This window comes from Gossypium hirsutum, chromosome D02 (assembly GCF_007990345.1).
Source record: "Gossypium hirsutum isolate 1008001.06 chromosome D02, Gossypium_hirsutum_v2.1, whole genome shotgun sequence".
NCBI lineage: Eukaryota > Viridiplantae > Streptophyta > Magnoliopsida > Malvales > Malvaceae > Gossypium > Gossypium hirsutum.
Genome location: NC_053438.1, coordinates 70614885 through 70686973, shown reverse-complemented (window position 1 = coordinate 70686973; position 72089 = coordinate 70614885). Strand labels below are relative to the sequence as shown.

The 72089-nt window shown below is 31.1% G+C and overlaps 7 protein-coding genes and 1 pseudogene across 9 annotated transcripts; 2 read left to right on the top strand and 6 right to left on the bottom strand.

The window, feature by feature from the left end:
* Window positions 1–1781: 1781 nt before the first annotated feature.
* On the bottom strand, window positions 1782–9991 carry LOC107907714 (uncharacterized; annotated as a pseudogene).
* A 13222-nt stretch (window positions 9992–23213) lies between these two features.
* LOC107908806 (BEL1-like homeodomain protein 7) lies at window positions 23214–26905 on the top strand. Its single transcript, XM_041089247.1, is given in 7 exon segments — window positions 23214–23683; window positions 23839–23981; window positions 24189–24518; window positions 24521–25062; window positions 25192–25571; window positions 25666–25726; window positions 25927–26905. Coding segments are annotated over 5 exon segments (1983 nt in total). The 5' UTR covers window positions 23214–23683; window positions 23839–23981; window positions 24189–24223; the 3' UTR covers window positions 26632–26905.
* A 2368-nt stretch (window positions 26906–29273) lies between these two features.
* Window positions 29274–35410, top strand: LOC107908805 (SUMO-activating enzyme subunit 2). Its single transcript, XM_016836080.2, has 11 exons — window positions 29274–29806; window positions 29893–29982; window positions 31006–31089; window positions 31188–31406; window positions 32165–32266; window positions 32783–33232; window positions 33318–33547; window positions 33724–33817; window positions 33903–34085; window positions 34176–34273; window positions 34776–35410. The coding sequence occupies exons 1-11, from the start codon at window positions 29774–29776 to the stop codon at window positions 35137–35139; spliced, it is 1947 nt and encodes a 648-aa protein (XP_016691569.2). The 5' UTR covers window positions 29274–29773; the 3' UTR covers window positions 35140–35410.
* Window positions 35411–35831: 421 nt separating this feature from the next.
* Window positions 35832–38534, bottom strand: LOC107908804 (probable receptor-like protein kinase At4g39110). Its single transcript, XM_016836079.2, has one exon. The coding sequence runs from the start codon at window positions 38517–38519 to the stop codon at window positions 36015–36017; it is 2505 nt and encodes an 834-aa protein (XP_016691568.2). The 5' UTR covers window positions 38520–38534; the 3' UTR covers window positions 35832–36014.
* A 1393-nt stretch (window positions 38535–39927) lies between these two features.
* On the bottom strand, window positions 39928–44507 carry LOC107908803 (bifunctional phosphatase IMPL2, chloroplastic). 3 transcript variants are annotated; one of them, XM_016836077.2, is made up of 10 exons: window positions 44091–44507; window positions 43937–44015; window positions 43736–43830; window positions 43600–43649; window positions 43090–43214; window positions 42837–42903; window positions 42396–42485; window positions 42151–42262; window positions 41861–41975; window positions 39928–40419 (listed from the first exon to the last, which is right to left on the bottom strand). In XM_016836077.2, exons 1-9 carry the CDS (start codon window positions 44392–44394, stop codon window positions 41905–41907), a joined length of 993 nt encoding a protein of 330 aa, XP_016691566.1. In that variant the 5' UTR covers window positions 44395–44507; the 3' UTR covers window positions 39928–40419; window positions 41861–41904. The 3 variants fall into 3 exon arrangements, with proteins under 3 accessions (XP_016691566.1, XP_016691567.1, XP_016691565.1); XM_016836078.2 differs by having other exon boundaries at window positions 39928–40314; XM_016836076.2 differs by lacking the exon at window positions 39928–40419 and having other exon boundaries at window positions 41646–41975.
* Window positions 44508–45642: 1135 nt separating this feature from the next.
* LOC107908802 (late embryogenesis abundant protein) lies at window positions 45643–47645 on the bottom strand. Its single transcript, XM_016836075.2, has 2 exons — window positions 47301–47645; window positions 45643–46158 (listed from the first exon to the last, which is right to left on the bottom strand). Exons 1-2 carry the CDS (start codon window positions 47562–47564, stop codon window positions 45937–45939), a joined length of 486 nt encoding a protein of 161 aa, XP_016691564.2. The 5' UTR covers window positions 47565–47645; the 3' UTR covers window positions 45643–45936.
* Window positions 47646–49009: 1364 nt separating this feature from the next.
* Window positions 49010–50949, bottom strand: LOC107908801 (protein CASPARIAN STRIP INTEGRITY FACTOR 1). Its single transcript, XM_016836074.2, has 3 exons — window positions 50690–50949; window positions 50294–50349; window positions 49010–49463 (listed from the first exon to the last, which is right to left on the bottom strand). Exons 1-3 carry the CDS (start codon window positions 50760–50762, stop codon window positions 49341–49343), a joined length of 252 nt encoding a protein of 83 aa, XP_016691563.1. The 5' UTR covers window positions 50763–50949; the 3' UTR covers window positions 49010–49340.
* An 18631-nt stretch (window positions 50950–69580) lies between these two features.
* On the bottom strand, window positions 69581–70883 carry LOC107908798 (bZIP transcription factor 11). Its single transcript, XM_016836072.2, has one exon. It carries the CDS (start codon window positions 70310–70312, stop codon window positions 69797–69799), a length of 516 nt encoding a protein of 171 aa, XP_016691561.2. The 5' UTR covers window positions 70313–70883; the 3' UTR covers window positions 69581–69796.
* Between the last annotated feature and the right edge of the window lie 1206 nt (window positions 70884–72089).

Here is a 72089-nt window from a genome sequence, read left to right as displayed (position 1 = left end):
TTCGATATTGAGTGAATTGATTATTTTAAAAAAATAAAATAATTTAATCACTGTCAGTTTCGAATGTATTTTTGAAAGTAAGCAACTAATATCATAACGTTAATGTTTTGTCGTTAATTTTATATAAATTTGATTGGTACAATAGAAATTTTAGCTCTCGTAATTTATGCATTATATCAAATTAGGTCATGATTTAACAAATTTAACCCAAAATATTTTTGTAAATGTGTAAATGTTGAGGCTAAATTTGTTGAATTTTTTTAAAATTAAGACCAAATTAACAAAATATGTAAACATCGAGGGCTAAATTTGTTATTATACCAATCAAAATTATGCATGATTGATTGAAGATATTATCGTTGTGGTCAATTGACTTTAATAGCTCATTTTCAAATTTGATAGAGATTAAATTACTCCAAAATTTTTAGAGAGACTAATTTACTCAATTTTGAAATTGAAAGGGATTGAAGAGGTCTTTTTACCCAAATAATTTTGGAATCTTATGTTCGAGTTTCACATTGTATAAATGTATGGATTTTCTTTCAAATTTATTATGGTTATAGTTAATTTGAGTTTAGTCAATTATTGAATTGGTTTTGGGTTTTCTATCAAATTTATTCTGGTTATTTGAATTTGTTTTACCTTAATTAAATGTATGGGATTTCTGTCTAATTGGAACGGTTAATACAATTGCAGATTAACAAAAAGAGATAAAATAACATTTAGTCCTTAAATTTGACAATTTTTCTCAATTATGTCGGTTAACCTTTTTCTTGTCCTTGTTAATCTTGGAATTTGACAAATTTTTTTCAATTTGGTCACTAAACTTGAATCCTTGATGTATGATGATGTAGCACAGAAAATTTTTAATATATATATAATCGTGAAATGTTAAAAAATATTATAAATTATAAACAAATTATATTTTTATCAATTTTTAAGCGATAACATAATATATTCTTAAAAGTACCATATCATTACACTTTAACATAATCTAAATTTCGGGGCGAAATTTTGCTTCATAAAAAACATTATCTAAAGCATTGACCACCAGCTTTTAGCTCTATATGATTAAATCAAATTGTGGGTATTTTAATGAAGTATTATTGGTTTGTAAAGCATCTTTCCTTAATATATACATGTATGAATGTATGTATATAAAAGCTCATATATACACTGACTTTTTTTTTCTAATTCATAAAAATAAAACATTTTTTTAGAATTATTCATGTTTTTAAATTAATATATATTAATTAAATTCAACTAATTAAAATAATTCCTCACTAGTTGAAACATTGAAGAGAGAACATTTAAATGGTTACATTACTTTCTAACTAACTGTTAGTTGGGAAATAATAAAAATGAGAGCATATAATTAATTATTTTTTCATGTAGCTGAGTGAGTTGTAAGTGGAGAACTTTTTCCCACTATTGAAAGGAGTAGGTTGTGATCGAGTCGAGCCGAATTATTTGAATAGTGATAAACTCGAGTCCAAACATCAATTTTTAGGCTTGAACTTAAATCAAGACATAATCAAGTTATTACTTAAGTTCAAGTTCATTCGTAATTAAGCTTTGTTTGTAAGGGTAAAAATATAATTTTATAATATAAAATATATTAAAATAAAAAGCTCGATTAGGTTTGAGTTGAACTCAGTTGATAGCTTGAGCTTGACTAGAAAATTAATGAATCAAATCTGATATTTTTATCGAGATGAATTCAAACAGCTTGCGAACACCAACATTTCATTTTAAATTCCTAAAAAAGAAGAAAAATAATATAGGTCACCTTCAATCTTACATTAATTTGCTAATCAATCGAGTTTTTTTACTCCATAAACCGGATTAACAAAACGACAAACTCTTAATTTCACTTTCCAGAATAATAAAAATTCCACCACCAATAAAAGTGCATCAAATGCAAGCTCGATTATAAAATGGTGATTGATGAACATGGGAGCCATGATCCATATTTCATGATCTCAAAGTCTCAACCACCATAATCCAAAAATTGTAATTGTGTTAATTGACTTCTGTGTGGCTTTTCTACTTTTTCGGGGGGGCCCTCTGAGTTGCCCTTAGCTATACCGTACTGCACAAACATGCAAGTTGTGGGGCTATACTGCAAAAAATAGAAATCTAGGAAAAGAAAAAAGGACATCAATATGTTTTGCCCTTTGAAGATAAAAGTGTCAGATTCCTAGAAGTGTGGGTTGGAAATGGTACCCTGTCGATATTGCCGGTTTTATTTCCATCTCTTGGTGTCGAACTCCACCGTGAACATTTCAATGGAGGATAAGACTTGATGTTCTTTTCTTGATCCTCAAGCAATGTCTGCACCAGATGTACAAAGAGATATTAAAACAAAAAGCGAGTCAAATTCTGGAGAAGCACCGTTGATAACAACTGCGTTTTAACTCGATAACATGTGTTCAGCTTTCTACGAAAGTTTGTCACAAAATGTCGAAAACTTGTAGTAATTGCAAGACATCGATGAATATTCTCGGTTTTTCTAAAGATGGGGTCGGTTTAAGTTATGATACGAACCTGGCTATATAACCTGGTAAAACAAAATTAAGCTTGAAAGCACCTTCTGAGCTTTTTAGAACTTTGCTTTCCGGCATCAGGTGCTTCGGATTTTGGCTGTGAGAATTCTATATTGTTTGATTAGCATATCGAGTTTGTCTATCACGTCTAGCCCTGCCGTGTCCTCTCTTTTGGTTTCGAAACTGCTTCCACCTTCTTGGACTTCAATTTGTGGGTATCGTTGACATTTGTTTCAACATTATCTGAACTTCCAACAACAGGTTTCGGGTCAGTTTTGCAATTCTTGGATTTACGATTTGATCCTTTTGAATTCCTATTGGAGCCTTCCGAGTTTTCTTTCGAAGGAGATGGTTTTGTCTTTTCACCAGCTGGATTTAGCTTTGGCTTCTTATTAGCTTCTCCTTCACCAACTGTGTTTTCCATCTTGGATTTTTTAAACTCTGAATGCTTTCTTGTCCTTTTGTCATCTCTAGATTTCCATTTTCCGGATTTGTTAGGGAGATCAGATGTGACTCGGCATTTTGGTGTGCATTATTCGAATCATCACTAGCATCCTGCTGCTGAGCTTGTAACTTAGCTTTCCTTGTTTCAACGTCTGCACATTATCTACGGCAAACTCCACAATGGGACGATGCTTGGGGCCAAACATTTCTGCAAACAACCAATGACAATTTAAGATTAGAAACAGAAAAGAAACAATGCCCTTGAGTAAACTTTTTTCCCTTCAATGTTATCGATAAACTGCCCTTCGATGCAGAATGCATGTAATCTAAAAGCAAAGGGACATTACCAGGGTTATTGTTAAGAACCCTCAGGGCCCCAAGTGCATGCTGATGCTCCGAAAACTGATCAAAGGCAACCCCACGTGACTGATTTTTAATAACGACTTTTCCCTTCTTCACGGTTTTCAAGAACTTAATCTGCACGAGTAATATCAGGGTTATGAAAGTACTCTAAATATGCATAAAATTATTACAAAGAATTATGAGAAATAAACATTTATATTAACAGATTAATAACTTTATCTAACCTATCGTATAACAGGCTTTTGCTTTGTAGCTTGTGAGGTAACTGCATCGATACAAAACTGTTTCAATTCTTTTTTCGTCATGGACTTTAGCAATTTGTATATAACGAATCTGGTCTTCGAAACATGGAAATTTGGAGACTGAAACTTTGTCATCTTTTTTTATCAATGTTACTATTATCACTTCCCTTCTCTCTTTCATTTAGCTGCCCTGCAAAACCACTAGAAATGAGATAGATACCCCATCTGCAAACATAAATATATGTATACTAATGATTACATAAATTGCCACTACAGAAAGGCACCAACTTCACCATATTTCAGGAATATCACTACATATTTGATATATAAAAGTCAACGATAAAAATTTCTACTATGTATCATGTATATAAATATGCATGTGTGTGTCTGTACTCTGAATGTGTATGATACACAGGCAAACACAGACATCACTTGAATATCCAATCAGAGAATTAATCATCATTCAGAAGGTCAATAACTAACACACTATAAGAAAACCATGCATGGCAGAAGAAACTTATTGCATATATGCGATTAACTTGCTAAAACCACTTCATTACTTTTCCAGAAATCTCTAATCTCGTGTCATTATCTTCTGCACTTTGATAACCATAAGAAATATTAGCTTCTTTATTTGATTATCAATATGTTTGATTGATCTATAAAGTTAAGCCAACTCATTTATCTCTAGATAATAATGCCAAAGACTCGGAGGAAAGAAGTTAATAAGCATCCTTGACAAGTAGATGAAATTCAGTTAAGGACAACAAACCATCATCTGAAGCAACAGCAGCATTAGTGCCACCACTGTAAAGTCTCTTTGGTACAGCCCAGTGAACAGCTATGGGTCTTTTGCCAAACATTTTCCAATTGAACTTTTGAATGGCCTGAAAATGAAAAACAACGTAAAAACAGGTAGTCAAAAAAAATCACTAAATCTTCACCATTTTGGACTAAAGGATAAAAAACAGTAATACATTTTCTGCATCCTGTTTACGTGTGAATTTGACAATAGCAAAACCCTTAGATAACCTGGAAAATAAAGAGGAAAAACCATAACATGAATGAAAAGAATACAAAAAATTGACAATTTTAAATGATTTTGTATGAAGAGAAGATAACCTTTTTCAGAATTATGCGGAAAAAATACATCCCAGACAAACCCTGCCACTGAAAACATATCCTTTATCTCATTTAATTTAGCCTGCAACAATGTTCAGCAACTACTTTAGATGTCAGTAATAGGGATAATCATATTAGTACACCATTAGCACCAACCAACCTTGAAAGGCAGATTTCTAATAATTAGTTTCCACTTTTAAGTCTTCGCACCCTGGGCCACAAGCACCAGATAAAAATAATTAGATAAAGTATGAAGTTAAAGAATTTCATCACTCATTCATTCATATACAAATAAGTACCAGTTGAATCATGACTGCTTTATCATGTTTACTTTACCTCACCACCCAGCTGGCGTGCCCAAACAATGCCTCCCTGTATCTCTTTTTAGTGTAGCTTTGCCACAGCAACATGAGCTAATTTAACACTTGTGAAAAGTACAACTGAAGCATCCATTTTGCATCCATCTTGTGCAAGACCTAGTAAATTTTGCATTTTATGGTTTGCTATTAATCCTCAGAAAAAGCCTTGGTTTATCAATCAAGTTTCAATCCAATCACCGTGTGTGATATATGTTATAATAAAATACAATGATCGACAACATTGGTAGCACCTAAATAGTAAAACTTAACAGATTTTTGGTCAATGGATAACCAGGTGTGTGTGGAAAGCCATTACAGCAGTGGTGAATACACATGCAAAAGACAAGCACATAATGCATTAGAAGCTACATCAAATACCGCACATCACAACCAGAAAGCTTATATCATAAGTTATTTTTCAACTGATAAATATCTCTATAAAGAAAACGGAACTATCATTAGAGCTCTTCAAATATAACATTACTCTATTAATAAGCTTTCATTTTTCTTGTTTCTCATAGGGTAAAAAAGAAGAATTCAGTTAAACGGTACCAAAGAACAACATTTTGACTTACCATGTTGGTCAAGCTCTTCTTTTGGAAGAGGATAAGTTACAGCACAGACCATGCCACTTTCCTTTGCACATCGATGAACAGCTTCGGCCATCTCATTATTACGAAGACCACCAAATATAACTGTCCTAGTAACCCTTCATAATATTGACAGTAGAATAGAACCGTCATGCCTTAATGTGTCAGAAAGTGATAACTATAATTTTCGATAAAAAACTAAACGTGCATAAAATAACATGTTTCTAATATAATGTGGAAAAATATATGTTTCAAAGATTCATTTCATGAGTAAAAATTAATTAAACATCGGCTGCCAGGAACTAGACAATGGTGTTAGAGGTCCATATCTAATTACAATATTTGATACTACAAAGAATTCAGTACCTCTGCTTTTCTGAACAATTCTCTTTATCCGCTGTAGTAGGCCAATTTTGGCCCACTAATACCAAGCCCATTTAACCCATCCTCAAACCCAAAACCTAAAATTAACCTAGCCCAACATCCAAGCCCAATCCCAAAACCCTAAACTCCCACTTGCCTCTTCCCACTCTCCCATGCTGTCTGCCACCAGCAGCATCACACACCCCCATACCGTCTACCACCACCTTGCCTTTGCCGCACCTGCAAACAAGCAAAGGAAAAGGACAAAAAATGGAGCAATAAACATTAACAGAATATTGTATTTTTGGCTATAAAAGCCACAAGCAAAATCGAACTCAGGGGGGTTTTTTTTCTTTTCTGTTTTCGTTTTTAACATTCATTCAAGTGTTCAAAAGAAATCAATAACCAAGATAGAATGAAACTCATGTACAAGCCGTGACTTTAACACTGAAATCAGAAGTTCAAAGTTGTCAAAAAAATCAAAAACTACAAATATAAGGTAATCTTTTTCTTTATTTTGTTAGTCTCGTTCTCTAAACCTATTTTCCATACATAAATATTAATATATATAAAAAATACAAAAAAGTATAAACATAAAAAAATAAAAAATAAAAATATTTTTTACCTTTTCTGGCCACCGCGTGCGGTGGCCGGCGCCGCCTCCGGTGGCCGTCCGGTGACCGGCCCCCTGGCCGGATTCCCCTTCCCCTTCCCTTCTCTCTCCCTTCTCTCTTCCCTCTCTCTTCTTTTTTTCTTTCCTTCTCCCCAAATGATTTTTTTGGTTATTTTAGGCCTTATATAGCCCTCCAAAACGACGTCGTTTTGGGGGCTACACTTAAGCCCCAAAACGACGTCGTTTTGACCATGCCCGACCCATCCGACCCGACCCGCTAGAGGATCCGCGTGTTTTCGTTTGAATGGGATATTTATGCGCGCAGTCCTTCCGCTTTTTCAGGGTTTTGCAATTAAGTCATTTTTCTTGTTTCCAATTTGGCCCCATAATTTCTCGCACTTTTCGATTTAGTCCCCGCCAATGTGCTGCGTTTTAATGGAAGGGAATAATTGTTGTTTCGGTCCCCCTATGTTTTGTGCGCGCTCAAATAAGCCCTTTTCTCTTTATTTCCTTTCACATTTGCCCCAAAACTTTGTTATTAGTTCAATTTTAGTCCTTTTTTATTTGTTTTTGTTTCTTTATTAAATATTACATTTTTTGTATTTCAATATTATTATTATTATTATTGTACATTAGTGTATATCTTCATGTATGTACTTATATAATGTACGGATGCTTTTCTTTTTCATATTATTATTTTAATATATATATATTATATTTGTGTATATTATTATATATATTTTTAATGTTATGTATTGTATATTTCTTACTGTTCATATACTTTTATGTCGTTGTATGTATATTTTATTATTAGTTATGTTTTCTTATATATACTATTTCATGTATGTATTTTTTATATGTTATCCTTATTATTTGTATTGATATTAGTATATGTTTATATATATCTTTAATATATATATATGTATATATTTATGTAACATTATTAATATTCGTTTTCCACATTATTATGATATATATTATGTAAATATTTTAACATTATATTATATATGTATTTATATATTACGTATGTACATATACCTTTTAATATTATATTTTTATATTACGTAAATATTATTTTAAATACTGTATTGTATATATATATCCTTAGTACCACGTTACATATATATTGTGTATATACTTGTTTTTTTACCCCTATTATATTCATTGTTAATACATTTATTTTTTTTATACATGTATACATACCCTTTTTATAATATTATTTTTTACACATATATGTATATATTTTATTTTATTGTTGCTAGTTATGTACTTTTTTACTATCTTATATGTACTTCAAACACTATACGTATAATAAATTTCTAACACTACTACCATTTATATAAATATTTTACTATATACTCTTAATTATCTTCATATGTGTATTCATTGTATTCTTATTACGTTCTCGTATTCAAAGCTAACATTGCATTTGATCTTGCATGCACGGTTATTATTTTCTAATATTATTGTCACCTCGATTATTTGTTTCAATATATGCCTAGCCCTATCATTTATTTATTTTTATTTCATATCAATTTATTTTGCATTATTTCAAAAATCATATACTTGTTTTACTAATTAATTTCAATAAACAAGGAAATGTACCGATTAAACATTAAGTCATCGAGTTCATCGCTATGTTGGGTGAACGTCAATTGACTCGTGTTAAAACGGCATATCCTTATCAAAAACCGGAATAAACTAAAATTTCTCGTTTTTTTCGGATCATAACTAAACTTTACATTGAGTTTGCATTTTTGAAAATTAAGACAACATGTGTTTAACGAGATACCAATTTTGGGCGTCGCGAGGGTGCTAATACCTTCCTCGCGCGTAACCGACTCCCGAACCCTAATTTTCTCTGAATTTTCACGCAGACCTAAAATTACCTCTTTTTAGAAAAGCTTAAGAATAAAGTTTTCTAAAAAAGGAGAATTTTGTAGGTGTCCGATCACACCTAGGAAAAGGATCGGTGGCGACTCCCTCTTTATTTTAAAATCAAACTTCAGTTTTCAAACTTTTTCACTAGATTGCCACAATTAGCGACCCCGAATCCACCAAATTTTTAAGCCGCACATCCGCTAAATCAGCACAAAGTGCTGCCACTTTTCTAGGTTGCACAGGTTTCTCTGGATTGGCATTCAAAGTATCAAACAAAAAGCAGGAAAGAAAACAAGTAGTTAACAAGAATAACAGAAAAAACTTCGTAAGATGTAACCTAGTTTTGGCATTCTCGAACCATGCCCATCCACAGTTGAGGTAAAACCATCTGTATCATTCTTTGTCTCCACGGCATCATCTGCGACAGCATATATTAAAGTTAGTAGAACACATACATACAAATCTATAAGCTAGAACTATATAAAAGTATACAAACCTTGGGTTGCTTTCGACCGCATGTTTAACTCCAATTTTCCGACCTCCAACCGATGAACCATTTTTCAGCTCAATAGCTCGCGTGGCATCTTCAGTAGCAGCACTAAAGAAAAAAAAATACACCAACCAATACAACGGATAAACACGAAAATTCATCACCGAACCAAGCAAGGCAACCACAACAACAACAACAAATCTAAAATGAACCCCAATTTAACTTAGAACTGAACGAAACCGAAACATGTTCAGTTGACCCTATGAACAGATATTAAAAGAACATATATTATCAGTGTTCTTCCGAGCAAACAATTAATGAAAAAATCTAAATGCTGTGCTTTAAAGTAGTATATATCCTTTCTTTGTAACCATAAAGCAACGCCAGATTGGACCAACATCGCTAAATGTTTCTTCAAGCTAGAATAATATTAAAATTTAAATTTAAAAAAAAAAAGAACAATAGTATTGAAGCTAATTTTTTCGCAGTATAAGAAAATTTACCTGAGAATTGGTGAAAGAGTACAACAAGTTCGAGACGAAGGCAGTGGAAGGTGAGTGTTCGGATTCGGGCCTCTTTTCGGATCTCAGTTTTCCCCATTGATGACTGCTGAGGAAACGGAGCGAAAATTTGAAACCGGGAACTAAAATCCCCCAAACCTCAGAGCACTTAGATGAAGCGTAGCGGGGTTTAGAAATTGGGTCGGGTCGAATCGGGAAATGAAAATTGGATTTTGTGGACTGGGGCTCCGGTTGGATGTAAAATGGACCCAAAACACACGGCCCTGAATTTGGATCATCTAACTGCTTGAAATTTGAATCTTGAACTACTATTAGGATTGTTGAGGATGATGTTCTGCTTCACGACAAGTTTTCGAAGTGTCATTTATTAGGTAGTTGAGTGAATTCTCAATAATCAAAAGTATTGTTCCTTAAAGAAGAATTTTGTCTCCTACGTTCTGTCAAGAGTCACTACCATGAGCGGTTACCTTGAGAACATGGTTTTATTTTGGGTTTTTGAGTATTTCTATTTTTTGTATATTTTCCATCAAATTTAGCTAATTAATTTGTTTTATTTTTAGCTCTTTTAAGTGAAAAGATTACAAAGAAAAGCAAAATTAAAAAAAAAAGATCAAATTGCAAAATGTGTAAATGTTGGAGACTAATTTTTTTTATAATCGAAGCTAAATTGACACAACATATAGATGTTTCTATCAATTTTAAAAACTACCACGTCATCTTCTATTAGCTATTCAACGGTTGGTGACCAATAAAGATAAAGTTGAATAATTAAGTTACTCTTTTATAACTTTTTTATAATTTAATGACTAAAAATGAATTTAACAAAAGTTAGATGACTAACAATGCAGTTTACCCATAGAAAAAGTACCAAAATGAAAAGAAGTTACCAAATTAAAGTAATAACTGTTGTTTTATCCAATCATTGATTGACTATACGAAAAGCATACATGCATGGTCAAGTTGCTTGTCTCAGTCTCAGAATTTTGCAGACTTTTTTCTTTTGTGGTGATTAATGTTTTCATTTATTGTGGTTATTGGTTTTCACAAACTCTTTTTAAATATTTATTCTCACCTAACCATATATGGAATAAAAGGTCCCATCACTATACTACCATGCCCCCCATAATCAAAGATGGGGCTAATTTATGAGTTAATTGCACTAATCATCCCTAAATTATAATCTTTATTTTAATTTAGTCCATAAATTTTAAGGCATTTTAATAATATTTTTAAATTATTGATATTATATCGATTTGGTTTTTTTATTATTAAAATTGTTATTTAACCGTTAAATAACACGTCAAATCTTATATGACATAATTTAAAATGAAAGTTTTAAAGAAGCGAAAATCTCAAAACTAATATTATTATAATATTCGATGTTCTTTAAATTTTTCATTTAAAATTATGCCACATAAGATATGGTATCTCATTTAACAGTTAAAATAATAATTTTAGTAATGGAAGGACCTTATTGATATAACATCGATAGTTTAAATATGTAATTAGAATACTTTGAAGTTTTGAGACCAATTTAAAATAAGGGTCATAGCTTGGGGATATCTGATGCAATTAACTCCAATTTATCAAACATCTTCAGACTCGATCAAAATGTTTTCAAGTTTAAAGATTGATTTAAAATTTAATCATAATTCGAGGACATTTGATGGAATTAATCCAAAATTGAATTGTAGATATGATTGTACCACAAAACCATAAAAGGGTTGAAATGGTACAAAACTGATTTAAAAATCCAAAATATCTAAATTTATTGTCATAGATTATAAAAGGAATATTTATGTTTCTATTATTTTTATATTTGAGTACTTTTTAACTTTTAATTACTTCTAGTTTTTTATTTTATTTTTTAACAATTGAACAAGTAATCTGATCAATTTGACTACTAACTCGATATTTATAACGTTATTTATGGTTAATTAATTTGACTTTAGTTAATTATTCAATTCAACACTTGTAACGATTAATTCTAATGATCCGATACCGACTTGCATTGAATTTTCCAACCTCTCTATATCATAAAAAACAACTGTACTACTACTTAAGGAAATTAATGTAAGGGTTGTACCAATGGCAAACACATGGCAAAGAAAAAGGTTAAAATATGTTCTAAGTCCTTATACATTTTGTATTTTTGAATTTTATTTATTTATTATTTTTTAAGGTTCTTAGGTTTAATTATTAATTTTGTTAAAAGAATTTGACTAAATTCATCGGTTTAACATTTTTAATGAAATTATTACTCATTTTATAGTCATGTAATAAAAATTTAACAAAAAAGTATTTAAAAATATTAAAAATTGAACTTACATTTTTAAATATGAAAAAAAATAAAGTAACTAAATTCCTTGAAAAAAATAGGAGTTTTACATTCCAAACATACGAAAAATATAGAAACTTCAAGCACATTTTAACCGATAAAAAAACTACCCTCCCGCTCAAGAGCAAAGATAAAAGGGTAGACGGTGAGCTTGGCCTATCCAAAAATGGCAAACATTCTAATTAGATCCTTTAAACTTTAAGAAATTTAAAGTTAAATGAAAAATTGCACATTGGCCCTTTCCAATATCTATGATTCATCTCATACCTCCAAAAGTAATTTTATGACTTCACCTCTATTCCATTCGTTGCAATTTTTCCCTAGAAAAATAGAAGGATAAATTACACTCAAGGTCACTAAATTGTTAATAAGTTTACATTCTGGTCACTGAAGTTTAAAAAATTACAAAATAGTTACTAAACTACTTGAAAATTTTCATTTAAGTCACTGGACTACTAAAACTACAGTTAGGGGTGAGCGTTCGATCGAATCGAGTAAAAAAATTTTCTAGTTAATCAAGTTGACAAGTCTTATTTTATCATCCTATCTCGATTTGAATTTTTTCAAATCAGGTCGAGTAAAATGAAATTCGAGTCGAATTGAATCGAGTGAAATTGTTCAAGTTAAATTAAAAAATTAACATGTCAATTTAAAATATTGTTACAGTATAATTAATTCCATGTTGGAGCACATAAATTTGAAATCATATATATTTGAAAACTTTTTCAAAGCAAGATAATAGTAATAATAATAAGATACTTTAGTATGATAAAATTGAATCATTAATTAACTTATTTAGGTCCCAAAATTATTATTTTAGAGTATTTTGAAATTTTTAACTTTCTTTATATATTCTTTAGAAAAATATTTAAATTTATTTTGAATTTTAAAAATTATTTTAAATTTATGAAAATTATTTTGATTATTTTGTATTTTTTGTTGAGAAAGAAACCAATTTGCTCATTTTCAAAATTGACAGGGACCAAAGGGGTATTTACACCAATATATTATTTGAACTATTTGAGTTATTCGAATTGTAAAATTCAACTCAATTCAAACTCAAAACTCGAATAACTCGATTCAATTAACTCGAAATTCAAATTTTTTTCTATTTTTTCGAATTGAATCGAGTTTTGCTCACCCTAATTGCACTTGTATGGCTTTCTTTATTCAAACCACCTACACTAATCAAAAGTTCTTCCTCCCCTTCTCTTAAACAATTCAGTTTTTTTCATAAAATAACTCCGAATGTCACAAATCTATAAACCAAAATTCAAATAGCTTTCTACTCGTCAATAGATATCGATCCACCATATTGATCGTCACTTGGAGCTCGCTAACTGAACTTAAAAAAAAAACTTAATAGCCCATTGACTCAAATAAAAACTTTCTAATAGTTCAATAACTTAAATGAAAATTTTCAAATAATCTAGTAATCATTTTATAAATTTTTTAAGTTGAGTGACTAAAACATAAATTTACTAACAGTTAGAGACATTGGATGTAATTTACCCCAACAAAATGCATTGCATGAGGGGGGAAAGGAAAATTTGTGGAATTCAATTTGGGGATTGTTTTCTAATATTGGAAAATATTCCTTCTTTTTTTTCTTTTTTTTTGCACTAATTGGTAATTAATGCTAGAATATAAAGCGATGTGGTTTCTGTGGACAGGCATTTGTGGGTGGGGACGTTATCGGGTTGCGCAAGTTGCATGGGCGCCTTTAACCCTTTGCCTTTGCCTCCTCACGCCAGTTAGGGGTACCAACCATGGTTAAATTTAGATTGATTTAATTTTGATTTTTAAACTTTCAAATAATTTCTTGTTTGATTATTTTAAATTCGAGTTATTTTAAGTTTGAGATATTTTTGTTTATTAGTCATATTCTTTTTGTCCAGTCTCTTCAAATATTTTTATTTGGGTTTCACATTCGAGTTTAGATTATTTCGAGTTTTTTTTTAATTTGAGTTTGATAGTCAATATTAGAGTTTGAATCAATTTAAGTTACTTGCTCGGGTTATTTTCGGATCTAATTCGGCAAATTCGGATGATTAACATTTCATATTCAAATCAAATTTGGGTTGAATTTTGAATCAAGTTTAATTTCATTCCGGTCCTTAAATTTTGTCATCTTAAGTTATAAATGATTAACCCAAGATCTATTTCTATTGTTTTTTAAATAACACATTATATTTTTTAATTTTATATATAAATTTCTTTCACTAGCATAATTTTTTTCTTTTATTAAATTATAAATAGGCTTAATTATAAAATTGTCCCTCAAAGTACATCACTTTTCTCGCTTAATAATCTAAAGTAATTTTTTTAATCGGAATTGTTGCACAAAACTATCAATTCCATCTCATTTAACCTAAAATATGTATGACATCCAACAAAAACATGCCATGTGTCATGTTTTTATTTGTTGATATCATGTTTTGGATAAAATAAGACGTAATTTGTAGTTTACGTAGCACTTTTAACCAATAAAAACTTGAAGCACCTAAGTGGAAAAATGGTATAGTTTGAGGGTCGATTTTGCATTTAGTCCTTCCAAAACAACTTCATGTATTTTATCTTATGACATAATGATAAATTTAGCCCTCAAAGTTTACATTTTTTAAAAATCAACTTGGCCCCTATTTTAGCTAATTTGGCAATTAATCTTAGTCAATTTGTTTTTCTTTAACGAGATGTTGGCTAAAACATTAATTCTTTAATGATGTTGATCTAGTAACCAGCGTGACAGTCCATACATACTTTATGTTAATATGTCACATCGACAAATAATTTAAAATTCATAAATAAATAAAAACAAAAAGTTCATATAAATCTAAAAAAATTTAGCATAAAGTACATGTGGATTATCGTATGGGCTACCATATTTAAAATTTTAATGTTTTAGTCAGTGTTTCTCTTAAAAAAATCAATTTAACTATTTATGAAAGATTGATGGTCAAATTCGACTCTTTTTAAAATATCAAGTGTCAAATTTAACTTAAAAAATAAGGACCAATTTGATAAAAAAAAAGGTAAATAAATTTGTTATTAAGCTTTTTTATATTTTCATATATAGCTTTCATACAATAAAAAAATTACAAATAAATAAAAGAAAAAAGAATAACTAACATATTATAAACTTGAAAAAAGCCTAACAAAATCGAGCTTGACTTTTAATATTAGAGCCCAAACTCAACCCTCGTTTTAAACAAATCTTCTTTTACTTAAACACACTTTCGAGCTTGATTACTTTATCCAAACATATATTCGAATTTAAACCAATAACCCAAGTACCCAACCATTAAATAAATACAGTGTCAACCAAACATTTTATCCATGGGGACCCCCTCCTTTTGTCACCGCCGCCCACGACCCACCCCTGCGGTGGTCCCGCCCACATTCAAACCAAATCATGCCTTCTCTTCTTTCTCTTCACCATGTTTATGACTTATTTTTTTAATGGTTGAATAAAAAACAAGTTATTTGCATCATTGGTTGATTATGTAAGCTAAGTTAGGGACCCTACCCTAGTCCCAAGGGAAGAATATTTTTTTTTCGTAAATTTGAAAAAAAAAACAATATATTTAATATAGAGATTATGTTTGCTATACTCTTATTTAAGAGAGAACAATTTTCGATTAAAATCGAGAAAGTTGACTAACTGATTCAATTACTTTAGTTGGTTTTTTTCAGTTATGAGTTCATTTTTGTTGGTTATTTTAATCAATTGTTGGTTTTTGAATTTTAAAATCGCCCGACTGGAAAAATTTGACTTAAATTAATATTTTAATCATTTAAAATATGTTTATAATTTATAAAAAATATAAATTATTTAAGTCCAATAAAATTGCTTAACCAACCAACCTAAAGTCGGTTAGGTTATGTTGGATTTTGAGCTCTAATTTGGTCGGATCAATTAAGTCAATTTAACAAAAAAACGATTGAGAAAATGAATGCTCTCCCTACCCTTACCAATCTCGGGACAACAAGTCTAAGTATAAACTTTGACAAAACTCAACCTCATCAATCTTCATGTCATGTAAAATGGGCCCACATAGTTCTCGTAAGCTCTTTTATGTACCTATGAATTCATTACCTCCCCAATTCTGATGACACTTTACCCCATCACTCCAGATTAATTTCAACAGCCTTTTTAATTGACAACCTACCACTCTATCGCCTGCACCTATAGGGCAGACCATTCGTTGGCTAGGACTCATGCAAAGCAGTCTCTCTCTATAAATATCATCTTCCAACACTAAGGAGACACGAGATAAACCAAATAGCTATCACTCTGTTCAAGCACTGCCTCAAAAATTCTTTAGTGGCTTTTCATACAACTTATAGTGTAAACCATTGCCTACCCCAATACCTTGTATCACTTAATTATCAAGATAGTGTTAAAAATGAACAATTAATTTTAGTAGTTCCTATGCTTTAAAACATTTTAATTGAGTTTTCAAAGGTTTAATGTAATATCAATCCGGCCATTTTTCAACCTAGGCATGTCAAGCCTAGGCAAAAGCATTGACATTAAGTGGCAGCTTAAATCTAATGTAGAGCGTGTTTAAAATATATGAATCAATATGTAAATACGAGAAAACATTGTCTAAACAACTTGATATGATATGTTAAAAATAAATAAATAACCCTTCTAAAGTTTATTGACACTGTCTTTCTTTTTCTTTAACGCGTCAAGTCTAAAGTTATTCATGTGGTAAGTATACATGTGTATGCAATTCGACCCATGTGTTTTAAATATATTCGGCGTTTGATTCAAACCAACATTTAACACCTAAATTGACGGCCATGCTCATAGAATGACTAATTGATACAATACCAATACATATACTTGAGGACACAATTATAACATTTAAAGTTTTGTTATATCCTTGACTCGATTTGGACCCAGTTAGACCCTCCATTGGGCCACCTAGGGCCCAATAAGTGGCGTAATTAGTTAGGAGCTTTTGCTTACCTATAAACACCCAATGATCAACATAGCAGGGGGACTCCTCTCCACACAAAATCCCAATACGTTAGGTATTCATCCTAAGTCCCTCTACTTGTCCGGCTCTCGACCCTAGAATGGGTAAACTGGCCCTCCTCGACACCACCACTCTTCTCATTCTCCAATTCTATTGATACCGTATATCAACAAATTTAATGATTAATCTAGATTTTGAACGATAGTTCAAGGACCTTTGGTGGTATTAACCCTTAAATATATGATTTTGAATTAGTCAAGTAATAACAAAAGGAAACTACCATTACATTTATATTTAATTTAGAATTTGATATTATTAAACAAATATTTATAATTTTTTGGTTTAAAATTGGAATGTATTTTTGGTTTAAAATATTACATACGTGCCGGCCCTGGGGATTTTATTGATGGGCCCCTCTTGGATTTATTTATTAAGGTTTGGTGCAAAGATACAATATTAGGTGCTTTTTGAGCCGAATGTTCAGAAATTTGATATTTTTTAATTAAAATTTTGAGTTCAAGTTTTGTGAATAAAAAAAAATAGCTTGAAAAAATAGTCCGGTAAGACTCGACTTTAAATTTAATTGTGGTTACGATTTTTTTTATATTAAGAATCAAAAGAAAAAGCAAGAGAATCTTCTAAGATAATATGTTTCTCGTGACAAATTTTAATTTTAAGAAAGGGTTAATATACCATTTGGTGTCTATAATTGGTTTTAATGTTCAATTTGGTACTTAAAATTTTTTTATCTCAATTTGGTATCTAAGTTAGGTTTCAATATTCAATTTCGTACCAAAACTAAACATCATGTGATCTAATAAATACTTGACATGTGTACTCTAATAAAAAGAAACATAGTAGCAAAATGAACGTTGAAGTCAAACATTGGTACTTGTATAGGACAAAGAAATTCAGGTATTAAATCGAACATTAACTTCAAACTCAAGTATCAAATTAAACATTTAAACCAAATATAGGTACCAAATAGTGTATTAGCCCTTCAAGAAATATATATTGTTATGGAATTTCGAAGGGAAATTCGAATATATAATATTATGAAAATAAAAATAATGTACTCATACAAATTGAGTCAAGTGATAAATAATTTGATACCTTTAGAAATATATACTAATACGAAATTCTAGAAAATACATCATTTTATTATTTGTGAGTTTTTATTTGAATAAATATTTTTAATAAAAAAATAGGCTATTGGAGTTTAATGAGTTAAAAGGATAATTATAAACTAAAAAATATATTAAAAATAAAAAATAAAACAATAATATGCAATATGGATACTATTAGATTTGTAAAAATATATAAATATTTTTAACAATATAAAATATTCAAATTAAATAAAACATATTTCATGTTTTAGTATATAGGTAAACAATAAACTAATTTAATTGATAATATTTAGTCATTCTCGTGATTTTTTTTAATAAATTTTAAGTCTAACTATTATAATACGTGTGTAATGAATAAGCTTTTTCCTCATATTATTCTACCAATAATCAAACGATATCACAATATAATTTTTTTTGAAAAATAATCTCTTTTAAGTATAATTTTTTTTAACAATCTCATTATCTACTCTTTTTAACACAATGCCTAAAATTACCTACAACTCCTCTCCAACCCATAAATAAGTGAATAATACAATTTAACGCATTCAAACCCACGTCCTCCTATTTCAATAACAATGTTAATGCCAATCGAACTAAGACTCAATTGATCTCTTTTAAGTAGAATTTGAATATGAAATTCAAGACACTAAACATCACTTTTTTGAAATATATTATAATTTTTAAAAAATTTCATTTATTTTAAAAAAAAGTAAATCCATTATTTATCTTAATTAGATGATATTATAGTATTTAAGCAAAGTATTATTTGAACCCACTTGTCCCAAATTCATTCCATTTTTTTTTATGATTTTTTAAGCAATGTTTGCTTTATTTTTCTTCCTTTATTTTAAAGCATTTATTCTTATTATTAGAGTTTATTTTACTTCTACTAAATGCTCCTTTAGTTTCTTAAAATTTTGAAATGGCCACTTGATGCTTTAAATGTCTATGGTAATATATATTTTTATTTAAATATAAAAATTTATTTGAAAAAAAATACAAACTCTTTTTTTATTAAAATTATTATTATATGTTTTGGGTCGAAATTTTTTAGATTTATTTTTTAGATTTAAAAATTAACGAGAATAGTTTTAATGGAAAATTGGAAAGAAATTTGGGCTTTCCTCTTAATATTATTATTTTGTTTTTGAACAATCTTATTATAGGTTCTAATCATATCAGCTTTTTTTGACAGATCGATGATTCAATTATAATTTTAAAATTAGTGATAAAAAGCTATATTTTTTTGCCAATTATAGAATTTTATCTATTTTTTTATAATAAAATTTTGATATATTTTTTAACCACGATTAAAAGTGATTAACGTGAATTTTTAAAAAAACAAAAAAACCTATATTAACACGATGAGTTGAAATGATTTTTTTTAAAATCACGTAAAATTTTAAATCGAAATATTTAAATGAACTAAGTATTTTGATTAATTAATGATTTTATGAAAATTATAAAATAAAATTATGCAAAATTAATATATATTTAGTTGATATTTTCAAAATAATTCAAATATTTGATTAATTGGCATAGACAAAACATATTGAAATAAGTAACATATTTGGGTACTTGGTATAGAGACACATATTTTTATTTATTTAATTGGATAAAAATATTTATTCAATTATATTAAAATTAACGATAAAAAACATTTATAATTTGTCTTACAAATTATAGAATGTTATAATAGAATTATCCATGGGTCAAGTTCGGGTCTGGCCCATCTCAAAATATAAAACTTATGTTTTGCTCAAATTTATTTATATTTGTAAACGGTTAACCCAAACACGATTAGATTGTTTCATATATTTTTAATTTTTTGGTATTCATTACGTTCGTTTATTGTTCAATATTTCAAATTCGTGTCTGCACTTACTATAGTAATATATATTTTTATTAAATTTCATTTTTTTCAAAGTTTTCTTAAATTTCTGCAATAAACAAACAATTTAATATATTTTTAATATTTATATTATAATATAGTATATTTAATTTTTTATACCGTATAGATTACATAATACATAAATTAAATAAAAAAATAACTTATTATAAACTTGAAAACAGATCCGATCGGGGCGGCATTGGATTTTAAATATTAAAGCCTTAATCGAGTCATATTTAAATAATTTTAATGTTTATCCAAACTCATTTTTTGGACTTAATATTTTTGCTTAAATCATGAGAAATTTCGGATGGCAAGTTTAATAAATAAGGACTAAATCTAAAATTTAAGCATAGTATAGGAACTAAAACAAAATCTGACCTAATTTCAAGTGGTTGGTTCCTCCAGCCAATCAAGTCCTTCCACGTAAGTAACCTTAGATTTTGCTCTTTACAGCTGTACTCTTTTTTTCTCTTTCTCTCACAGTACCCAAGGCATAACGCACACGTCAAAACTTCTCGGGCTCTCTGGACCTGTGGCCGGCCTTTTCTGGGAAGTTTTCCATTTTAGTCCTATCAATTTTTTATTTTTACATACATGCCCCTAACCCCGTCATCTTTGTGTATAAGCTATCATAATTGCATTTTGGTTTGTTTTCTAAGCTAAACATGGCTTTTAATTTAGTTTGTTTTTGAAATTTATGTATTATATAAGCAGGGTATTTTACACAAATAATATAAAAAAATTAAAAAAATACCAAAATAGTACAATCATTTTATTATGTACCAAAATGGTACAAACAGTAGTGGAGGGGCTGCCACAGGTGGCACCAATGGTGCCAGTGGCAGAGGTGACACCAAAGATGCCACTGCCACTGGCGGCACCCCTTTATTCGTATTTTTTTATTTTCGAATTTTTTTATAAAAATAGTATTAAAAATAAAATACCGAAAAAATATGTTTATGAAAAAATAAAATACGAAAAGAAATAAAAAATAAAAATAGTATATTTAATGAAAGTAATAAAATCCGAAAAAAATGCGAACAAATGGCCAAAATAAGAGGTTTTCACTAAATTTATATAAAAAAAACACACACTAAAATAATACATTTCAATTACCTTAAATCATAAATTTGTCTTTGTAATATATCTAGCCTAAACTTGGTCATAGGATAAGCTACTCGCTCAAGTCTAAATGCCTGCTCAAAATTTGCAGGGTTTCGACAAAAATGATAGGCTCAAAAACGGGTTTCTGCAAAAAACTGCCCATTTAAAAAATAAATTGGGTTTGGCTTGAACATTTAAAGCCTCGAGCCAGACCCGACCTGTTTTGTAGTTATTTATACATACTATATAATATATAACAAATAAAAACTATATCTATAGTAATATATAATATTATAATGTAAATATTAAAGTATATTAAAAAATAAACAATATAAATATATTTAAAAAACACAAGTAGACTTGAATGGGTTTGTGTTAGCCATTTACAAATATATATGGATATTTTTGTGTCCGGCCAAGTTTAAACAAACATAAAGTATATTAATTTCATGTTTAAACTTAACTCGACCCATAAAGTCTGGTCTCCAAACCCAATCCATTGTGAACAAATAATTTGTCAAACATTTTATTTTTTATTAAAAAAATAGAACCCCAATATTATTGAGAACTCATTCAAAGCCTTTGAATTTTCACTCACATGTGTTAATTAATTCAATTAAGTTTGAACTTTCTTTCTGCTATTATTTATTTATTTTTTTCTCCTATGAATTTTGAATGGATATAAAATATACCAACTCAAATTTAATGGCAATATAAATTGGATTAAATTATGAAATGGACCCACATAGCCTATATATATTAAATTAACTATATGATGAATGCAATATAAATGGTTATATCCTTAGGTCATCAAATATAAAGGGAAATGAATATTGCAGCTGAATGGATCATAAATACTAGACATTATCGTTTTTTATACATTTGGCAAATAAAATGTTTTCCCTAACCAGCAAATTAAAACATTTGTTATATATATATATATAAGGGTTAATATATTATTTGGCACATAAGTTTACTTTTAATGTTCAATTTGATACTTAAAGTTTTTTTGTCCTGATTTAGTACCTATGTTCGGCTTCAATGTTCAATTTTGGCACCTGGGATTTTTTTTTTGTTCCAATTAGGTACATATGTTTTTTTTATTAGAGCACACATGTCGAGTATTCATTAGGTTGTATGATGACGTTTGGTTTGGGTATCAATTTAAACATTGAAGCTAAACTTAAGTACTATATTGGGGAAAAAAAACGTAGTTTCAAATTGAACATTAAAGTCAAACTCATATACCAAATGGTATATTAACCTATATTTAAATTTATTATTATAATTGATATTTTTCTTCATAAATTTGGGGTCCAATTGTTAGAGTATTGGGTTTATTTTGTAAAACTTTATATTATTGAAGAGAAAATAACCTTAACTACGGGTTAGGTGATATGACAATGGACTCATCTACCTTAATCACTAGTTGGTTTGATCATTATATTGGGTGTGGAGCGGCTTTAAAATTCATGTCTAGCTTCTACTCTTTAGTGGCCTATAAAATACGAAAGATTAATTGCTGACTAAAGAAAAGAATAAAAAAATTGATTTTAAGAAATATCCCCAAAAGAAGAAAAAAGATGGTCAACGAATTGAAAACAATGAGATAAATTTGTTAACCCTAAATTGTCAGATTCAAGCTGTCTATGAGATAAGTATAGACAATTAAACCGTTTAAAATATGCTTCATGTATATAGCATTTAACACTCGGACTTATGGCTAAACTGACAAGAAAGGCTTAATTGATATAATATTGATACTTTAGAGATTGAATTAAAATGTTTTGATGTTTAGGGATTGATTTAAGATCACAACCATAGTTTAAGGATGTCTAATGCAATTAACCCAATTTTTATATGTATCGATAAAAATCAAAATAAACTTTCAATAAATTTTAAGAAAAATTATATTAATAAAAAATATTTATTTTTTAAGGAAAAAAACATTAAGTTAGACTAAACATTATTTCAAAAGATTAAATCAGTACAACTTATGAAGATAATAATGCAATAATAGGAAAACAAAAGGGGCAAAAGCATAAATAAAGAAAAAGTGGAGCACCATAGAGTTCTAAACTAAACATTAGTTAGAAGAAAAAGACATTGTACATTGATATGGGCACCTGCTGGCTGCTGGTGTGTCTTTAACATTTAAAAATAATAAAAAAATTGTAGTAGTTAAATAAAATAAAATAAAATAAAATAAAGACCAGAGAATAGAAATATAGAATATGGGGGTTATATTATCTCATATATGGTGGACATTACAGCGGCAGCTAAAAAGAAAAAAAAAACCAGAGAGAGAGAGAGGGAGAGCTTGCTTTCATGGTGGAAAGTGTGAAAGTGATAACAAAAAAAGGGGGGGGGTTTGAAAGAGAGAGATAGATAGTGATAAAAATGGAGGTTTAAGGGAAAAGGGAAGGTTTTTTTTTTTTTTTCATTTAGGTCCACCAACTGGTAGTTTTAAAGATAGAAACTCATTAACCAAAGAAGAAGAAGAAGAATTTGAAAGAAGCAAAAAAGAGAGTTAAAAAAGGTGTTCATTATTTCAAGTCAAGTGTATATATATGTATGTATGCATGTATTGATAGATAAAAGGGAGGTATTGGGTTCTAGTTTATGTGTGAATCTATTACGTAGAGAATATATATATATATATGATTAGTACAAAAAAGAAAGGAGCAAAAAACAAAAGGTGATATAAATTCATTCATTTCTCTCTTTTTTTTCCCTTTCTCTATATACCCTTTTGAGCTTGAATTATTATTATTATTATTATTATTATTATTATTATTGAAGCAACAAGGCACAAACTTGAAACAAGTTGTTATTATTATTGTGTTTTTCAAGGTATCTGCAAAAAATTTGATGAAAAAAGTGAAGTTTTTGAGGGAGATTGTTGTTCTGGGTTAATTGGGATCACCAAGTGTTTGATTTTTGTCTTGAAGAATTCATGTTCCCCCACAACTCTCACAAATGTTGCTGGTTCCAAGGTACTTTTTTTTTATTTCATATGTGTTGCATATATAAAATCTGGGTTTGTCTTGTTTCCTTTGTTTCTTGTTTATTTGATCATGTTTCCCTTTGTTTTGGATGTTTTATGGGACATTTTTAAGTTCTGTTTGGTTCATGCACAGAGAATTTAGCTTGAAATTGTTTCTAATGGAAGTCATTTTAATTGCTTGTTTTTCTTTTTGCAGTTCATAGGGGTTAACTATGCAATCTGAGTTGAATTATGGCTACTTATTACACTGGTTCTGATAATCAAAGGGACACCGTTCCGATGATCTATATGAGAGAATCGATGCCTGGTTCGTATGCAGAGTCACCGGTTTTGCAGGGTAATACGATGATGTATATGAATTCCGGGTCGTACTCGGATGCATTTGCTGGGAATTCTCAACAGCAAAACAATTGTATTGGGATGCAGGGTGTGGAAGCATCGGATTCGACTTCGCAACAACACGGAATTATGTCGAATCTCGGTGGATCACATGTTGTGGAGCATGATTTTGGTGCTTGGAGGGATGCAAGAGCATCCTTCACAATGGTCAAAACTTGCAGGGTCCTCAAGGATTGTCCTTAAGACTTGGCACTCAAATTCCCTTTGGTATTCAAATGCCTTCTATCCCTTTTTGGAATCCCGATTCGGATTTGGCCTCGTTCTTGAGTCATAATCCGTCGCTTACTGGAGGCAGGAATGGCTCTTCAAGAGATGAACAACCGAGGAATGCGGGATATCTGCCACATGGCTTTTCTGGTGCTAACCAAGGCACGAATAAAGGGGACTTATACGCGTGTGGAATGTCGAGTATGTCGAGAGCTATTCCTAATTCTAAATATCTCAAGGCAGCACAACAATTGCTTGATGAAGTTGTTAATGTTCCAAAGGCTTTAAAGCAAATTGACGGGGAGAAAAACCGGATGAAGAGTTGCAAAGAGGGTGATGAGAGATCGAAGAATGTGCTTTCGAACCAGCAAGAATCATCGAATAACATTCAAAAGGAGCTTTCACATGCTGAAAGACAAGAACTACAAAGCAAGTTAACCAAGTTATTGTCCATGTTGGATGAGGTAAGAATCAGATCACTTGCTCGTAGGTTTTGCCTGTCTCTTGCCGAGTTAAACACTTTTCTTTCGTGTTTGTCTTGCATTTAAACTGCAATGGTGTAAGAATCCGATGCTTAATGCTTGTTGCTGCAGGTTGATAGAAGGTATAAACAATATTATCATCAGATGCAGATCGTAGTGTCATCGTTTGATGCAATAGCAGGGTGTGGAGCCGCTAAGCCTTACACTGCAGTTGCACAACAGACTATATCCCGTCATTTTCGATGCTTGAAAGATACAATTAATGGTCAAATTCAGGCAACACGTAAAAGTCTTGGGGAGCAGGATACTTTAGAAGACGGTTAAGGAGTACGGATTACTTGTCTGCGTTACGTGGAGCAACAGCTAAGGCAACAAAAAGCTCTGCAGCAACTTGGTATGATGCCACAACATGCATGGAGGCCTCAAAGAGGGCTGCCGGAAAGCTCCGTTTCAATACTTCGTGCTTGGCTGTTCGAGCATTTTCTTCATCCGTATTTTTTAAAATAATACCCTCCTCTGCATTGATGATCCCTATGCCCTTTTGTAACTCAATTGTACTTATTTGCTTCTTTTATTGTCCTCCAGCTACCCAAAAGATTCCGAGAAGATCATGCTAGCAAGACAAACAGGCTTGACCCGAAGTCAGGTAATCATAAACTAATCATCTTTACTACCATATGACGAAAAAAAAACAGTTGAAGTCAGGATGTTATTAAGGTTGTAAAGGCCGAAAAACACCGGATATTTTGTCGAAAAGGCTCTAATGTGCCTGCTTCTCTTTAGACGTAGCATCATTTTTATATGTTTTGTTATTGTTGCCTTGATGACATGTTTGCACCTGCTCAGGTTTCGAATTGGTTTATAAATGCGAGAGTACGTCTTTGGAAGCCGATGGTCGAGGAGATGTACAAGGAAGAATTTGCAGATTTGGAAATGGACTCTCATTCTTCATCTGAAAATGCAGTCAAAGCAAGGAAAGGCAATACAAGGACCTCTGAGGACATAGGTGAAGATCAGCAACAAAGTGGGAGTTCATCGGCCACGGAGAGATGTAGCGCTGGACAGTTGGTGGATTCCAAATCCAACCATGTCCCTGATGTAGATATTGCAGGAACAATAACCACTACCGTTTTCCAAAATGTCACGCACAGAGAAGCTGAAACCGAGTACGGTTTACTAAGGCTAAGCGAGGTGCAGAGGCCTAATGTGGATAACTCCAATCTCTTCCTCGATGGAATTACTCATTCTGATGGCGTTGGTGATCGGTTTATGAAAGCCACTACCACTTCTTACCATGTGTCGGAATTAGGGAGGTTCGGGAATGCAAGTGGTGTCTCACTCACTTTAGGATTGCAGCATTGTGAGGATGGTAGTATACCTATGTCAGGTGTGGGCCATCAAAACTTTGTCGCAATGACTCGAGACAATGACATATACAATCCAGCAGCATCTTCCATAGGACCTGAAACAACAGATAGTGAATACGTAACTCCCGGTAACCGGCAGCACAGGTTCAATTCCTCACATTTGTTACATGATTTTGTAGCGTGAAACGTGCATGATGACTGCAGATTTACATCATTGATCTTCATTATTATGGAAACAAGAAACCGTAGAGCTCGAGCTTGATTCTCGATTCCTCCGAACATTCATCTTGTTTAGCCAAGGTATTGAAAAAGATTAGTCCTCATGAACATGAACAAATATAAAAACAGTTGTAATATAGAAAAACAAAAATTCAATTGGAAGGTCACTATATTTGTAAAGAAACATAATGTATAATTAGTTCCAGTTTGAAATAAATGTAGGAATTGGCTTGTTCTAATCCAGGTAAACTCAACAACTTACTCAACATAGACTGTATGTATGTATGTATGTATGTATGTATGTATGTATGTATGTATGTATGTATGTATGTATGTCTGTGTGTGTGTGTGTGTGTGTGTGTGTGCGCGCGCGCGTGCATAATATGGTTATGAAAAGTGAAAATGACAATTCTTGGGTCCTCTTTTTGTGATTGCCTTCACTTGTGATTGAACTGATGACTGTTGAGGCTTTATTAAAAGATTCAGTCCAAAGAATGATCAAAATTTTCAATTTGTAAAATAAAGCCAGGTACTAACTTTTTGTGATGGCTGCATCCTCTTGAAAATGATTTTAACAAAGTTACAATTTAGTCCCTATACTATTAAATGGATAAATTTAGTCATTATGCTATTAAAAGAATTAAATAAGGTCTAATTGACATAGAGTTAACATTTATTGTTTAAAAAAATAACTTTTTTAAAATTTTTATGGTTTTGTAAATGAATTTTGTTCTGAAATTAAATTGCAATAAAATAATAATAATTTTCAAGACTTTTTTATATACAATAAATGTCAATTTTATTACAACTTGAACTATTTGATTCTTTTTAATAGTACAGTGATTAAATTGATTCACTTGATAATAAAGAGATTCATTTGGTCTAGTCCCTATGATACAGAGACCTCCCAAGTACTTTAACCGTTGTATATATGCATGTGTGTGTCGAGGATCAGACCCTGCATTGAACCCTCAACATGTTTGGTATTATCTTTAGGTGGGATTTACATATTTTGACTCTACCATGAGCTCAGGTGTTTAAAGAATTTGTGGATTCATAAAGCCTTAGCATCTATTCGAGTGTTTGAGAAGTTCAACAATACATAATGTTTATGGTGGAACTTGAATGGTTCAACTTTTCAGGCACTCGATAAGATATTCTCACTATGTTAACTCAATGTCTTTTGGATTTTTAGCAAAGTCGAGAGAGACAAAACTTTTGTCAGGGCCAATGCAAATGTGTTGAGGGTCTAACATAGGGCTCGATTCTAAAAAAGAAATGCCTTTTTACTGATGGAAGTCCAATTTCGTCAAGAAAAGTCTGTATAGTGTAATCCATTCGGAGTTGCACATCAAGGTTGTTTGAATTGGATCGGACTGGCCAGTCGAGGTATCAATATGAAGAGGAGCTTTGAACTGGCTGAATTGGGAATTAATGCAAACCATTGAATCATGTAAAAATTGAATAGGACAATTAAATTGGATTTTTAATATATATTTTTAAATTTTTATGAAACTTTTAATGATTTATTTAACTAAACTGGATAGAAAGATCGGATCGATGACCCAAATGATCAGACTCAGTCTTGAAAACCTTATCGGACATGAAATATATTTAAAATACCTACATCAAATTGTAAACATTTGGATGTGACTAAGTTAAAATAAATAATAATAAAAAAACAAAATAAACCTCTTAAATTTATTGACTTATGTTTTTTAACCCCTCAAATCTAACACAAATTTACAGATTAATCCACTTGTTTTAACTCTTAAATTGACTACTAGGTTAATGAAATGACATTTATTGATATATTCATATTAATTATTTAATGACTTAATTAAAATGTTTTGAAATTTTAAAATAAAATTAAAATCTAATATGATAATGTAGAGATGTTTGGTGAAATTAACAAATTTCTTGGTCAGAATTTTTTTTCCAAGCCTTACTTTTACAAAATTAAAGCAATAAAAATTAGGACAAATTCTATCATTAATCCATGTACTATTTATAAAATGTAATTAATTTAGTCAATGACTCAATTCTATTCATTTTAGTTTTTTAATTATGAGCCCAAACAGTAATAGTTAAATATTTTATGTCAAATTCTATAATAATTTTCGTAATTATGTAAAAATTGTGAATTTAATCTCTATTTTCCGATTTTATCATTCTTAATTATTATCAAATTTAATTATGATTCAAATGATGGTCATTTGATTAATTGAAATAATTTGATATTTTAAAGGGTAAACTACACTAATAGTCACTCAGCTATTAGTAAATTTATTTTTTAGTCACCCAACTATGAAAAATTACAAAATGATCATCCAACTATTCAATTTTATCTTTTTTTGTCACAAACTAGTTAACGGTATCAACGTTTAAAATTGGCATAATAATAATATTAACCCTTAACATTTATAAATTTTGTCAATTTAATCTTGATTCTAAAAAAAGTTAATGCTCAACATTTATATTTGGTCTTCTTCTTACAGTTTTACCTTAGTTTAAAATTTTAGAAGTAAAGGGATTAAAAAGACCAAATCAAAATATATAAACTAAATCTGCAACTTAAATATAGTATAGGGACTAAAACATAAATTTAACTAAAAATTAGGACTTTCTAATTTAGAGCCTTCGTTCTTCAACGACTGCGAACGTCCTAATATTTTTTTCTTATCATTGAAAGTTCTAATAATTGAAGGCTTAAAACCCTAAAGATGATAGCCTAATCCACTCTGATTTTGAAATTAGAGCTAAATTGAACACCGCCGATATCAGCAGATCAGCCACTTTAAAAATCTCTTCGTTTTCCCCTAGAAAGAGGAAAAAGAAAAAAGGGAATTTCTTTTTTTTTCCCGAATTTTTATTATATATTTGGTTCTCATTTAGCCGCCCTTTTCAAAGCTCTAATCACGGCTTTAATCGTTGTTTCACGTCTCGTGTTCGATTCCTTACAAACGCTACGAAAACCCCTCTCTTTTTCTTTATAAAAAGGGGGAAAAAGTTTCGACTTTTATTTTTACTCTTGTTCTTTTTTTTTTGGTTTTCTGTTTCTTCTTGTTCTTCGTATTGTTGCTCTCTGGCTTGGCTTGACCCTCGAAATGGCTTCTCAAGAACAGTTATCCGCCATTAAGGTACGGAATAAATGTCCCCAGAGAGCAGAATTGGGTATTTATTTTAACTATGGTTTTAACCTTTTATTTTTTCTTTTGAATGGTAGAGGGCGAAAGTGCTTATGGTAGGGGCAGGAGGGATTGGCTGTGAGCTTCTCAAGACTCTTGCTCTCTCTGGGTTTCAAGATATTCATATTGTAAGTTAATTACTTTTTTTTTTTAAAAATTCTTAAAATTGTTTTTATTTTATTTTAATATTTTTGGTTTTAAAGTCTGTCTAACTGGAGTTACCTTTAGGGTCTCAACAGTCTAATTTTGTTTTTATTTTAGAATTAGGTGATTATTAACGTTTGGTATGGTAGGAATAAGTTTTACAAGAATTGGGCCTCAAGTTTTATTCACCTTTGTTTATGGTGCTTATAGAAACCACACTATGTCTAGAATGTGCCAATAATTAGTGAGATAATCATCATATAATGTTGTCAGATGATATTCTTGCTGCCTCTGCGGGTGAGGATGCTAGTGGTTTCATTTATTGGAGATTATGGATGTGTGTTTTAGGAAGAATCGTAAAATCTGTTTGATATATAATGGATTTTGGTAGTTTTTATGCAATTTATTTGTAATGGTGATAACGGAACTCAAGGTGGAATCTATGGTGCTTTGGTGCATACTATAGGACATTGCACATTGTAGCAGCGTAGAGGCCATCATGGAGCTGGTGGTAACTGTTGATACTGAAATGGCAGGAGATACAAAAAAATTAAATTGGTGTGGTAAATGTTGTTGGTGGTAGTATGGTATTGCGCCTTAGGTTGACTTGATTGGTAGTATTGTTACTTTTCATTTTTATTTTTATAGTGGTGTAACTATTTAGGGTTATCTAGGAATGGAGTCGGTTACGATAATATAAAAGTTAGATGGACAGTCTAAGGTGGTGGCTGGTGCTGATATCAGTTATTGATGTGTTAGGTTTTAGTTATCTTTGAAGGGGAGCTATCCATTATATAGGTGGTGGTGCTAAGGGTTTCACGTGGTGGTTGTCTTTTTATTAAAAAAATGTTATTCAGTATGTGTCGTGAGGTCAAGTTGATGATGATCATCTGAATGGATGTTTTGTTTTTCTTTTTGTTGTTGGGCAACTAATTTACAGGATTTAGTAACTGGTATAATTATTTTGGAAATTATTTATTAATGCCATTATATTTATCTGCTTGTAGATTGACATGGATACTATAGAAGTCAGCAACCTGAATAGACAATTTTTGTTCCGACAATCCCATGTTGGTCAGTCTAAGGCCAAGGCAAGTACATTTACAGGCATTTTACAGGCATTTTCCCTTGTTTGCTTTAATTGACAGTTATAAGTTAATGCTATGTATTTCATCAATATTTTTATCAGGTTGCTAGAGATGCAGTCTTAAGGTTCAGGCCCAACATAAGCATTACACCGTACCATGCTAATGTTAAGGAGTCTCGCTTCAATGTTGATTTCTTTAAAGAGTTTGATGTTGTGTTGAATGGGTTGGATAACTTAGATGCAAGGCGCCATGTAAATCGTCTTTGTTTGGCGGCTGATATCCCATTGGTTGAAAGTGGGACAACAGGGTTCTTGGGACAGGTAATTAGGCTTTTACATGTCTTTTAGCTCAATATATACTGGTTCTTCATCTTCTAGCTAGGTTGCGTGTCTGGATTGCTCATTCTCATGTTTCATCTAACTTTTATTAGTTTGTGTATGTATAAGCATACTCAATTGTTTTGTTCTTACATACTGTATAACCAATAATCTGAAATTCTGCTATTTTATGCAAATAATTACTTATTTAAGGAACTCACCTCTGGAACAGGTGACCTGTTCTATCCTATTTAAGTAGCATCTTAAGTTGACGGAGCTTGTTTCTCTTGGTAAGTGCTATTGAAGGCTTCATGAATTTTTTTATCAAATGGGTTCTATATTAATATTAACAATGAAGAGATGTATCTCTGAAATATGTTTAAAAAGCTTATCCTTTTAAGCAATTTAATTTAGAAAAAAAATGAAGCGTTCCCCAGTTCAAGATGTGCTTGTATTTGCTTTTTTTTCTTCTCTATACATGTTTATTAACTGAATCATATAATCGCCTTAAGGTCTAAAGGTTGAGGTTTACAAGAAGTCTTGCCTATGTTTGACTGTCAAATTTTTTGGTTAATTGACTTCCCTGAACTTGAACTTTTGTTTTTTCTTTTCTTATCAACTCCTCTCAGTCTCTCACATACTACAAACTTATTGTCTGGTGATACCCCTTTTTCTTGGCTTTAGCGTTACTTTTATGTTATTCATTTGGTTGAATGTTTTATTACGACGATATTGTATGATTATAACTATCCTGAGTGCAGGTTACTGTACATTTGAAAGGAAAAACTGAGTGCTACGAGTGTCAGCCAAAACCTGCCCCAAAGACTTATCCTGTTTGTACAATAACAAGCACTCCATCAAAGGTAATCGTTATTTTCTTTCGGGTGGGAGTAGCGTAGGAGTCTTTTGCTTCTATTGGCTTTGAGCAACCAGCAGTCACTATACTAAAATTATGATGATTAAGGGATAGTTTACCATTGAGGTTGAAAAGTGCCGTGAAAAAAAGCTTTTAAAAAGTGCTTTTGAAAAATTTGATAGTGTTTACGATTGCTGTCAAAAAGTGCTTTTGAGAAGATAAAATAACTATTTTAGACATGATGTTGTAAAGTAGAAGATTTAATGAGGGGATAAAAAGGTAACTTCATTGAAAAGCACTTTTCCAAAAGCCAAAAGCTAAAAATTTTGGCTTTGGTTAAAATCCAGTTTAAAATCAAGGTTTGGTTTGAAAGGCTACTTGTTTACCAAAATTTTTTGGTTTGAAATCAAGGTTTGGGTTGAAAAGTGATGTACAACCTCAATGGTAAACAAAGCCCAAGTATAGTTGTTGTTGCCAAGAAATTGCTATGCCACAAGTTCTAATCATATTGTTTGAATTGTAGTTTGTTCATTGTATTGTATGGGCAAAGGACCTGCTTTTTGCAAAGTTGTTTGGGGACAAGAATCAGGAAAATGATTTGAATGTGCGCTCTAGTGATACTGCAAACTCGTCTGAACATTCAGAAGATGTATTTGAATGTAGAAAAGATGAAGATATCGAACGATATGGAAGAAGAATATATGATCATGTATTTGGTCATAACATAGAAGTTGCTCTATCTAATGAAGAAACGTGGAAAAACCGTAACAAACCACGGCCTATATATAGTAAAGATGTCCTGCCTGAGAAACAAACTAAAGAGAATGGGAACAAGGAAAAGGGTTGTGCAGCTGATGATGTCTCTGCCATGGTGTCTCTGAGCTTGAAGAATCCTCAGGATATATGGAACCTTGTAGAAAATTCAAGAGTTTTCCTCGAGGCTTTGAGATTATTTTTCTTGAAGAGAGAAAAGGTCCTTGTTAATCTTTTTCTTTTGAAGAACTGATAGATTATCTCACTCCTACCAAGTTTGACTAATATATATGATCACTTTACAGGATATAGGAAACCTTACTTTCGATAAAGATGATCAGTTGGCCGTGGAATTTGTGACTGCTGCTGCAAATATCCGGGCTTCTTCTTTTGGGATTCCTTTACACAGTCTTTTTGAAGCTAAAGGAATTGCTGGTAATATTGTGCATGCTGTTGCTACAACAAATGCTATCATAGCTGGATTGATCGTGATTGAAGCAATTAAGGTTTTACAAAAGGATAACAACAATTACAGGTTTAGTTCAGTTCCTTTTTTATTTTTTCTCTATTAAAATTGTTTTCTTTTGATTATTTGGAGGTTTTTCCAAATACAAAGTAATTATATAGTTCAGTTTAGGTACCGAGCATATGTTATTGTGTCATTTTCGTACATTGGTTCTAAATTCCAATCTGTTTTGAATGCCTATGCAGGATGACATATTGTCTAGAACATCCTTCAAGAAAGTTGCTTCTAATGCCTGTAGAACCCTATGAACCTAACAGATCTTGCTATGTTTGTTCAGAGGTATATCTAAAACGGTGGTCTGATCGGAATTTCTTTTGTGAATGTTTCAAATGATACTCACTTACGTTTAATATCTTGAAAACAGACACCAGTATCGCTTGAGGTTAATACTCAACGTTCTAAGTTGCGGGATTTTGTTGAAAAGATTATTAAAGCCAAACTTGGTATGAACTTTCCTCTAATTATGCAAGGGGCAAGCATTCTTTATGAAGTTGGCGAAGATCTTGAAGAGGATATGGTAGCGATTTATGCTGCAAACCTTGAGAAAGTAAAATTCTTCATCTTTGTATTTGAACCAAATTCTTTTTATACTTGGCACAAAAAGTGGTATGATAATTGTGGTTTATTCTTTTAACAGGCATTATCTGAGCTTCCTTCTCCAGTTACTAGTGGGAGTGTTCTTACCGTCGAGGATCTGCAACAGGAGTTCTCATGCAGTATCAATATCAAGCATAGGTTTGTATTTTACCTTGATAACCATAATACTAAAATTGTTAGAACCCTTTTCTATCATGTTCTGGAAGGTTCCTAAAATAGGTGGTGAATGTTGAAATGGCTTCATCAAATAATTATCTTTTTTGCCTATCTTCTTTCGCTAGTGAACTAGTGGAAGTAGTTCTTACATCTTTTGTTCCTGCATTTGTATCGTACTCCCTGCCTTCCTGGTTAAAATATAAAAAATATGTCCATATTTTTGTGCTAAAATAAATTCCATTTTGTGATTACAAGACGGCAAATAAGATTTGTTACTTTGTGTTTTTATCTGGATTGTGGACATTAGTTATATGATTAGACTAGTGATCTTATTGTTAATTATGATGAGTAAAGGGTTGATCACAAAGCTTGATATGGACTTTTCTTTTCCCATTCTTTTTCTTCGAACTATACCTCTAATTTGCTTTTGTACAAGTGTTGTCCATAGAAGACGCATCAATAAATGTATTTTTTATGCTCGCAGGGAAGAATTTGACGAAGAGAAGGAACCTGATGGAATGCTTCTATCCGGATGGGTAGAAGCTCCTGTTGATAAGGATAATAATAAGCCTATTGGAAATGACGAAAGTACATCCAATGCTTTGCCATCAGGGGAGACTCTGGAGGGTGAGAAGGATGATGAAATTCAGGAAACTTCGGAAGTGGTTGAAGCTTTTACAGGGAAGAAAAGAAAATTGTCTGAGGTTTCTGAAGTCACAGCTCCAGATCCTTCAGGCCCTTCTAGTATAAATCAAAATAAACCCAAAAAGCTTGATATTGATGATGAGGCCGATGAACTCATTATATCCGATGATTGGGAATCACTCACCAAGAAGAAAAAGTTGTAACATGTTTTACATCTTCTAGGGACATATCATCTCACCTCTGATTTGATAATTGTTAAGAAGACTAAATGGTGATTCTTTTGGAGGCCGTGTTAGGACAGTCTATAGTTTTTTGCTCGATTAGATGTTACTAACTGTTATGTTGATTCCGTTTTTGTGGTTTACTATTGTGACAAAAATGCCTAGTCATCTAGTTATTATCTTTTAACCAAGGGCTTGTAACTGCAAGTATTCAGATTTTAAAACCAATGTGAAATGAAAATTATTAATGGAACTGCTTCCTCTTGATTATTTGAAACTATGCTCACAGAAACCATGAACTAAGCTAAGGTGTTCTCAGATGGACTCTTTGATGAGCAGAATGAAGGTCAATGTGGTGCAGAAGTGAAGAAATAAAGGTTAATGTTATTTTTCTTACATATTGTAAGCCATTTGTTACTTTAAACTGGTATATCTATCTGGTCTGATGTAACTAAATATTGGTACATATCTTAGTTGAGATTAAGAACAATTCTCATTGAATATTGTGGGGAATTGAAGTTGGAGACTTACATGGCTCACTATGCTCTAATAGCATACAAAATTGCGAGCCGCTATTCTTTCATATGAGGTAATAATTTATACACAATATGAAATGGTGCTGCATGATTGAAACATTAGATATCAGTACACTAATCATACTATACCTTTTGGTGTATATATGTATGTATGTATGTTTTGACTATGAAATTGAATACCCCATACAAGAAACAAGGACAGATTTTGATGGAACAGATGTTACATAGAGAAGGGTGCACATTTTTATGGCTGCCCGAAGGTCTTCTGACAATGGTAGACTTTACTTTATCCAGCTTATCAAGCCACGGTGTTTGACTGTTTCACCTGCCATCAAGGCTTTGAAATTGTGCAAACACTGCAGTTCCTGAGTGATCATTAATGGCTGGAACGTCTACTGGACCCTCAACCGAACGGTAGTTATCGGTTGGAAGACTGGTGGTGGATGGCACCATGATAGGAGTTTGGGTAGTGGCGGTGTTCAGAGGGTTGGTCTCGTTCTCTGATTTTCTGACTGTGAATGCTTCTTGCAACTGCAAGGCATATTCCAAGTTCCACAAAACATCTCCCATTGTAGGTCTGTCGACGCCGTATTCTAACAAGCATTTCTCTGCAGCCTCAGCAAACTTCTTCATTGATTCTGGATTGATGGAACCGGCTAGTTGAGGATCAATAACCTTTTCAAGCAAGTCCTTCCTCTTCCATTGCATTGCCCATTCGGCTAAGTTAACCTGCTCTCTCGGCAGTTGTGGGTTAATTGCAGGCCTTGCACACAAAGATTCAAGCAGAACCACCCCAAATGAGTAAACATCTGATTTTTCAGTCAATTGCTGCCTTTTGAAGTACTCGGGATCCAAGTACCCGAAGCTACCTTTCACTGCAGTGCTAACATGATTTTGTCCCATAGGTGTGTCTTTTGACAGACCAAAATCAGCAACCTTGGCAACAAAGGCATCGTCAAGCAAAATATTGGTGGTCTTAACATCACGATGAATGATCCCTTGTGCAGTACCGGTATGAAGATAGTGAAGTCCACGAGCAGCTCCGATGCAAATCTCGAGCCTTTGCTTCCATGATAATGGTGGCAAGTTTTTTCCATACAAGTGATCCCTGAAAGGTCCATTCGACATGTACTCGTAAACCAGGATCATTTCGCTATTTTCATCACAGTAACCGATCAGTGACACCAAGTGTCTGTGTCTTAACTTTGACAGCATCTGGATTTCTGTTTGGAACTCAGTGATACCTTGTTCTGATTGTGGGTTTCCTCTCTTAACAGCAACTTTAATCCCGTCATCGATTGTACCTAAATAGACATTTCCAAATCCACCGACACCGATTATTTCACTCGAATCGAAGTTCTTGGTTGCTTCTTGTAGCTCTGCTAACGAGAAATATCGGCCTAAGCCACTTGTGTTGAAGTTGCTTTTTTGAGAAGCACTGTTCTTGCTTAAGAAGCTATTATCGCCTGCATGGAGTGGGAGCAACCAAGAAGAGAAACTATTCCTCTTTTGCCAATCTTTGGGTCTCTTCTTCCATTTATAAACCATTGCACCAAGACCGACAAAGGCACCAAACATCATGACGAAACCGATTGTAGCCACCGTGCCCTGGTGAGACATTCCCAACCCTCCCTCTTCGGCACCAAACTCCCCGTCTAAACTACCAACCGAGTTGCTCATTTTCATCACCTCCAAGCCATTAAGAATCGCATTAGCTGCCCCAGTACCTTGATTCAATGGACCGATTTGGATGAGTAGTCCATCGTTGATTAGCGGAGCGTTCACCACAATATCTCTATAGTACGGACGGGCCAACCCAGCGGTAACCGCTGACAAGTCCAATGCAGAAATGGCCATTTTCTCATTGATGTAAACATTGAAATAGAGACTATCGGTTGCCTTACTAATAATGTCACAGAAATGCATCCTAAGCAAATAATCAAATGATTTATCAACATCAAGCTTCCATGAGACATTGAAGTTTGGGAGCTTTATGTTAGCATCGGCCATCTCGATAACAGTCGCATAAACCATTGGCGGTGCAATCAAGCGCGTTATAGTCTTGGAGTAGTGGACCCCGTCCGGTGCAATCGAGGTAGCCTTGGCGAAATTCTTCTGTTCGAGGTAATTATCATCAGGTATCCATATCCTTCCTAGTGTATCATTCCTTGGGGTAATCAAAGGTCCCCCCATGTTAAGCCTATACACAACTTGGTAATTTTGCTCAGTTAAACCGGAAAACTTGTTAACCGGGAAAAGGGCCAACCCTTCGTCATTTACCAAATTATTCGGTACGGAAACAACCTCAATAGCGTTTATAAACGCAAACGAATCCTTCATAGGACTAAACTTGAGATTAAGTGTAGGATCTTTCATATTTATCAAGTACTCCTTTAGGGTTGGTACACTACTATTATTGATCTTGAAGTTATGCAGAAGAACAATTTCGTTCGCAGACACGGAGAACGTCGATTGGTGGAGATCATATTTATCATCTTTCATGGCGTAGAAATGGAGACGAAGCCAATGGTAACCGGGTTGTTTTAAGGTAAATGAATACGTAGCTTCTTCAGGGAAGACCTTGGCACTTTTATATATAGGTGAAGGAACATTATCTGAGCAAGTGATTTGAGAATCACTCTTGGTTTTTAAGTACTCGGAACCGGTTTTAAAAGTTCGTCCCTCGATAAGTTCAGGCTTCGAGTCAGGACCGCAATTGATAAGGAAGTTGTCTTCGGGACTGAACGTACCAGTAGGAGTGCTGGAAGCAATAATAACTACAGGGCAACAAACAAAGATATAAAACAACACCAGGAGGATCGCCATCGATACGGATGATGATGATGGTGATGACAAAATGGAGGATAGAAAAAGATTGGTTTTATGCTTTTTCGGCTTTTTTTCTATCTCCATCCCTCCTGGATGAGAGGGATGTAGTCCGGAAGTGGAACCCAACAAAGTGAAACTAAAGGGTAAATAATGTTATATTATGAAAAATGAAACTAAACTTTGTTGGGTTTGTTTTGCTGTTTTTGTCTTGTGAATTATAATGGCTAAAAGGGATTGACAACAAAATTTGGTGTTTTTGTGTTTTGTCCTAATTATGAGGCAATGTTTGCGGAGAAAGATCCTTTCTTTTTGTTGGCTAACAAAAGCTTTGGACATGGTCAATGGTGGAACCAATTTTTAGAGCTTTTCGTGATGATTAATGCTGCTATTTCTAGACACTTTATACAATGTTATTCAAAGAATGGTTTTGTAGTTATTTCCATGGTGTTTTTTTTTTAAATTCTCTTACAGGGAGTTGGGTGCCATTATTGGCATCAACTTAGCTCATCCCCTTTGATTAAAAAAAATTGAACCCAATTTAACAATGAAGATGACATCTTTGAATGAGTTGCATTATCTGTTTTTATCAACATTTATCTATAGCTAGACAATTTCGATATTAATTAAGCAACTAAGGACAATTAATCCCAATCAATTTGGAAATCGAACAATTAAAGTTAATTAATCATGACATTAATATTTTCTTTTATCAATTGTATATAATTTTGATTGGTATAATAACAATACGTTTTGTCAATTTGATCTTGATTTAACAAATTTTATTTGTACCATTTGTGTAAATTTGTGAATGTCGAGATTAAATTTGTTGCATTTTTTTAAAATCAGGATCAAATTGACAAAATGTATGAATATCGAGGGCTAAATTTACTATTATACCGATCAAAATTATGTACAATTGACGAAAAATATTAACGTGTGATTAATTGTCCTTAATTGCTTACTTTTGAAATTGATAGAGATTTAATTATTCCTTTCTTTAAAGGGACCAATTTGTTCAATATCGTTATTAAGAGAGACTGAAGAGGTAATTTTACCAGTAAAAAAATATTACGACTGGTCTAGTGTTCCTATTTTTCCTCATATAGTGCTAACACCATGCTCATGTGTCGGTATTGTCCTTTTTTGCAGGCAGACCAATCATTGAGAGAACAACTTTAACGATTAAATAAACTCTTTTACTGATTTAAGTATCAAAGCATAAATTTTTACCACCCATTAATTTATTTTTGCGTTATGGGAATCCGAAAGTATCCAAGCTCATATCAAAATCTGAAAATGATCGAAATAATATCAGAGTTTTAATGTGAAATCCTATACAAGGAGATATTGAATTTGAACTCGTGTGACAGATAGCATGACCTCGACTTGATATAGTGCGAGAGAATGAGTACCTAATTGATCAGCGGGCGGTGATAGATAAATGCCCGTTTCATTATATAAACCACTGTTAACCCTTACAAAATCCATCCATAACAATTAGTACCACTATAAGTTGCTTGCATTACAATCTATAACAAGGAAACAAGAACGCTACTAAGCAATGAACAATTCACCGGAGACGAACGTTACACCGATTGGATCGACCCACCGTCGTGTTCATCCTCGGCTGAACTACAACCACCCCACAATCAACTTCTAACATTTGCCAATGTTTCTGCATATACTTAGCTTGTAAACAGACCACAGCATCCATTTTCAACACCACTTCCACCATTTTCGAGTCCACCAACCCGAAAACATCCACGTCCATTAGATTCTCTCCGTTTTCGACCTGGTCGAGCTCATCAACAGGACAAATAACACGCCATTTATCGTCAAACTCGGACACTGAAACCTGAATCTTCTCGTAATGTATTGAAGCATACTTGTTGGGATTCTTTAAAGAGAGAGTTATAAGCCAATTAGTAATGTTAAAAGCAGCAATGGATTCGATACGAATGATTGGAGGGTTGTTTTGTTGATAAGTGAAGTAGAAACCAGTGAAAGCAAGTGAAATGAAGAGAATGATGATTAAGACGGATGTGGTTATGAACAGTGGCGGACATGACAGAGATTGTTGTTGTGCTGGTGGTGGTGTTGGATAATTTGCAATAAAAAGTGGTGGTTGGTGTGTGGTTATTAGGTAATTAGGTGCTGGGATTCCTATGGCAACTCTGGTTTGATTCTCCATTGACTGGAAATTCGAGTAGTTTTGGAGATTTTGAGGAATGGAGTGTGAGATTTGATGAAGAAAACCAGAAAAATAAATAGAGAAAAATGGTATTCTTTTTCCCTTTTGACGATAATAAACGTAACGTTTTGTACTAATAATTAATGTTAATTAGCTTGCAAAAAATTAATGCACATTAATAAGCATATCATTTTTGTCACTAGCTTTAAAATCACGCTATCAGCCAGTCGAATTGGTTAAATCAGAAATTGATCGGCATATTAAATTGTAAAAAGCGATTAAATCGGGTGACTTAAAAATCGGTACAAATTGGTTGAACCGAATATTTTTTTAAAATTCTTTAATGATTCATTTAATCTAGTTGAACAAACCGATTGGACTAGTAAGCCAATCACTTGACCGGTTTGATCACCAGTCCGAATCTAAAAACCTTGCACTAAATCCATACTTTCAATAGTGGTTGTTGAAACTAAACCGGACTAGTTGGTATAGCAGTCTGAACCAAGGGGTTGAATTGAATTGATTTTTTTATGGATACAGACAATTGAACTGGTTTTTATAAATGGTTAAATATATATTTTTTATTTTTAATAATTTATTTAATTAAAACTGAATCAGTTATCTGATTTTTTTAACCACCAGTCTAATTTTATTTATGCAAATCTTGTTACTATCTGTAACCCTAAACCCTTAAATCAAAAAATAACATTGGTTTAAATACGCCCGAACCTATATCCTTGTAACAGCAAAGATACCAACCGAGCTAAATCTCAATCAACTAAAACCAAAACCATGTATTATTCCTCTAAAACAGGTTTGTTTATTTATTTTATTATTGCATTAATCATCCCAAAGTTTTAAAAATACTTTAAGTCAAATCCATCTAACAACTAAAATTTTATAAAGGAATCGCATTCATGGTAATCTACACATACAAGAGAACTGAAAATTTTTCATATCAAATAAATAATGATTGTATTATGATATACAACATAGCAAAAATGCTAAATGCAATCTCCCATTTAATTTATGATTTTTAGTCACCAGTTTTGGTTTCTTTCAATTTCATCCCACTAGTTGATTTCTTGAGTCAAATAGTTCTCAAACTAATGCCATAACTATAACAAAAGAGCTCAAGAAAACTTACCATTTGTATGGATGTTAGGGTTTTAAAACAAACAGTAAAATCTTTCACTGCCATTGCAAAGCATCTAAAGCTTGTTGATGAATTAGTTTATCTCCAGCTGCCACTACATTAAAGCCTAGAAGATAACCCAAAAAAGAAAAAAAATGACTTGATCAGCAATGTTCTAACTAGGGGTGTGCGCATTTGGTTGATTCAGTTTTTATATACCGTGGACTGAATAAACCAAAACTTGATTCAAAGTTCAACTTTCATGGAAAGAAAAAGGAAAAAGTTCGAGAGAAAGGGCGTACTTGTTGCACGTGAAGTTGAAGAAGCTTCCCAATGAAGATGATTGCCTTTCCAGTCAGTAATAACACCCCCAGCACCTTCTATAACAGGTATAAGTGCAAGGAAATCGTATGGCTGACAAAAAATTTGGTTTGAAAAAATAAAACCCATCAGATTATGTAGTAATGTGCTCTTCAAGATTGGATTGCGAATGACAGTCCTGGGTCATTTCAACTTTCATTGTACCAAAAGGAAAAGAAGTTCGTACCCGGAGGCCGGACTCAACGACAAGATCCACATAACCGGAAGCCAAGAGGGCATAAGCGTAGCAGTCACAGCCATATAGCGGCACTTTGACCTGTTGAAAACATGAGAAGTCAAAACCAAGTAAGTGAGAACTAGGACAAACATATCCGAGCCCAAAGAAAAGGACCAAATCGAGGATACCGGCTTTTCTTTCATTTTGGAAATTGTTGTATAGGCCAATATGGAAAAACAGGCCAAAAGTACAGAATTCTTCAAAGTTTTTGTTATACTTAGGCTGTTCCCCGTGATTATCTTAAATATTTTTAAATTTTCCAATGCATATTAAGAGAAAAATCCATAGGTTTTAAAGGTCAGGAGAAGCATCAAATAACTATGTCACAGGATAAGTGTACATTCGTGATTTATCTTTATATCAACTAAAGCGGTACATTTAATCAAATACCTTATCTCTAACACGGGCAAATGCCTCATTAGCATCTCCGCTGAACAGATGTGGACTTGTGGTGTACCTAAACACATAAAGAAAAGTAACAAGAAGATAAGAGAGAAAAAGATGGTAAACAGGTATAAGCAGGAATTGTATGCATGCATTTATTACTATAGTGGTAAACAGGTATAAGGGAGTCCTTTTTGGAGACTCAGGTTTTGCATGACAAACTCTTATCATATTAAACTAAACAACGAGAAAAACATACAAATATGCTCGTGACAGTTCTGTACAAGCTCGTGTAGCCACTTCTTGTCCATTCAATGTAGTTATCCTTCCACTTATTCCGATCCATCTTTCTCTAAGAACAGGCTGATCAATTATACCAAGAATCTGAAAGAAATAGGAGAGACAAAAAAGAGGGATAATCAGACAGCAATCAAAAGCAAAATTAAGAACTCTTAAGGATGGTATAATTGGAAACTATGTTTATTGAATAGGATTAAAAAGAAACAAACAAGTTCAGATGATGAACTCAACATATTCATGCCAACTGGTATAATTAAACTCAATTAATGCACTTAATACAAAGCCAGCTTTATGCAAGCTCAAAAGGCGACATTGCAAGGGGCTTCCACTGCTAAAATGGGGCCTTCAGTTAATGGTGAGCAAGCTAACATTGCTCGAAAAGGTATAATTTTGCCCCATAAATCAAAATTTAAACAACTATTAGCACAAACCACAGAGTACTAAAGAGGGTATATAAGTGAAAACTTACAGGTTTACCTTTCTTCAACAAAGCAATGAGAGTACCAAACACTGGTTTTCCTGGAAAATTGGGTAGCATAAACCAAATTTAACAATGAAACTAATACAATAATTTGAATAAAAATATAGAGAATAAACTAAAATACCAGTTATGAAACTTTTTGTGCCATCTATAGGGTCTAAAACCCAAACATAATCTGCAGATTCCTCTTTACACCTCCATCCTTTTTCTTCTCCATAACTACAGTCATTGAACAATTACAAATCATTCTTAGCAAACAAGAAAATTATATTAAAAAAATGAAACCCAACATTGAAAACAAAAAAAAAACCCCATTATTACTCACACAGCATGAGAAGGAAAATTCTCCAATATAATCGAAACCATAGATTCTTCAGCAGCTTGATCAGCAATCGTCACTGGACCTATAGAATGAAAAAATATTCAATAAAGTCAACAAATTTTGCACCATTTTTTTCTCAAATTCTTCAATGACTTACTCAAATCTTCTTTATCAAGAATCTCGAATTTCTTCCTAAAGTAACCGCGGATGACTTCGCCAGCGGCATCAGCTAGCTTATTGCCCACTTCCGCAAAACGGTCGAGTTGGGTGTCGTTCAACAATGGGTCGATGTGATTAGAGAGTTTGGAGCTGGAAATCATGGATTTTGTTGGGAGAGAAATGGTGGGGGTTTTGAAAGGAGGGAATGAAAGGAAAGGGCTTTTGTTGGGGAAGAGAGGAGGATAGAAAGGAAGGGATTTGGAAGGAAATGAAAGGAAATGGGATTGGGTTTGAGAGAACATTTGGGAGGAAAGAAAGGGATTATAAATAAGAGGGAAAGAGAAAAAGGAAGGATTTTTGGCTATGGAGATTTGGTGACGATGACTGTGGACTGAAGAGAAAAAAGAGCTGAGTGACAGTGAGGACTAATGAGGTATCATTTAATAATAAAAGGCTTAATTTCATTATAGGTCCTTAAATTCCGTATCAGTGTCGGAATACTATACTTCAGTAGGAAATAGGAAAAAAAAAGTCTTTAATTTTTAAAGTCAACAATTAAGAATAATTAAAAGTGAACAATTAAAAATAATTAAGCACATCATTAATTTTTTAATTTTGATTGGTACATAATAATAAATTTAGTCCTTGATGTTTATATATTTTGTGTAAATATCGACAAGATGTGTAAATATTGCGGGTAAATTTCGTTAAATTAATATCAAATTGACAAAATGTGTAGATTTTGAGTTCTAAATTTATTATTATACCAGTGAAAATATGTATAATTGATGGAAAATATTAATATTGTGATTAACAAAATCCATCCATAACAAAAATATATATACAAAAATTAAGAGTAAACTACCAAAATAGTCACTTTTGTTTACCTTAGGTTACATTTTAGTTACTTATATTTGACATGTTACATTTTAGTCACTTAGTTAACATGTTGTAACATTTTAGTTATTGAGTCGTTAATTATCGTTAAGATGACGTGACAAGTTAAATCGTTATTTCAAACAAAAATTTTAGGTTAAATTATACAATTGGTCCCCATATTTTTTTCATTTTGAGCAATTTAGTTTTTATGTTATTTTAACTTTCCTCTTTTTGTTTTTTCTTTACTTTCCATTATCTTGTGTTTCTCTTTCTATTTTTCTTCATTCTCCATCTCTTTTAACATAATTTTCCTATGTTTTCCATTTGTTAAAACTAGTCCCTATACTTTTAGTTTTTTGAACAATTTTTTTATTTCTTTATTTTTTTTTCTTCTTCCCCTTTAGTTTTAACAAATAGAAAACATAGAAAAACTACATTAAAAGAGATGAAGAAGGGAGAAAAATAGAAAAAATTTAAGTTGTTAAAAAATAAAAGTATAGGGACTAATTTTAACAAATGAAAAACATAGAAAAACTACATTAAAAGAGCTAGAGAATGAAGGAAAACAAAGGGAAAAGCAGAAAATACGGGAAAATAAAAAAAATTTAAAAAAACATGCAAGAAAAAAATTAAATTGCTCAAAACAAAAAAAAATATGAGAACCAATTATATAATTTAATCTAAAATTTTTATTTAAACTAATGATTTAACGTACCACGTCAACTTACCGTTAACGAAAATTAACAGTTAAGTAACTAAAATGTTAAAACGTAAATGACTAAAACGCAACATTTCAAATATAAATGACTAAAATGTAAACTAAGTTAAACAAATGACTATTTTGATGGTTTACCCGAAAAACCTAAAACTTCTAACTTTCACGGACAAGTATAATTATTACATTACTATTACAAAAATATACGAGTGATTTAAAAGTAAAGCTACAATAATAATATTATTTTAATTCACCACGGCAATTTCGCTTTTATCTTCTCCCTCAAACACATCTCCTCTTGCTCAACGTACGGCTGTTGAGGCGGTGCCGCGGTGGTGGTTGCCATAGAGGTTTTGGCAGCGTTAGTTGTGGTATGAAATTGCTCCTCCTCCTCCTCATAATTTCTACCTGCTAATTTCTCTTTTGTTTTATCCTTCCTCCCTTTCTTCTCACTTACTCCATCATCTTCAAGCTAAACTCGAAAATTAAAAAATAATTTAAAAACCAATAAAAATTACAAATATAATCAATACATTCATAGTTAAATATTCATATAACTATGACTAGGATCGGATTATTACTATATACAAATAGAAAAAATTGATAATTAAAATACAACTGAACCTAGATCAGAATAAATTCGTATAGAGCTCAAACATGTTATGACTTAAATTAGAATAAATTTAAGTTGAAAACCCACACATGCAGAGGCGAAAGCCATAATTTTTTTAAAAAGGATTAAAATTAAATTAATTTTTACGAGAACTAAAATAAAACTTCACCCTTATATTAATTTATATTTTTATGATTTTTAAAATAACTAAATTAAACTTTTAATATTTATGAAGTTAAATTATAATTTTTGGGTCTAAAGAATAGATTTTCCATTTCGCACACATGGTAATTTATATATAAACATAAATAAAGTGAACTCACACATATAAACACATATTTTAGCAACAATAACAATAACCTAAAAATCAAATTATTGTAAAGCATAACAAATAAAGAACCGGATAAAACTTACATGGCATATTCACATGATGGAATTGGAGATTTACATATCGCAGTTATGCATAATGACACTCGAATCTAAATATTCGATGACACAATTCTTTTATCTTTATACCTCAATGTATTTTCTTTCTAAAAGAAAGACTTAATGACTTAATTGGTTATTATTGATTTGATTTTAATAAAAAATATTAAGGTAAATTAAATTATTAGTAAATTCATATTTTGATGACTCGACTTTTAAAAATTAAAAAATAATCACTAACCTATACCAAAATATTTTATTTAAATAAATTTTCTTTATAAATCTAAAAAGTAAGACAAGTGACGATTTGACGATAACCGATACAGTTAATTAGTACTATGGATAAGTAAGAAAACATATTATAAATCTTAGATAATTTAACTGCTATTTGAAAGAAAAAAACTATTTAAATTTTAATTTGTAAATTCATGACATTTAAAATTATTTCATGAAATAATTAAGTTTTAATTGGTGTAGATGGAATGGACAGAAAAGAACATAAATTTTAATAACCCAATAACTTAAATATTATACATGAACTTAAATATTATACATGAACGGGAACGGCGAATTACCGAGCTAGTGCTGGAGCTGTTAAAAGACTGAATCTCTTCCTTGCTGGAAACCTCCGGACGCAGTGGCGGCGGTCGATACTGCTGCTGCTGTTGAGACTCAGCAGCAACAACACTGATCTGATCACCACCGTGCATAGGTGGGGACTTGGTGGCTACGCCAATGACGTGGATGGGGTTACCATATTCATCGGTCAATTGCACCGGGTTGCCTTGCTCATCAGTGAGTTGAATAGGGTTACCATTTTCATCTGTTAAATCAGCCATTTTCGTAATTATTGACACATCAAAGAAAAAGAGTGTCCACTTATGGCGTATTCAGGGACTTGGGTTGGATGAAATTGATATATATTATATGTATATATAGATGCATATATGAAAAGACGGTGGAGAAGAGTAAGTTTCTTTTGTATGAAACTTCGGTGATTTTACAGGTGGCGAGACGTTTGCAAATGAGATGCTTAAGATACAGCCACGTTAGAGAATTAAGGAGGGGACGTGCACCTTAGGTGACGTCGGTGACAATTAACAAATACGAGAATCAATTAGAGAGACATTTGTAGGTAAATTTTTGCTTTATATTATTCGGATACTCACTCAACGATCGATTGTCCAAATATCTCATATCACTAACTTGAAGGATCGTTTATCCTTAATTATTCGATTGGATTTTTTCTTAAACCATTTGCTATTAAGGGTACATTCCTCTCTAAAAATGCTACTTGGATCTCCGTTTAACCAAATTCTAGTGTGGTAAAAAGGAATAGATCGTGCCACACCCTAAAATTTTCACTGTTCTATTTATATCCAGTTGAAAATTCAAAGCTGCAAACGCTTTCATGTCTTTTTTTTTATTCTTTTTCATTTATTAATAAATTGAATAAAGAAAAGTAAAAGAACACTTTGATGGTTAAATAAAAAATAATAAACATTTTTCCCATTATTTTATAACAAACTAATATACATTATTATCAAAAAGAAATTTTAATTTACCAACTTTTAGATTATTTATTTTAATTTTTAATTATTTTGATTTAAAAATGTTAAAAAATCTTATTTTATATGATAAAATATTGGAAGATACTTTTCAATATTTTATTAAATGAATTTATAAATTCACATATTTTTAATAATTTCGTAAAAGTAAAATAAATTTAAAAACTTTTATTATATATTAATTCTAATCTAATGTCCTTAATAGTCATTTTCTATTCTCACCTTACCGCTACAGCTGCGTTCAAATCCAAACACACACCCCACCGTTGTTTTTAATCTCACCGCTACAGTATTGAATCTCACCACTACAATAATTAATCTCACTGTCACTGCTGTTTTTAACCTTATCGGAGATAAACACACTGTCCATCCAAACTAAGCCTCAATCCTTTAATTTTCTGACTCTAAACCTCAAAATTAGTGAATTCCGGTCTTGCTCGACACTGTTTTCCACTTCACTTTCTTTACTCTCGTATATCAACAAATTTATATATTTATAATTTTTTAAAATTAAATTAAATTAAATTAAAAAAGCCTTTATTTATACCAACCGACGTTTTTATTTAAACTTAAATATATTTTTTTACATTTCATTTTGGAAAAGAAATATTATACATAATTCACTTTTAATGTATAAATTTATATATATCAAATCCAAACTCTATTATTAATCATTCAAAGAGAAATAAATCCAATTAAAAATAAGAAGAAGAAAGTTCAACATTCCAACATAAAATAGTAATATTTAACATTAAACGAACACGATCGCGACATGATTCAATCATAAAATGATATCCCAAACATGCCATGAGTGTCTTTCATTGTACTTTAACATTCATGAAGCATTAAGCTTGCAAACTTGGTATTATAATATATGACATATATATAAAATACATTCTCTCTCTATATATAGGTTTATTGCTAAATACTATATATTATACCTAATTATATATATTGCTTCATTTTCTTCAAGTACACAAATGAAGCATAGGGCAAAGCTTCATTTATACCCATATATATTGCTACATGATGCACCAACATGATTGATTAATTAGGTATAAGCTTGAAAGGAGGCTTCACAAGAGCTGGTGTTGGATCATATCTTCCATAGTCTTTAGCATTTGCTCTAAGCAGCCTTTCATGGATTGCTTCGCCTTCGACACCTTCCTCCTGCGGTCACATAAGCATCGGAATTGATTATTTACGGTTTAATATCTTAAGAGAATTTTTCGGATAAAATCAAGAAGAACTTTCATGTATAAAAACAGAAGAATAAGAGCTTATTTAAAAAAGAAGGGTGAAGTACTTAATGTCTCTCTATTATGAAAATTTTATCAAATTACTTTATATCTACCATTAAATAGGTCAATATAGTAAAAATTAAGAGTTCTCGTGTACCAAAACTGAAGAATAATAGCTTATTTAGTTTTAAAAAGGCATAACTTTAAAGGTACTTTGTTGTTTCTCTATTATACAAATTTTATCAAATTAATCTATTTATTATTAAATAGATTAATTTAGTCCTCGTAAAAAGATTAATTAAATAAGAACACAAAGTTAACTTTACCATTTAACAACTTAATATCTTTAATAAAATTTTTATAGTTCTACAAATGAAATCTTAATTTTAAAATTGAACTACAAATGAAAGAATGTCATTTGCTTAAATCGTAAATATTAATTGTGTTAAAATTTAAGTTTATTTTATTATTTTTAATAGTAGAAAGACTAAATTGATTAGTAACAAGAAAAGAAAACCGTAAGAATGATGGGGTAGGTCAATATTTGCCTCGTATGTATGTATGTATGCATGTATGAGGGTTACTGTGAAGGTTTTTTTTTCTCCTTGCAGACCAGGCTAGCTAACATATATGCTGCCATGCCTGGAAGCTGGTTAAGCTTTTTCAAATCAAAGATATACATATACATATACGAATACGTATACGTATACGTATACAAAACCTTAAAAGGAAAATGGATAAGAAAAATGCAGTACGAACCTCAAAAGCTGCATCAACTTCCTCAGCCAACATATTGACGAACTTAGATTGGCGACCTGTAAAACCCCAATTTCAGCACAATCTAAATAATAAAAAACCTTCATATATGCCCTCTTAAACATACGAGTATATACATAGAAACCCTTCATTCGATTTTGGAAAAAAAAAAAAGAAGCAAGTTAAATTGAACTACAATTTAAAGGGTTGAATCTGGTCTTCATAATCAACTTTTAAGTTAATGGAGGGGTTATTGATTAATTAACCTTACTGAGCTGCACTTTTATATATAATTTTTTACTTTAAAAAGTTTTAACATTTTCATGGACAACGCGTGCATGGCATGCACCAGAGAGATTAAAAAGCTGCAACCAAAAGACATATAGAAAAAGAACCCACCTGCCACTGAAGTTGATAAAAGAAAAGTTGAAACCAAGAACAAAAGTAGAACAATCTTCTTGAGATTATGCATGTTTTTCAAAGTGGGGTTTTTCTTTTCATTGAAGAGAGAATATATGAAGGAATTTGCAATACAAGGGGATATATTTGTATTGGTATCAACATTATATCTACTAGGAACTAGCCTTAGGGATATGAACCAAGAAATAGATTGTATTTTATTTTGAAGAATGCAATCTTATTGCTTTTTCTCTGGTTTTAGGTTTAAAAATTCAAAAGCAAAAGAAAGAGAAAAAGGTGAAAGAAGATCACTTTTCTTTTGTTGGGGCACTTGGTCTAATGAGTTAGTGGATTATATACTTAATTAAATCAACTGTACTTAGTGCGGAAGTCAGTGGAAATTACTCTAACACCCTTAATTTTTCTCACATTAATTTTTCTCCATACCCAGGGCGAGGATTGAACCCTCAACCACTTGCTAAGGTAAGGGAGACCATTATCATCTCACCTAACTCTCATGGTTCGTATTCCTAATTTATTAGCTTTTAATTCTCATCTTTTTAAACATGTTCAATCTTTTATCTCTATTATAATTATCAAAGATGAGAATTCATTTGATGATAAATGTGAATTTACTTTGTTTAAATTATTATTTACAATTCATCAACAGAGTTCATGGGTCGGGTTGGGTCACGTTCGAGCTAGGGTTATATATGATATTAATACTATACATAATTGTCCAGGTTTGGTTTAACTTGAAAATGAGTTTTTTAAAATATAAATATTTTTATTTAATATTTAGTAACTATATATATTATTTACTAGCATAATATATATTTTAAAATTCTAAACAGAATTAACTTAATATAATTTTTTAAATTTACATTATAATATAATATATTTAATTTTTCTTTTGCGTCCGTTTTACCAAACCTAATATTTCAAATCTTTTTGAACCAACCTTCGCACTACTAGCTTGACCCTTCAACAAGCCATTGATGTCAACTATTGCTTACTAGGGCTAGAATGGGAAGATGCAAAAATGTGTGACCATTAGGGGAGAATTTTCATGGTCTAAACCCTAGGGACCATGTCAAAAAAGGCTTAATTAGGTTGGTATTTAAATAATATTTTGTGGAAGATTAGTGCTTTCAATTATCCTTAACGACAACGACAACACACCAAATACAACTAAAACAGACAGTGGTGGGGAATAAAGAGAAACAGATAGAAGACGCTGCCTGAATATATATATATATATGTAATAATCTCTTCTTCTTTTTTTCTCTAAATAATGTGGGGGTTAGGGCATATCTTCCTTTGAATTAAGTAAACTCCTCATCATGCTAATAATTGATCATTAACCATAACTTTAATCGAACTGCATTATTATATTATTATATGTTTGGATTAACATCACAGTAAAAGTATGTGTACATCATTAGCTTAGGGTTCTACTTTAATGGATTCTGAGTATGATGTTACTTACATATATATATATATATGATCATGATGGTATTTGAGCTTTAATTAAGTACTTAAAAATTGATTTAGATTAGGGGTGTAATTAAAAAAACCTCGAATAGTTAGGTTTCGATATGCAATAGGGACGTTTTTATAAATAAAAAAAGTATATATTTAAGTTTTAGGGTGGAATGGATTGGTTTTCGATTAAAACTTTCGTTTTAAGTGAAATTGTTCCATAATCATCATTTTATATTTATTAAAATACTTTTTCTTTTATGTTTATACTTATTTTTTGAATATATTTTCTTAATTCCATAAAAAATTTTAACATATATTTTAATTTTATATATTTTCTATATATCTTTTCAATTTTGTTTTCTTGTCCCTTACTTTTTATTGCTAGATTTATGTGTATTTGAAGACGGATGAGTCGAGTCTGATTTGAGTTGAATCGATTGGGTTTTAAATTTTTCGAGTCAATATAGGTTAAATTAATTTTGGTTTCAGGTATTTCAGGTTAGGTTATTACATCTTTAAGTTTCAATTATTTCAAATTACTTGTTCGAGTTATTTTTATTCGAGATTATTTTGTGTTCGAGTTGCGCAAACTTGAGTGAATGACTTTTTATAATAAAATAAATCGAGTTAAAATCAAATTTGGAATATGATAGATGGCACTGCATACGACCCTTTATATTAAACTTTGGCCATGGTTTGATCTTTCAAACATGCAAATTTATTTCAAGGGAAAATGGAAAATTTTGGACCAAATTGGAGCATATATGACTTTGTGCCCTAAAAAAATTAAAAATGAACCCTAAGACCTGCAAGTGATGACAAATATCTTTTTGGAGAAGAAAGGTCATCTTTCAATAACTGTTGTAATTAATTAAAATAAAATGTCCAGTGAGATTCATAGTGCATATGTTTGAAAAAGATCACAAAATATTGATGCCAATTCTGCCTTTGACACCTTCATCTTCCACCTAGCACATACTACCTACGTATGGATATTACGAACATCCCAAAGTCAACATTTAGTATATCTAAAATTTCTTTTATCTTACATCAATACTTAAATTATCATTCCGTTATTTAATTTAATTTTTTTTGTAATGGTGTTGTCGAAACCGATTTTTTGAAAACAAAAATTTGGTTGTCGACTTTAAAGATAAAACCGGAGTCGCCACCGATCCTTTATTAAGGTGTGATCGGCTCACCTTAAAAATTATTTTGGTCTACGAATTTTGAGAAAACGAGTTCGAGAGTCGGTTACACACGAGGAAGGGTTAGCACCCTCGTGACGCCCAAAATTGGTACCAAATTGATTATTTAATGTCTTGGTGTCGAAAATTTGAAAAGATTTAAAAAAAAAACTTTTTATCTCATGAATGAATCAAATAATAAGACATTCTTATTTCAAAGAAATAAAACACCACACCCAGTGAGTTAGGGCACAATATTTTTAAATCTTCAAAATACCGAATATTGCCTTTTGCTTTTGAAATTCTTATTTCGAGATAATAAAATGCCATGACCAGTAAGTTAGAACCCAACATTTTTGAATTCCCGAGAATAAGCTTTATTTGAAATTTGTGAATTTATTGCAAAACAAATACTTGACTTTCTAAATTCATCGAAAAATAATCGCAATCCAGTAAGTTAGGACACGATCTTTCTCGAGAATCATGAATGCCAAATATTTTAGAAATTTATAAAATATGATGATTTTAATGCTTTGACGCAACCAAAATATATATATTTAAAAGTATTATAAAAAAATGCATGTATGTATTTGAACATCGTGAAAATAAAAAAAAGTATGCATATGTACATATATGAATGTAAGAACTATGAGAATAAAATAAAAAGGCAGATATAAAAGTATGTGAAAAGTGTGTATGCTATAAAATGAATATGTGTATATATAAAATACAAAATATATAGAAGTTAGGAAGAAGTATATGCGTATTTACAAAAGCTTAAATATGTACATATAGTATACAAAATGTGGAGAATATATTTACAATAATTTTAAATAGTGTATGAATATATATATGTATACGTTTGAAAAAAAAATGAAAGATAATATACATGTTAAAATATATATATATATATATATATAAATATACGTATATACACATTTACAAAGGCAAAAAAGGGTTTTTTTTAATGAAAAAAAACAGTATATATATAAAAGTTAGGAAATAAAATTGAAATAAAAACATATGAAAAAAAATACTTATATTACAAAAATGCACATGTGTACATTATATAAAAACTACGCGTATGTACCAATATAAAAATAATAGAAATAATAATGATGACAATAAATAATATAACAATAATAATAAATAATGGGAGAAAATAAATTTAAAAAAAAACAAATCGTAAAAAACAAAAGGACCAAATAGTTAAAAAAAATAACTAGAAATCAATGAAAGGCAAAATAATGGGTCAAATCGCGACACGCGAGTTACATGGAGGGCCAAATCGAAAATAATCCGCCTCTCCAAAACGGTGTGCAGTGATATGGGCTAAATTGAACAACGGCAGAAACATGCGAGGCCAAATTAAAAAGAAACAAAAACTTGATCTGAAAACGATTTTAAAAATTGAGGGACCGAATGCGCAAATGGACCATTTAAAGGAAAATGCGCGGATCCTGGAACCGAGTCGGGTCGACGTGCGGATCCTCCCCCCCTAAAACGGCGTCGTTTCAATTTTGTTATAAAATTAAAAATTTCGTAAAAAAAATCACTTTTTGCTTTCTTTTTTAAAACACAAACTAACCCTAACTAGGATTTTCTTTGTTTTCTCTGCCGCCGCTCTCAGTCAAGGCCGTCCCTTGGCCTCCGCCTACGCCCCGACCTCGATTGCGACGGAGGTGGCGTCGACTCAACGACTCCGATGACTAAGGTAAGTCCCTCCCCTTTCTTTATATGTTAAATGAAGTAAAATGAAAATAAAAACATATATATGTAAATAGAAAGAATGGGCACTGCAAAGTAAAAACCTTTGTAAAAAACAAGTTCGATCTGTATTTTCTCTGTATTTCTCCTCTACTTTCGTCTCTATCCTTTCTCTCTTCTAAATCCCCCCCATTTACACTGAAAATATTGGCCTTTTATAGCCGAAAATGGAAAAGAAAACTAAATCCAAACAAATCTATTCGGTTGTTTGTTGGCCCGATTTTTGCTCTTCTCTTTCGCTTGTTGCAGGTACGTGCTTGAGGAGCGACATTTGCGGAGGTGTGGCGTGCGTAGAGGAGCGCGAAGAGGCAGTAGTTGTGGCACCAAATTGCTAGTGGCCGCTGGGGCAGAAGCTGCTACGGCGCTGAAGCAGAAAGGGCTAGGGCTTCTGGACTGGGCTAGGGTTAATGTAATTGGGCTGAATTTTTCGGTTTAGTCTGCAGATGGGTAATTAGGTTAATTTAGGGCCTTAAAATGTCTTGCGGGCCTAGGCATAGAAATTGGGTATTACAGCTGCCCCTCTTTGCTTGTTGTTGTGTAACGGGAACAAAGCAAAGACTAAAATGCCCAATTATGCCCGGTCTTACTGAGCCTTGACTTCTTCAATGCTTTTCTTTTTCGAGTAGCCTCATTCCTTCCTACTGCATCTTTAGAGGTATAGGAACTAGTGTTTCAATCTACTCCACTACAATGTCAGGGAGATAAGATTCGTATGCTGTAACTTCTCAATTTGCTATCTTTAATCTACTCCACTGCAACTTCAAAAAGATAAGACTTATAGCTTGAACTTGTTCTGCTACAATTTAAAGATAAATCTGATGCGATCTGCTCTACTGCAAATATCAGAGAGATGAGATCCGTAGTTTTAATCCACTCCATTGCAACTTCAAGGAGATAAGACTTGGTCACTTCTGTCTGCTCCACTGCAACTTCAGGGAGATAAGATATGATCTGCTCTCTGCAACTTCAGAGAGATAAGATCAGCAGTTTTAATCCACTCCATTGCAACTCCAAAGAGATAGGACCGGTTATTTCTGTCTGCTCCACTGCAACTTCAGGGAGACAAGACTTGTATCTTCGATCTACTTCACCACCAATATGGGAAGACAAGATCTGCTCTCTTTGATCTACTTCATGCCAATACAAGAAGACAAGATCTGCTTTCTTCGATTTACTCCATGCCAATACATGAAGACAATATTTGCTTTCTTCGATCTATTTCACGCCAATACATGAAGACAATATCTGCTTTCTTCGATCGATTCCACTGCCGACCAGGGAGTTAGAATTACTGGCTTCAACATACTCCACTGTAACCTCAGAGAGGTAAAATCTACCATCTTCGATCTACTCCACTACTGTCTAGGGAGATAAGATCTGTAATATTCAATCTATTCCACTGCTGCCTAGGGAGATAAAATTACTGGCTTCAATGTACTCCATTGTAACCTCAGGGAGGTAAAATCTACCATCTTCGATCTACTCCACCACTGTCTAGGGAGATAAGATATGTAATATTCAATATATTCCACTGTTGCCCAGGGAGATAGAATTACTGGCTTCAATGTGCTCCACTGTAACCTCAAGGAGGTAAAATCTGCCATCTTTGATCTGCTCCACTACTGCTTAGGGAGATAAGATCTGTAATCTTCAATCTATTCCACTGTTGCCCAGGGAGATAGAATTACTGGCTTCAATGTACTCCACTGTAACCTCAGGGAGGTAAAATCTACCATCTTCGATCTACTCCACTACTGTCTAGGGAGATAAGATCTGTAATATTCAATCTATTCCACTGCTGCCCAGAGAGATAGAATTACTGGCTTCAATGTACTCCATTGTAACCTCAGGGAGGTAAAATCTACCATCTTCGATCTACTCCACCACTGTCTAGGGAGATAAGATCTGTAATATTCAATCTATTCCACTGTTGCCCAGGGAAATAGAATTACTGGCTTCAATATACTCCACTGTAACCTCAGGGAGGTAAAATCCGTCATCTTTGATCTGCTCCACTACTGCTTAGGGAGATAAGATCTGTAATCTTCAATCTATTCCACTGCTGCCCAGGGAGATAGAATTACTGGCTTCAATGTACTCCACTGTAACCTCAGGGAGGTAAAATCCACCATCTTCGATCTGCTCCACTACTGCTTAGGGAGATAAGATCTGTAATCTTCAATCTATTCCACTGCTGCCCAGGGAGATAGAATTATTGGCTTCAATGTACTCCACTGTAACCTCAGGGAGGTAAAATCCGCCATCTTCGATCTGCTCCACTACTGCTGAGGGAGATAAGATCTATAATCTTCAATCTATTCCACTGTTGCCCAGGGAGATAGAATTACTGGCTTCAATGTACTCCACTGTAACCTCAGGGAGGTAAAATACACCATCTTTGATCTGCTCCACTGCAACTGAGGGAGGCAAGGCTTTATTTTCGATCTGCTTCGCTGTCGATGCAGGAAGGCAAGATTTGCTATCTTTAACTTGCTCCACTGCAACTGAGGGAGGCAAGGCTTTATAATTTCACTGATTTGTTCTCTGTGGAACATGACCTGTATAATTCACTTTATGAACCTAATTATGCCTAATGATTAGGATGTCATGAACAAAATGAATCAAATGTTCCTAACTAGACATGTATGAATGACATTTGAATGAATGTAGAATGTCATGAAAATGATATTTTAACGCTTGAGTTATCATTACTCCAAGTTTATTAAGGTCTTATCGCTTAATGTACTATAGCGCCTTTATGCTCGGCTGGCGAACCCAATAAGCACTTGACCAGATTGCCCCCCACTGTAAACCTCCAAGTTTGATCCACTGGGATGCAAAATTTGTACCATCTTTTCCCGTTGTAACCCAAGAGTAAAAGATTTGGCCTTTTCTCAATCCTCTGTTATCACAATTCAAGGATACAGGATGTGAAACTTTTTGGTCTCTTACACCATTCCCAGGGTGTTGTACCAAATGCTCATGCACAAATGAAGAAATCTTCTCCAAGAACAACTTCTTCTTATTATTCGGTGATCATTGCTTGCTTGTTCATTGAAGCTTTTTCACCAACACGACATCTTGCCATTTTGTTCAATTAATACTTTAGATAAGAAAATTCAAAGGGATAGTCTTAATTTAGACTCTTCTTTATCAGATTTCCAACCTGGTGCGTTCTAAACAATAGTCCTGTTTGAGGTTCCTATATTATTCAGAAACTTCTAGAGTAACATGCAAAACTTCCCTTGTGAAAGTTTTATTAGTCAATTAATCATTATTCTAATGCAACATGCTTGCAAAAAGATCATGGATAAGAATTGAGTTAGTTCTGAGCATAGCTCGAAATGAATAAGTTGTCAAAGATAATAAAGATGTATATATATATCCATATATATATGTATATTCATGATGGTATTTGAGCTTTAATTAAGCACTTAAAAATTGATTCAGATTAGGGGTGTAATTAAAAAAACCTCGAATAGTTAGGTTTCGATATGCAATAGGGACATTTTTATAAATAAATAAAAGTATATATTTGGATTGGTTTTCAATTAAAACTTTCGTTTTAAGTGAAATTTGTTCCATAATCATCATTTTATATTTATTAAAATACTTTTTATTTTATGTTTATAGCTATTTTTTAAATATATTTTCTTAATTCCATAAAAAATTTTAACATATATTTTAATTTTATATATTTTCTATATATCTTTTCAATTTTGTTTTCTTGTCCCTTACTTTTTATTGCTAGAATTATGTGTATTTGAAGACGGATGAGTCGAGTCTGGTTTGAGTTGAACCGATTGGGTTTTAAATTTTTCGAGTCAATATAAGTTAAATTAATTTTGAGTTCAGGTATTTCAGGTTAAGTTATTACATATTAATTAAGATCATTTTAGATTCTATTGACTTCAAGTTTCAATTATTTCAAATTACTTGTTCGAGTTATTTTTATTCGAGATTATTTTGTGTTCGAGTTGTTCAAACTTGAGTGAATGACCTTTTATAATAAAATAAATCGAGTTAAAATCAAATTTGGAATATGATAGATGTTACTGCATACGACCCTTTATATTAAACTTTGGCCATGGTTTGATCTTTCAAACATGCAAATTTATTTCAAGGGAAAATGGAAAATTTTGGACCAAATTGGAGCATATATGACTTTGTGCCCTAAAAAAATTAAAAATGAACCCTAAGACCTGCAAGTGATGACAAATATCTTTTTGGAGAAGAAAGGTCATCTTTCAATAACTGTTGTAATTAATTAAAATAAAATGTCCAGTGAGATTCATAGTGCATATGTTTGAAAAAGATGACAGAATATTGATGCCAATTCTGCCTTTGACACCTTCATCTTCCACCTAGCACATACTACCCACGTATGGATATTACAAACATCCCAAAGTCAACATTTAGTATATGTAAAATTTCTTTTTATCTTACATCAATACTTAAATTATCATTCCGTTATTTAATTTAATTTTTTTTTGTAATGGTGTTAAAAAAATCAATTGTCATTTGGCGTCAATCAACATGTGCCACGTGAGATATGACAGTCAATTTTTAAACATCGTTCCAAAAAAAAGGCTGAACTAAATAACAGACTAATAATTTAAATATTAATTCAAAATAAAAATATTTAAATACCGAAAGTGAAAAAATAGACATGATTGAACAGTAGCCGAATGCATTAAGTCTTAAAATTTTGAAAGTAAGGTTTAAAGATTACTAACCTATTGGCTAACATAAGTAGTGTTACGTGGTACGTGATGTCTTTGTTTAACAAATAAAAGGTTCTACACAGCTCAACAAAATACATGAGAGATGTGCTAAATTCATGAGTTGGGTCGGGTTAAGTTTGCACCGAGTTGATGTAGAATTTTAGGTTTGAGCTTGGTCTGATCCGAAAAATGAATCTTAAATTCTGTTCAAACTCAACCCATATTAAAAATATTAAACTCAAGCCCGACTCGAATCGATCGTAATATTTTTTTATATGAAAACAAGTTTTAAAAATACAATACATCAAATACACTAAAAATATTAAAATAAATATTTCCCAACAAATTGAAAATACAAAAAAAAAAAAGAAAAAGTATAGGCATGTGATTCGGGCTGGGCCTAAGCCAATAACCTACTTGGTGTCTGGCCCGTTTAAAAAACGAGCCTTATTTTTTGTCTAAGCCCAGTTTTTAAGTCTATATTATTGTCTAAACTTTTCTACTTTTCAGGCGGACATTCAAGTCTAAGCGAGCAACCAAAAACTTTGTTATATGTACTAAAATCTAACTTGACCTCGAGTACAACAACGCAATTATTTTAATTAGAAACTTAAAACATCGAAACTTTTAACTCCAACACCTCTTAACTCATCTCTATTTTGGATGCTCAACAAAACAACAAGGAAAGGCTAAAACTATAAAATCATAAGATAAAGTCCATCATATCATTTAATGGCATAAACCCTAAGTCTTAAACAGAAGCAAATAACAAACAAAATGGCAACTAGTTTTGGGCCAAATTTATTTTGATTTAGAGGGTCAATTAATGAAAAATTAGGGTCCATTTTGTAATTGGTGAGCCCTTCGGAACAATACACAAAAATGCCCATTTCTAGCTTTTCTAGAGACTCTCTTTGGGCTTTAACCACATAAAAGGGATAGCACAAAACTTATTAGATATATAATATTTAAGATTTTACACAAATAAATTCATTGAATCTTAACTCAGTTGGTAACGGTATTGTTATCGGTGCGTGTAGGTACGCTGAAGCGCGTTATCCTCTTATTTAAAGGTTGGAAAGCAGCTATGGATAGTTCTAGACATCAAAAAATAAAGATTAAGAATCGTGATGCTACCCAAAGAAATTTAAAAAAAAATTATGAATTTTGTCATTTTATTTATTTTTTATATTTCATATAAATAAATAAATTTTATATTAAGTAAAAGGGAATCGTGTTAGTATATAATTTGCATTAAATATTATAATGGTTTGTTTTTATTTTTCTTTATTATGAGCATAAGAATAAGATTTTTTTTTCAGTGGAAGAATAAGAATATTAAATCAATAAGTAATGTAAATATGTATTTGGTTGATTTAAAAGGTAAATAGATATGATTTTAACGAAAATTGTTACCAAATTTATTATATAAAATAATAAATTAAGGGATAAAAACTAGAGGGACCAAATACAAATTTACCCTATTCTTTAAAAAATATATGGTATTTAAATAAATTTTAGAAATCCAAGGGGCCAAACACAATTATTCCTTTCTCCTAATAGGATGCTAAAATTTGAAGAATAGCTTGAAAATTGTAAGGGGCCAAACATGGAAACTCATGCACAATTGGTCGTGACAAATTGTCCTTAATTGCTCTTTTTTTTAAAAAAAATTGACGGGGATTAAATTATCCCAATTTTTTTGAGTTGAAATTGAGAAGGACGGGAGAGTTCCTTTTACTAATTGTATCAATCAATTTTTTTATCGAGTCATTCTTTTTTAAATCATTTAATAGAAATTAAACTTATTAATTTGATCCAATTATAACAACAATGTTGAGAATGGCGTAAACTTTAATATTTTTATATAATAAAATTATAAAAACTTATAATTCACAATAAGGTCCCTAATTGACCGTGGACCATTCAATCTCTTCACTTAATGAAATGTTTAATATTTAATTAAAAAGTGATTAACACCCACCACCATTCATACTCAACAAATAAGACATCATTCTCAATTAAGGCTCTTTTTGTTTTTTGTCGTTTTATTAAATAAAAATTATTTAATATTAGGTCGACAATGTCTTAGAATATCACTGCCTACCATTCATCACCCACATTAATTAATTAATTAATATTGTTTAATACTAATTAATCTCACCACCTTCAAAACAATAACCAAACATTACAAGACACCTTTTTCATCGGATCACGTACAAAAACATGGTTGGCCACATGCTTTTAGAATCTATATAAATAAAATTTCACCTTAAATTTAGCTGCTTTTTCTAAATCAAATGCAGATTTATTTTAATGGCAGTTCGAGTACATGGATTTAAGTGTGTTGAAGTGTATTATCCTCCTATTTATAGGTTGGAGTTCTAAGCATTGTGTCGAAAGAGAAACAGATATGATCGGAACATATAGTGAGATTCTTCGAAAAAAATTAAATTATAACAAAATTGATATTTAAACTTCAAATTTGAAAATGCTATAATTTATATTTTAAAGTATCATTAGGGGTTCTATGAAAATTCGGATTTGATGTAAAGGAAATTTAAAGCATGTGGATCAAATTTTAAATACATGTTGTATCTATTGTATCAATGGCTAGGGGTGACTGGTGAGTTCGATTCAGTTTAGCCGAGTTTTTGAATTTCTCAAATCATCCTTGTTAATTCGATTCTCGATCTTTTTTCATACTAATTTTGGGATTTGAATTTTTGCACTTATTTTGACAACATAAAATCTTTTATGACTTTTGGATATTTATTTCAGTAATGTTTCAAAACAAGTTCATAAATATTTCTAAAAGAATAATTTTCAAGTAAGTAAAAAATCAATAACTTTTATATGGTATTTTTAAAAAAATTATATAATATTTTCAAGTTATTTTAACTATTTTAAATTTATTTATTATGTTATGTAAAAATTAAAATTAATTATAAATTAAATAAAAATATCTTGGCATTCAATATTTGTACTACATGTAATGCTTTTGATTGAGTTTATGTCGCTCATTAATCAAGTCCCAACTTAGTTGTGAATTTACTAAAAACTCATTTATTTTATAAAGAAATAAATATTATTTTACAAAGCAATAAATTTATTCCATAATTGGGTAAAAATACCATGGAATCTTTTGGACTATGAGTCAGATTGCATTTTACCCCTCTACTAAAAAAATGGACAAATTAGTACTTGTACATTAGATTAAAGAACAAACTAGTTCTTCTGTTTAAAATTCCATCCGTTTCTATTGTTAAAAATTGGTTCATGTGTGTCGGCATGAGGTATATGTGGCACGCCACATAACATTATCGGGTCAGCCATACCAATTTTTAACATTATAAATGAATAAATTTTGTAACAAAATAATGACCAATTTACTTTTTAATCTAACTTACAAGGACTAATCTGCCCATTTCATAAAACAAATTATCATACGCTAAATTATCACCACAAGATGTTCTATGATATGTACGAAAGCATAAATACCATTTTGATGACATTAATATAATATTTTAAATTTTCTAAAAATAAGACATTAATATAATATTAATAGCTATTTGATGTGAAAAATAATTATTCGTATGATTTGAATGTCTTTAATTTTTTTTTTAATTTAGATAACCTTCAATGTAATTTTGATTATTTTTAACATAAATATTTTTTTAGTCATTTATGTAATTAATTAAATTTGGCACCGGTTGATTGAGCCTTGATTCAATTTATATCAATATTATTGTCAGTGCAGGAGGATGTAAGTTCGAGTACGTTTAAGCTCGTTATTCTCCTATTTAAGAGTTGGGGAGGGATTATGGATAATTCTAGGCATTGCATCAAAAAGAGCAGATACGATAGTAAAAATAGAATTTCATCATTTTAATAACATATATCTTTATACTTTTTAAAGTATTAAATCAAATTTTTATAATTTTTAGGTGAGGCCAATGTACAATTTTCTATTTTAGGAGGCCAGTCCTCTCCAGTCTCCACCCCTCATTTCACCCCTAAATACGAACCTATAACAAGATTAATATTCAAAACGACACCACGACTTTCCATAATTTTAATATACTTTAAAACTTTTTCCTTGTCAAGCTTTTAGTGAAATATAATTTTGTGTGAAAAAAAAAAGTAAATAAAAGAATGGGATTCTTTTGTTTTATGGTGCTCCTTTTTACTTTTTTATTTTTAAAAATATTCTTTTTGAAAAAGCTATATGTTGTTGGATATTTTTGAAAAGAAAGAAATATTTTAAGAAATTACTTTTTTTATAATTTCTAAATTACTTATAATCTCCAAAATATCTAAAATAAATGATATTACATATTTAAGCATATTTAAACTCACGTGTATGAAACTGTAATACAATGATGTCAATTGAATTAATTTAACTTTAATTTTCTTCAATTTATTTTTTGAAATTTACATAGTGGTCCTCGATCATCCATCTTATATCAATCAATATTCTAGTAAACATGGTCGAATGCAAAAGGGCAGGCAAGGCATTGGCCCCCTTCAAAAATAGGAAATTACATACCAGTCATTTAAAATATCATTAAAGTCTAAATTTATATATGATAAAACTGTAATTTGGCCTTCTATAACGAAAAAAAGATGTTTAGTTATCGTAAAAAATGATAAAATCATAAGTAATACATGATAAATTTATATTTTGACCTCTCAAAATTTAGAATACAATTCCGACCTCTCCCAATTTTATTTTTTTATAGATTTGCCTTGCTAATAAATTTCTACCCTTTCTTTTTTATTTTAAATTATCAGGACTAGATATTAACTTAATCAGTATCATTGTTGTTACTTAATCGAATGACTTAACATTGATCTAATTAAATCTAATAGGACTAGATTTGAGTTTTTTATATTTGCTTATATATAATAGAAGTTGTGAAATTAGTCGATTTAGTTATGAAAATCATAATCGATAACCAACCGTAAAAATTTATTTTAGCCTCCTACAAAAAACATTGCAACTATCGTAACTGAATTCATCGAATCAATTAAATAAAAAATTATTGGTTAAGTTAGTTTGAACCGACTTTTACTCTCTCTTAGGGGGCAAATACAAGGCCAGGCAAGGGTCTCAAAATTGGAAAATTGAAATTATAATCTTTTATGAAATCACGCTTAGGTCCCCAAAATTGAAAAAAAAATCTATTTAATATTTTCAAAAATTAATATATGATAAAATTTATATTTAACATCTCAAAATCTTGTAATTTAAATTTTTTTTGGATTTGCTCATTCTTAGTCATAAGTTCATTCTCGGAGGATCCTTGCTCTCTCCCAATATATTAAATAATGAAAGTATAAGATAATATATAATCGAATTAAATTTTAAAATCTAAAAAATTGTATAATTCGATTTCAACCCAACCATTTATCGTAATTATTGGATAATAACCTAACCCGTAATCACAATTTAATTAAAGTTATGATGTAAAGTTGGTGGCATGGTTTGAATTGTGATCCAAATTAACTCCTAATTAATCCTATGTCACCCACTTTAATTTTTAAGACAACTTGACACAAGCGTGCTTATGTCATTTTCAAAGGGCTTCTTAGAACTTTTTAAAAATTAATCAAATAAATTAATATATTTTCATTTGTTTTGTTTTAATTATTGATTGAGTCTACAACAATCTATACCCTAAAAATTAATTAATTAGTGTCACAAGTGCTTACGGAACTATGATTAACAACATTAGATTATGTGACTAAAAATCATGCCCAAAGGGTCTTTAGCATTTATTTTTAATTTCATGTAAGAAAATTTTGGGTCAAATTTTATTACGTGACTAAAAATGATGGAACTATGATAATGCGCTACTGGTTGAATCTCCTTTAGTTGGTAGCGTTGTCAGTACTAAAATGGTAGAATTATGCTTGGTTCATGGATTAAGAGTGGGAAAGTTTGATTATGTCATGTGTCGAGATCTTAGGATGAAGGTGTGTTAAAATTTTAATTTAATCAAGAGTGGGTCTTTAGCATTTATTTTTAATTTACTGTTAGAAAATTTGGGTTAAATTTTGTTATGCGACTAAAAATTATCGAACTATGATAATGCGCTGCTGGTTGAATCTCTTTTGGCTGGTAATGCTACCAGTACTAAAATTGTGGAATTGCGCTTGATTCATGGAATGATGCATCAAGAGTGGGAAGTTCGATTACGTCATGTGCCGAGATCTTATAATAAAATTGCAGATTGCATGGCTAAAATGACCACTCGACTTGCTAGTTTACAATTGTTTGTTGCTCCTCTAGAGACAACAAGAAAGGACATTATGTTAGAGGATTATAATAAAGCCTTGGTAAAGAGGCTCGTGAATATTTTTCAAAATTTCATGCGGTAAACAAAAAATATTTAAATTATAGAATGGGGACTAAATCACAACTTATGTATAGTACGAGATTAATACTGTAAATTTTTACCAAACAAATTTAATTGTTATTATTTGGATAATAACTTAAATTTCAAATTTTGAAAATATATATGACTAAAATCGAACAAATTTAAGTCTAGGGACTAATGTGTAATTTATACATAGCATAAGGAAAAAAATTGGTATTAAAAGTCAAAAATGCTCAATTGTTTTGTTTTGTTTTCAATTTCCTCATGTGGAAATGCAAAAAGTTATGGGAATCTAAAGAAAATTAGAGCCTCTAGTTTATTTCTCCATTTTTAAATAATTTTTTTTTAAAAATCAGAGGTTATTTCATGGAGCCCATTTGCCAAATTTTGGTTATTATTATTATTTGGAATTTAATTTTTATTATTTAATTAAATTCATTGGCTTCAATTCAAAGTAAAAACATCCAGAGTTTTTAGAACAGGCAAACCTTGGAAAAATTAATATTCAATGCTAGCTCTTAATTTTTGGGTTAATTCCACCAATTGTCCTCAAACTATCAGCCACATTCTAAATTGATCTCTAAACTCTGAAACATTCTAACTGAGTTCAATAAAATCTTTTCTTTAGCTTAGCAATCTATTTTAGCGTTAAATGTCAATTTAGATTGGATGTTTGTCAAATTATCGCCTAAATTATAAATTGATCCCTATATTTCAAATAATTTTAATTATGTTCTCAAAGTGTTAATATAGCATCAGCCTACCTATCAGCATAGGTGCTAAATATTGGTTTGGATTTGATGTGCCCACAAACTATCATCTAAATTTTAAATTGCTCCATAAATTTCAAAATATTCTGATTGACTCCTCGAAGTATCGATATTGTATAATTTAGGGGTTCCTTTTTCAATCTAGCCATTAAAAGTTATTTTGAATCTAATATAAAGTATATTCAAAACATAGTCTCCGACTTTTAATACATAAACTAATAGCAACCTAATTGATGTAATACTGATAGTTTAAAAAAATTTACAATTTAGACCATAATTTTAAGGATGTTCAGTGCAATTAACCCCTTTTTCTTGTTTAGGTATCTTCTCATGTGATTGAGCAACATCTAGTCATCTACCGAAGACATTGTTGTCCCCTGCACGTGCAATTGAGTTTCAAAAGTTCTAGCTTTTGCAAGAACCACCTCCCACTTTTACAAAATCATGTCCCTTTTTTTTTCCATTTATTTTTATTTTTTAACTTTAAATCCATGATAGCTTTTACTTATATTTTGATTATAAATATACATTTGATCAGCTTTTTAATTTGCTGTTTTTCTCTCTTTTATACACCTTTTTTAGTGTTCCAATTTGATGGGATGATCTCAATACACAATCACAACAAAAAAATAATTAAATTCCAACTTAATGACAAAATTTTAGAATTAAAATTAAAATTTTGATTAAAAATGCTAAAAATCCGAAGTTTATATTTATTAAATATCATCTTTTAAAAATAATTATATGAAATAAATTAAAATTTGAGTTTTTTTAAAACATAAATTTTATTATAGGTTCTTATCATATATGCTCTTTTTTTTTTATAATGCGTAGAACTATTCATAGTTCTTCCCTAACCCTTAAATAGGAGGATAATGCATTTCATCATACTCGAACCCACGTCTTCCTGCACTGGCAACAATCCCAATATCGATTGAGCGAAGATCTTAATCAGAAAAATTCGATGTTGGTTTTTTTTTGTACTTTCATGGTACGATACAAAAGTTTAAAGGAATTTAATGATTAAAATTTGAAAGTGTGAAACCAAATAGAGATATTATCTCATTGCTAAGTAATTGTCTAATTGAGATTCCATCTAATTAATTTACAATCACGAGTTCATTAACTGTTGAACTACTCACAAAAAAACAAAGGAAGTCACCATCCGGTTTTGCTCAGCTCCCAAATTAATTCAATTGAATTTTTTTAGTGTTTGATTTTGATTATAGTTGATTGATATATGTTTTATTTGTATTTATTAGAGATCGTGTGGCTCGAATTCCATCATTTGTTTAAAAAATAAATATAGTGGTAAAATAAGGAGATCTGTGGGGGTGTAGGCACAAATTGAGTCCAGTCCATATAGAACTATACTTAAATAGGTCGAAACTCCTCTTGTATTATTCGTTTTTTAACATTAGTGAATTTATTCTCCCCTGCCCATGGTTTTTTTCCTCGAAAGGTTTCTATTTAAAATTTGTGTGTTCTTAATTTTCTTTTCTTATTACTTTAAATTTTGAAAAAATTAGTCGGGTTGAGTTAATTTTATAGAGGATCAATTTGAGTTGGATTAACCTAAATTTAAAATTTTTGAATTTGGGTCATTTCAGATTTAGATCGTTTCGTGTTTGTATTATTTTAGTTTCAAAAAAATTTGAGCTTAAATCATCTAGGCCGGGGGTAGCAATCGCTTTTTTTGTTCAGATCGGTTCGGGTTTGACACTCAGGAATAGGTCATTTTAAGTAGTTTATTTATATAATTTTGAGTTCTAGTCATTATAAATTTTAATTATTTCGAGTTCGAATTATTAACCTTTTTATAATTAAATTAAATTTGATGGAACTCGAATTTATCAAAATAAATTTTTTAATTCAAATCAAAATACATAATTATTTAGCATTTGAAGACAATAAGTAAAACAAAAGAAAGCAAAAAGGTTTGACAAAGCCAAGAATTATGACCTGTTTGATATTTCATAAAATTAAGTCTCAACAAAAGAACAAAAGTTGAAATTGAAAACAACTCATTTATAAGCCACAACAAACCTCACTTTACATATATTTTTTTTATTATATATTAAAAATAATCAAAATTATGACCTAATCAAATTAAGTATTTTTAAAAATAATCAACTTATTCTAAATTCGAATAGAATTAATATTTATTATTTAAAAAATATCATTTAATTATAATTTAATAGAGTTAATGGTTTTTAAGTCTTTATGGTTTTATAAATAAAATCTTTTATATGAAAAAAATAATTTTCAAGACATTTTTTATACAGTAAATATTAATTACTATGTTATAATTTGAATTTATTTTATTCTTTTTAACCGTATAGAGATTAATTTAATGCAATCTCTATAATACAAAGACTTTCCAATTACTTTAACCTTGGATTATATCCAGATCCGTACTTATAATGATTGTTCAATTTCACTACATCCCTTAAGGTCGTGGGATCAATTCGCAAGCCATGCTTGTATGATAGTTTAAATGGGTGTATAAAAAATTAAAGGTAGATATAATTATAATTTAAAAAATGAAAATTAAAAAAAAACTAAAACCTCAAAATACATTAATAATATTTTGCTTTGCATTGGATAGGTTATACAAATTAAACCCCAATAAGCACAATTCCCCTACTACTAATAATCATTGAAAATACTCTAAAAACCAAACCCCAAAAAAACATTAAAAACACCATGATCTTTCCTCTATTGAAATCTCCTCCACTTTAACCCCCTTTGATCAGATATATCTATATATATATCAATAAGCTCATGAAGATCAATACTGAAACATGTTATTATCTGCAGAAGCCATGATAGGTTGATTCAAGTAAGCCAAATTGAAAGGGTTAATAAAGCTATGATCAACCATCTCATTGAAACCAATCGTTGCAACATTAAAACCACCACAATCACCACCACCGTCAGCACCACCAATATTGTTATTGCATCCATTTAAGGAATCAATGATATCATTGAGGGACTGTAACCTGTGGCTAAGCTCGTTGGCTTGAGCTCTAAGCACCGAGTTCTCAGCCTCCACGTTCAAGTAACGCTGTGTGGTGATACTCACCGTTGTTAAAATCTGGTGATTTTCATTTTGTAGCTGGGAAACTTGTGCCATGAGATCATCTAAATGCTTTTGTTTCCTCATCCTTGACCGCCTTGCTGATTCCCTGTTGGATATCATTCTTTTCCTCTTCCTTTCGTTCATTAATGCTTGTAAATCTTCATCGGAGCCTGAGTTTGTGACCATGGTTGATGAACCTGATGATGTACCACTTGAGGAAGCCATGGAAAGTTGTAGATAAAAGATGAATAATATGCAGATTAGTAGAATATTATGGTAGTTGAATTTATTTATTTATTAAATATTATATATAGAGATATAGAAAACTTGAAAGAAAAAAAGGGCTAGAAAATCATGAAACGTAGTACAACCAGTAAAGGAAAACAACTGAGAAAGATTGAACGAGTTGGGTCCTTCGAATGAATGTAGAATTGATCATAAACCCAGAAAAGAAGATTTCACTGAGAATTGGAGACATGAATCTCAAACATCAATAACAGAAGATTGAGCATGAAGATGTTAGAAAAACAAAAACTTGGAAATTTATATAAAAAGAAAACTTTGAGAATGGTCGGTTGAGGCAATATCAAGAACCCCAAGCAGGCAGCTTTTTTGAACTGAGAAAAGAAAGGATTTCTTATGACGGGTAATGGATTTTGAACTCAAAGAAGAGAAACCCAGAATTTGGTTTTTGGATTAAAGAGGAAAAGAAGAAGAAAATAAGAAAAGGGAGTGATGAGGAAGGGAAGGGAAGGAAAAGTAGAAGAGTTAATTGAATGAATGGAGGGTTGATTTATAGATGAAAAAATGAATTAAAATATTAGGAGAAATTAAAAAAAAAAATCTAAGATTAACAAATAAATGGGTTTTGGAATCTGAATTAAAAGTAATGGAAAAAGCTGATGGGGACATGTGAGGTGAGGGGAAGAGAGAGAGAGAAAGAAAAGGCTCCACAACTGGGCACATCCAGCTGGGAATCAACTATCTTAATTTTACTTGGTGTAAATTTCATTTCTTTACTGAAAACTGTCAAATGCGAACAAACACATTATAGAGGGTGGAATTTTGGGGTTATTGGTGCAGTCTGTGCAGTGTTAAAGTATACTATTGAAGGGGCTAGGGTTGGTAGAAATTTTTAAATGTTGTAGGCAATTAAATTTTTAATGTGATTCAAATTCTAACATATTATTTGTAAGTTAAGTTAAATAAAATATATATTTTTTAAAATATTTAATATTTATTATTATAATATATTTAGCATTTATTAGTTTATAAATCGGTTTTTTTTACAACATTAGAAAATACATCCATTAGAGATTAAAACTCATAACACTTTTGGAGAATTTTGTGCTTACGTTTTGAGAGTTATTTATTATTTGGGTTTTAGGGTTTAGTTTTTATCTCTATTTTTGTACTCTTCGTTCTTTTGCTATTATAATAAAATTATATTTATCCGTAATTTTTTATCCTCTTTGGAAGGGTTTTTTTCACGTTTAATTTGTATGTTCAATTTCTCAAATTTTTCCACTATTTTTACTTGTCCGTTGCTTAATCCGATCCCAACATTAACAATTTAAAGTATTGTTCTTGTGTCGAGGATTTTCCCTAATTTTTGAAGATCCAAATTACTATGGCTGTTTGTTTTTTTTTTTTTTACTTTAACATGTCGAATCTAAATTATTCATGTGATAGATACCACGTGTTTACATGTATTTTAAACATGAATGCCATTATGTTATATTTGAAATTGATATTTCATGCCTATATCGTCAACTAGGATAATAAAAGATCATGATGGATGTAATATTTAATACTGTGAGGAGTTAATTAGAACATTTTAAAATTTAATGACCAATTTAAAATATAAATGAAGTATGGGGACGTTAGGTAAATAAATTTTTAAAATACATGGTTACGTGAGTATCTATCACATAATCAATTTAAATCTAATCATTAAAATCTAGAAAGATTGTTTTTTTTTCTTCTAAATGTCAAATCTAAA

Coding starts and splice junctions, on each gene's coding strand:
- LOC107908803 (XM_016836077.2), bottom strand. CDS start 44,394: ATGTTCTCTCAAACCCAATCCCATTTCCTTTCATTTCCTTCCAAATCC. Junction 43,215..43,599: donor TGTTGAAGAAAGGTAAACCT/GTAAGTTTTCAC, acceptor TATTTCTTTCAG/ATTCTTGGTATAATTGATCA. Junction 42,263..42,395: donor TCGTTGAGTCCGGCCTCCGG/GTACGAACTTCT, acceptor ATTTTTTGTCAG/CCATACGATTTCCTTGCACT.
- LOC107908805 (XM_016836080.2), top strand. CDS start 29,774: ATGGCTTCTCAAGAACAGTTATCCGCCATTAAG. Junction 31,407..32,164: donor CAACAGGGTTCTTGGGACAG/GTAATTAGGCTT, acceptor TCCTGAGTGCAG/GTTACTGTACATTTGAAAGG. Junction 33,818..33,902: donor CTTGCTATGTTTGTTCAGAG/GTATATCTAAAA, acceptor TCTTGAAAACAG/ACACCAGTATCGCTTGAGGT.
- LOC107908801 (XM_016836074.2), bottom strand. CDS start 50,762: ATGCATAATCTCAAGAAGATTGTTCTACTTTTGTTCTTGGTTTCAACT. Junction 50,350..50,689: donor TTTATCAACTTCAGTGGCAG/GTGGGTTCTTTT, acceptor GGGGTTTTACAG/GTCGCCAATCTAAGTTCGTC. Junction 49,464..50,293: donor AAGTTGATGCAGCTTTTGAG/GTTCGTACTGCA, acceptor ATGTGACCGCAG/GAGGAAGGTGTCGAAGGCGA.
- LOC107908802 (XM_016836075.2), bottom strand. CDS start 47,564: ATGGCTGATTTAACAGATGAAAATGGTAACCCTATTCAACTCACTGAT. Junction 46,159..47,300: donor ACAGCTCCAGCACTAGCTCG/GTAATTCGCCGT, acceptor TTTCGAGTTTAG/CTTGAAGATGATGGAGTAAG.
- LOC107908798 (XM_016836072.2), bottom strand. CDS start 70,312: ATGGCTTCCTCAAGTGGTACATCATCAGGTTCATCAACCATGGTCACA.
- LOC107908804 (XM_016836079.2), bottom strand. CDS start 38,519: ATGGCGATCCTCCTGGTGTTGTTTTATATCTTTGTTTGTTGCCCTGTA.